The sequence below is a fragment of the Pangasianodon hypophthalmus genome, chromosome 19 (assembly GCF_027358585.1).
Source record: "Pangasianodon hypophthalmus isolate fPanHyp1 chromosome 19, fPanHyp1.pri, whole genome shotgun sequence".
NCBI lineage: Eukaryota > Metazoa > Chordata > Actinopteri > Siluriformes > Pangasiidae > Pangasianodon > Pangasianodon hypophthalmus.
This window is the reverse complement of record NC_069728.1, coordinates 1,555,953-1,628,041: the sequence shown is the minus strand read 5'-3', so window position 1 is coordinate 1,628,041 and position 72,089 is coordinate 1,555,953. Positions and strand designations below refer to the sequence as shown.

The following is a 72,089-nucleotide window of genomic DNA, read 5'->3' as shown; positions in this document are numbered from 1 at the left end:
CAATTAAATGCCAGACATTCAAAGGAAGACAGCTCAGGGAGGGCCAGAGGCGACAGATCTAGGTGACTGCGGTAGATGACAGCCAGGCCACCACCACGGCCAGTGCTACGAGCTTTTTGGAAATAACAGTAGCCAGGAGGACAGGTCTCATTTAAAACAGAAAAAACATCTGGTTGATGCCAGGTTTCTGTGAGGCACATTATGTCCAAACTTTTGTCCAAAATATGATCATGTATAAAGCAGGATTTGTTAGTGAGGGATTGTGTATTAAACAGTTCAATTTTAATTTTAGATGAAGCAGTGAATCTCCTTACTGGCCGAAGTAGGCTGAAATCCACTCCACGTTTTCTGTTTGGCTCCATGTGTGGCGCTGTTGCAGGATCTCCAGTGCTACTAATCAACAGATTATCAGTCCTCTGATGACGTGGAAGAGATGCTACAGGGCGCACAGCTGCCCAAACGGAAGGTATTTCGTTACCAGACCGGGAGTAAGCAAACTTTCGCCGAGAGCTTCTGTGGATGTACCGGGGCCGACGTAGGAGTCCAAGTTCTTTAATGACTGATATACAAGCTGGAATGTTATGGTTGTTATATTCTATCAGTTGAGTGGCCGAGTAGTTCATTATGCCAGTCACACGGGCTCCACGTCTGTTGTTAGCCGCTAGCAGTAAACAAAGTAGGGAAGTATAGAAAGAAAGGGAAGAAATCGGCAGCAAGAAATCATCCGTGATGTGGCTGGAGAAATCGAGACCAGAAGAGATAAATCGTAGTGAGCACCAAAAGGAGCTGTAAGCGCTGGGAATGCAGGCAGGGCCAGGAAAAGCTGCAGCCGGTTAGCTGCCCGCAGGGACTTGCTATCAATTAGCCAAGTAGAGTCCAAGTCGGTAAAATCCGTATAACAGACCCAAATGTTATACAGAAAGTAAAAAAAAAAAAAAAAAAAAAAATGTAGGAGAATAGCAGATCAGCTCAAAAGGGGAAATTTGTAAACTTAATATTTTAATAGCTGATCAACTATTCGTCCAGCGATAAGTTGAAATGAGTGTATTTATTAATTGTATATGGGATATTACCTCCGTGGCCACCGGCAATAATATCCTAAATATAGTGAAACACTATATTAAGAGCACAGTAACAAGATCGGCAGTTTAAGGCAATAAATTTGAAGCACAGAGACACAAGACACTAAAAATCAGATGAGACTTTATTACTATTCTAAAACACAGAAACTAATCTAACACTAACACACAAACACACACACACACGTAAACAGGGGTGAAAATGGCTTTGAAAAGAGAGTGAATGAAATTCCAAGTTTCTAGCAGTTTCTCAGACCATGACCTGAACGAACCATCAAGTCATGAGTTTGATTTAACATTCGCTTCATTTAGAAGGGCTTTAAACTTGCATTAAATGCACCAGTTCAGCGAGAATCTGGAGGTACTATACTTGCGTTTGTGTTGCCAGGGATTCCCTCATTGCGTTGTTGTTTGGAAGGATTTGGTCGGCGGTCTGGTTGGCCTTATGTAGCGTCTAGAAAGACCAATGAGGAAGATAAACAGAGTGAGGCGCGAACCCGGCGGAGTCTCGTAGGCAGGTTGCAAAACTTTAAAGAATGGTTCACAGCAGTGCGAAGCCGAGAGTTGGAAGCTTTGCAAGAACCAGTCTGGATGCAGTCTCGGAGCAAGCGTGATCTCCTTGTGATGAACTTCTAAAGCTCTTGGTTGATGAGACTTCCTTCAGATGTGGATGGAGACTCTCTTGAGCTGTTAGTTGAAGAGGACTCCTTGAAGATGTTGGTAAAGGCTCTCTGAAGATGTTGATGGACTCTTGCACAGGTGTTTTGGATGAGACTCTCAAAGATGGATTGGATGAGACTCAGAGTTTCCTTTGTGTCAGGGGGTTTTAACCCTTTCCAGTTGGGCTGACCCCAAAGTGTTTGCTCCAATCAGCAGGATCTTGGGGCAGGGTGTAAACTGTATTCTCCTCTTCTGACACTAATTAACATTCTGGTCTCTGAGTTATGAGCTTTGCAAACTTTGCATTAGGTTAAGTTAGAATTTTGTTAAGGAATTTGGTAACATGCATGTAATACATCGTACTCAACTTTACATTATACCAACCCTTAGGAAATTCAATAGTGATCACACACATACCGAACATGACATACCTGCTGTTATTGATACACACACGAACACTATAGTCCCTGTTAAACGATCAAAAAGCATCATAATGACCTGGTGGCTATAAGCATGACACACATACGGAATGACATTAAAAGAGGCAACAAGTTTCCAAACTATGGTGCATCATCTTAAAAGTCATTGTCCTTATAGGAGATGTAAAGTAGCCTTATGTAGTCTGTTAAAGCTGGGTTCTGTGGAATGTGTGAAGGGTGGTGAACATTGTGTTCCTGGGGAGAGCGAAGATCTCATTCCATGAGGGTCCTTGGGTGAGTCACACCCCCTTTTTCCTGAAGTTATCAGTTTTAGCATCGTGTTGGGTGAGCCATCTGGTCTTGGCCAGCGGCCTAGATCAATAAGTTTGACAGAGGTTCCTCTTGGCTGAGAGGGTTCGTCCTCTGGTCAGGGATGTCCTATCAGTTGCTGATTGTCACAGGGCAGTTGAGATCCAGCAATCAGTAAACAAGTGGTAATTAACTTGGGTCTGCAAAGTCTGGGAGCAGGATTCCTAGCTTTATGGCTTCTTTGCTTTCCTTACCTGTTCACTTCAGATCCTACATCAGTATAGATTCAAATGATGCCAAGTGGTTTTACCTTCCGCCTACACTGCTGTTGGTGTTGCTCTTACCACTGTGTATGGACCTTCCCTTCTGGGTTCGTTCCACTTTCATCTGAACACCCTCAAATATAACTTATCTCCAGGAACTACTGGACACGGCACCTCTGCATCTTCTCTTGGTCCTCTGCTTTGGTCCTGTGAACAGATAGCTTCATGTATTGCAGTTAGTTGGCGCATATAAGCTGTCAGCTCCATTTGCAGTTGCTCCAGAGGTGGTCCATCATAAGGACCCCTCAGATATGGCACAGACATGGGTTGACCCGTAAGCATTTCATGTTGTGACAGGTTAGTAATTCTGTTATTTTGCATGCGATAGCTCATTAGTGCAAGAGGTAAGGCATCTACCCAATTAAGTTTTGTGTCAGCAAGTTTAGCCTTAAGAGTACCATTCACCCTTTCCACCATTCCTTGACACTTAGCTAACTGAAACGCTGCAGTAAGAGCTTTCAATTCAGCTAGTTGGGCAGAACATGGCTGGTCACAATGCTGTGAAATTACATTCACAAATTCCTCATGCTGTTTTCTCACCACTGAGCACCCTGCATGATTACCCAAATGATCTCTAAACCATGAACCATCCACAAAGTAGTCAACATCTGCATACAGTGATACTTGGATTTTGGCATTTGTGCACCAGGGATCTGTGCCTCAGTAAACTTTCCTCATTTATCAACTATGTGTTTTACTTCATTACTTACCTACCCTAACCAATACACATTTGCTTTTGGCTCGGAAAGCAGCATTTCAGTTTCTACCCTTTTTATGTCTACAGAAACTCCCTCTGGGGAACACCAGATTTGAAGTCCCATTTTACACAAAGTATCACTTCCCAATAAATTAACAGGTGTCTGTTCAGGCACTAAAATGGGTAATGTCACCTTTTTGTTTTTAGTTTGCAGACAAACTGGAGCCATCATAGGAATTAGCTGCATTTGTCCTGAGAATCCTACTGTCTTTGCAAATTTTCCAAATATGGGGAGGTGAGAGACATAATTTGGACTTACACATGTGTAAGTGGCCCCAGTGTCTACCATCATAGGAGTATGTTTTCCCTCTATATTAACCTGCAGCATAGGTTCTTGATCAGGATCAGTTGTTAAAATTGGATGCTGACCCTCCACTGTAGGATTCTCTGGGCATCCCTAGTACCCCTGATTAGGCCCACCCCAAGGATTCACTGGGCCTTGTGGAGGTTGTTGATAGGGCTGGCCCCAACCGTCCCCTTTACTACCATGTTGCAGTTGCCATGGATTAGTGGGGCAATCACATCTGTTATGTCCAGTCTGTCCGCATCCCCAACATATCCCTCACGGACCAGGAGTGGATCTATCTCTTCCTCTTTTCCTCTTAGTGGTGGCCTTCTCTGCCAGTTCATGTTATTTAGATGCTGATAGACAGTTACATACATCAGCCCGGTCTAACTGGCAGAGGAGGAGGCGTTGCAGTCATTTATAATGATAATCTAGGCGTCACACAAAAACCTAGTCATAAATTCAATGCATTTGAAGTTCTTTATTCTAACATAACATACGTAGCCACTAAAAATAAGTCTACCCAGGTGATTCCAGTAATTATTATTTACAGACCCCAAGGGCCATATTCGGAATTCCTATGCGAATTTGCAGATTTCATCTCTAACCTGGTTGTTTCTTTAGACAAGGCATTAATTGTTGGAGACTTTAATATTCATTTTGATAATCCAGATGACCCTCTGAGAACAGCAGTTGTGTCAATTCTAGATTCTGTAGGGGTTAATCAGAATGTAATAGAACCCACCCATAGCGGTGGTCACACTCTTGATTTAATACTAACATTCGGATTAAATACAGAAAATATAGTCTCATGTCCACAGTCTGAAGCTATCTCAGATCATTACCTCATCTCATTTAAAATGTGTATTAATTATAGTATATGCACCTTGCCACGTCACCGTGTCAAAGGTACGTTCATGTCAACAACTGCACAGAGTTTTATCAGTAATCTCCCAGATTTATCAACCATGATTGGATCACCGTCTGATCCCAAAGAACTTGACCAGGCAACTGAATGTTTAGAATCAACGTTCTGCAACTCGCTAGATAAGGTAGCTCCACTAAAAAGAAAAATAATTAGGGAGAAAAAGCTAGCACCCTGGTATAGCAATCACACACGAACTTTAAAACAGACCACTTGACAACTAGAACGTAAATGGCGTCAAACTAAATTGGTAGTATTTCAAATAGCATGGAAGGAGAGCCTTTTGAGCTATAAGAAAGCTCTTAGTGTTGCTAGATCAATGTATCTCTCCACCCTAATTGAAGATAACAGAAATAATCCTAGATTCTTATTTAATACTGTAGCAAAATTAACTAGGAATAAGACCACAATAGATACACGCACACAATCATTATATAGCAGCGATGACGTCATGAATTTTTTCAATGGTAAAATTGAAAATATCAGGCTAGAAATTCAGACTATTAATTTAAAACCGCACAGTTCTATAACTAACCCTGTAGATGATAATATAATAATATTAGATAAACAACTACAACGCTTTACTCCTCTTGAAGAGACTGAACTAATTTCACTAATTTCATCATCAAAATCATCAACCTGTATGCTAGATCCTTTACCTACTTGTTTCCTCAAAAAGATAATTCCTGAAACAATCAAACCTCTTTTAAAGATAATGAATTCTTCCCTTAGCATTGGCTATGTACCTAAATCTTTTAAATTAGCAGTTATCAAGCGCTTGATTAAAAAACCTGACCTTGACCCCTGTCAGCTGTCAAACTATAGACCAATATCAAACTTCCCCTTTATCTCCAAGGTCCTAGAAATGGTTGTAGCACTGCAGCTATGCTCATACTTACATAGGAATAACATTCATGAAATGTATCAGTCAGGATTTACATTTCATCATAGCACAGAGACAGCACTGGTAAAAGTTGTAAATGACTTACTACTGGCTGGTTAAAGTGGTAAATGACTTACTACTGGCCTCTGATCAGGGTTGTGTCTCCTTGCTTGTGCTGCTTGACCTTAGTGCAGCTTTTGATACCACTGATCATGCTATTCTCCTAGATAGACTAGAAAATGTAGTAGACATTAAGGGAACAGCCCTTTCCTGGCTCAGGTCTTATTTGACTGATTGTTATCAGTTTGTAAACGTAAATGGTGACTTCTTTTCTCATACTAAGGTAAAGTTTGGTGTCCCACAAGGCTCTGTTTTAGGCCCACTGCTCTTTTCTCTATATATGCTACCTCTGGGCAAAATTATCTGTAAGCATGGTATTAGCTTCCACTGTTACGCGGATGACACACAGTTGTATGTTTCAGCAAAGCCAGATGACAGACACCAGCTTAATAAAGTTGAGGAATGTGTAAAAGACATTAGAAACGGGATGCTTATTAACTTTCTCTTACTTAATTCTGACAAGACAGAAGTACTTGTACTAGGACCACATGCAGCTAGAAGTAAGCTTTCTGATTACATAATAACTCTGGATGGTCTTTCTGTTTCATCATGTGCAGCAGTAAAAGTAAAAGACCTTGGTGTGATTATAGACTCCAGTCTTTCTTTTGAAGCTCATGTAAATAATATTACTAGGATTGCTTTCTTTCATCTCAGAAATATTGCTAAAATAAAAAATATAATGTCACTACACGATGCAGAAAAATTAGTTCATGCTTTTGTTACCTCTAGGTTGGATTATTGTAATGCCTTATTGTCTGGATGTTCCAGTAGATGCATAAACAAGCTCCAGTTAGTCCACAATGCAGCAGCGAGAGTCCTTACTAGAACCAAAACATATGACCACATCACCTCTATCTTATCCACACTGCATTGGCTCCCAATCAAATTTCGTATTGATTATAAAATACTACTATTGACCTATAAAGCACTAAATGGTCTCCCGCCACTGTACCTGAGCGAAATTTTGATCTTTTATGATCCGCCATGCCTACTCAGATCAAAAGGTGCAGGCTATTTGTTGGTACCTCGAATAATGCGGGCTACAGCTGGGGGTAGAGCTTTCTCTTACAAAGCCCCACAGTTATGGAACAGCCTTCCACTTAGTGCTCAGACACAGTCTCAGGGTTTAAGTCTAGGCTGAAAACATATTTGTTTAGTCAAGCCTTTTGTGAATAGTTTTCTCTTGGGTAAAGGAGCAGGCCTGGAGGGTTTTACAGGCATAGAGTGTTGTGGTGAACTGGGATGTTTGGATGCTGTGGCCCCCCCACTCTCACACATTCACTCAGCTTTGTTGACATTGGAGTGGCTGGCTGCCTTATGTCCCAGGGTGCCCTCATGTCTGTGTTAGCTTCTGGCTCTCCCTTTTAGTTATGCTGTCATAGCTAGTCTTGCCGGAGTCCCTGCTTGCACTCTGCATGCAAAGTACATTGTTCTTAACCATTAGAGGACAAAAGCTCACCTAACAATCTCTTCCTTTCTCTCCATCTCTCTCTCTCCCTCACTCTCTGTTGAGCTACACATGCTACTTCTGAGATGCCTGAGATGCCAGTGATCCTGACCCCTTCTGCTCTCCAGACCTGCCTGACCCATCCTGATGCCCTACTTCTGGTTGGAGTTCTCATCGGTTGAGTTCGCTTGCTGCTCCTGGGGGTGGCCCCATATGGACTGCCTGAAGAACTGTTTGGATGGCTGGGGATGGTGCCACCTGGGGGCTGTGGAGATGGCTTGGGAATCACATATGGGTTGCTGTACTGTAATGGCTTGGGACTGCGATTGCTGTAGTGGCTTTGGAGCTGCAGTTGCCACGAGCAGCTTTGTACTCAGGACTCCATCAGTGGACAGTGGATAGAATTTAACCAACTGGACTTCTTGCGAAAACTGTGATGAATTTACTGGTTGCACATTTGCACTATTTGTCCATATAGTACACAATAATAGAAGGGATTTATTTATAATCGCACTATCCGTTGCACCCAGATGAGGATGGGTTCCCTTTTGAGCCTGGTTGGGGGAAATGGCCATGAGAACAGGTGTCTAATTAGGCTTCTACCTCTGCTTACTGGCCAGTACATTCCTATGGGTAACAACACATGGGAAATACTCATGCTCCTCAAGGATATTGTTGCACTAACTGTGGCACCTCAATTAACTGCTGAGTCATTATACATCCTTGACTACAAGGTGGCAGAGCATATGGACCTTTTGCAGTCAGCCTTCCCTGATTTTAGACTATGACCAAACACCACTACATTGAACACTACGCTGAACTGTTTAGGGTACATGGTCCACGGGCTGAAGTCTGTGCAATGCAATTTGAAGGAAAACATAAGTTCTTCAAAAAGGTTATACACGATGCCCAGAACTTCAAGAAAGTTACCTTGACATTTGCAGTGAAACACCAGAGGGCTCTTAGCACAGTTTGATAATGAACTTTGCAATCTGACTGATTTATCAGAGCTCCCTCCCCAACTGTGAAAATCATTCCTGTGATTGATTTGTTGCCACTGTCATCAAGTGAAACACAGGTATCAAGCGAAATATTGAGTGATACTCCAATTACAGCAGATACAGTATTGTTCTCCAAAACTCCAAATGGAACGCACCTAAAAGTGACAAAGCAGTTGAAACATGACATTCTTCAGAAGCTGGCAGAGACCATATACTCCTTCAAAGCATACCCAACTGCTGGTGATGTATGAGCTGTTGCTAAGGCATTGGTGGGTGCTCACCCCTGTCTTCAAACCGGGATCACCTTCTGGATACTGTGGGTGGACAAACAGTTTGAAAGACAAAATTACAGGTCAAAAATCAGGAGCCTTGGACACACAGACATCATGGTTAATGCTGGGAAAAGGAGATATTCGACCAGGAGTGATACACCTAACAAGAACATTAAGAGACCAAGGAAAGGGGAGGTCAACTACCTACCTGATCTTCCAGATAGGCAGAATGCCTCCATTCTTGAAATATACAGACAGCAATTGGTCGATGAAATGAAGAAAAAAACACCTAATGCAGTCGTTATCAATCAGAAGATGGACCTGACACTGTCTTTACAAAGAAAGGATGTTGTGATCGACAAGCCTCCTGTAAGCCAGATTCTTCAGCATTGGCCAGCACTGTTTATGAAAGTCAGGTGAAGTGAAATGTTCATGTCTTGTGTAACAAAATGAGTATTGATAAACATAACAATTAGATATTTAAAATTTCCTGATGTTAACAAATGATTTTTTGTTTTACTATTTTTAGGTGTACCAAGAATTCAGCTGAGTGGTTGGGAATAACCTTAAACAAGAATTCTATGGCTCTCTTGATCGTCACTATCCAAAATTGATTTAAACCTTCAGGTCAGAGAGGTCTGACAAGAGTTTGAGTGAGGATCTGCAACAAACCAAGGGTTGTATATGTAAGTTGATGCCAGTGACATCATTTTGATGTCAGCCTATTATGATTACTTCAAGACTGTTAAGTAAGGCAGACAAAATAATAATTGGTGGAAATTTCCTCCCTTTGATGTTGACAAATGATACAATATTGTCTCTGCCACCACTGCACCTCAGATCGCTGACGTCGCTGGCATGAGATGTGTTGCCATGAGAGGGCTTCCAGTAATTCTTGGTGATGATCCAACTGAGTTCTTCAAAGCATGCTTTGTAAGTAGTGTTAATTTTTTTTCTGTCATAGACGATGTAAATTAAAGGGGTCATGACATACTTTTTATTCTATTATTTTCCTTGATGGGCTCTTATATTGTTAGAAAAAAATCACCAAAAACATAATTAGTCATAATTTAGTAATAAAATGAATGAAATGAAACAGGTGATTTTGGGGCTGCTCTTTTTGTGAGGAGTGAGGATGAGGTTTTACGCTCTGAAACTTGAATGGACTATTGCATGGCAAAAGATCAAGCAAAATTTAATTCATGAACCTTTAAAACTCAAATGCAGTCCAGGATGATCTCATTGAATAATTGTATAATTGTGCATATCATCTTGAATTAGTAATTTAATTTGAATTTAATTAGTAGTTCATGTTATATGCAATTACTCATATTCAAAAGCAGACACAAACATAAATGTAATATTTACAGATTTTTAATCTCCTGCATATATTTGTGTACATAATTCACAATTTATTATGCATGCACATAACTAAACAAAAAACATATTCAAAACAAATTTAGAATTGTTTTAGTAATCTCCATATTCATGTCTAGGCTTCTGATGACAAGGACTCATACCAACATGTGCCAGTTGGAATCCTCAGCCTAGAAAGTGAAGATGTAGAGCAGGTGATGTTATGTTTGGGTAAGAAGAAATTGAAAGGCAAAGTTCTAGCACTGACAAATCAGCTTTCCATGTAAGACAAGAAAACATACATTTGTCTTCAGGTTCTTTTTCAGTTTTGTTAGAGAAAAACTCCATATGTTTTAAGTTTGTTAAGTAAACTATGCTGTTTAGTGTTTGGCAAATGTTTATGTGGCATATTAATACAGTATAAGAATACATACTGTGCCTGTTTAATGTTTGGCAAAGATTGTATAAAAAAACAGTTTTAAAGATTTGAAACTGGCAGTTGGTTCTTAAGATATTTTGTCCTTGTTTTTATTCTTTGAAAACTGAATTTGGAAAGTGGATTTAAATAAATTGTGAATTCAAAATTAAATCCTTGTTAGATGTATTCTTTGTCCTTGTTTATAGTGCAGTTGTAACTTAAACAGTAACAATTCAGCAAAGATAATTAATTCAAATTAATTCAATTAAATAGCTATATTAAAATTAAAGTTTTGGGTCTTGTCTACTAATAAAGTTCAGTTTAACTAAGAAAAACAAATTAGTACAATTTAATATTTTGAGTTTCCTAACCTGATCAATTTTAGTTAATAAAACCGATAATGTTAGTTTACTGAGTCGATTGAACTTAAAAAAATTATGGAAAATCGTTGCCCTAAAAAATGTAATTTTGTCTTGGTGAACAAACAAGACATTTCAAAATTAAGGTATTTAACATTAAAATAGGATTGCATTAAAAAGAGTTAGTTAGTTGTTGTGTTAGTGGTGTAAGCCAAGTATGGGCTTACAGTGTGTGGCATTGTCTGGCTATGTTACATGCACCAGCAGGTTTGCTGTCAGAAATCCAGAGAAGGCTGGTAGATTTCTTCTGGTCAGGACATCATTGGCTGAGGGCTGTCCTGGATCTCCCAGTGCATGAAGGAGCACAAGGCCTCATCCACCTTGGAGAGCAGAGTAGCAGCATTTAAGCTCAAAGCTGCACAGAGGCTACTCTATCACTCAGACATCTGCCAGCAGCAAACAACATGTGTGCTGCTGAGACAAGCTGGAGAAATGAGGTTAGACAGCTCTACCTCCTGGAGTGCTTGAAGCTGCTAAATGCTACATGTGGAGGGGGATAGGACTAACACCATGGGTGTGGGATTAGCAGATCCTCTGCAACCCACTGATGCCCCTACAGACTGCATGTTCTACTATGCCGAAAAACCGCTTTCGTAATACTGGAGCCTACAAACTCTGCCATCTACAAACCCCTGATGGTGGATGACGGAAAAAAACTCATTAGCAAAATAATGCAAGGCCTCTCTAAGTTGGTGAGGGAGCTTCTAGAAAAGACACATACAGACACCACTCCAGTTTTTCCAGCACTACGAGTGACGGCTGCCGTGGGGAAAGCACTATATGGCATCTTCGTAAAGGTGAAGAATCTCAAAGCCTTGGCAGAGGTAAGAGAGCAAAAGTGGCAAAGATTGCTAAAGGATCAGAGCACAGCAGGTTTTTGGTAGAGGGATCTGTATAAGCTACCAATTCCAAAGAGGACTGGTGACCTACAATGGCGCATAATACACAGAGCAATAGCTGCCAACAAACTCACAGCGCACATTGTCCAGGAAATGAGATAGTAGAAGGAGTAGACTGTCCCTTCAGTGGTAATCCTGTAACTGGAGAGCTTGTAATTGCAGAGTTTATCACAGAATATGCAGTCGAGTGGAAAGGTCAGAAAATAGTGATGTATTCTGCTGATTTTTTTTTTCTTTTTTATCTTTCTCTAGAAGCTAAAAAAAAGTATTCCCCTGATCAGCAGAACATGCAGCACAGGAAAGCTGAAACTCTGTTAATAAACAGTAAAGAGAGAGTTTTGTGCTTTCACGTCCCATTTAATTGATTACAAGGCAAAAGTTAGAAAAGTTAGAATTTAGTGTTTAGAGTTATGAGTAGCTTGAGAGTGAGCAAGAAAGACACTTTTCTTATAAACGTCATACAGCGTTTTCAGAGAGAAGAGCATTATAACAGCTTGATCAGGACAGGAGGGAGTAATGAACATCTATCTATCTATCTATCTATCTATCTATCTATCTATATATCTATCTATCTATTAAAGTGTCTTCCAAATAAACTAATGTAAAACTAATGTTTGTATAAATGTCCTTATTAAATTGACACTATGGTTAAAATGAGATCATTTGCAATTCCCACCTTCTCAGGTGTGTACCTACCTTTGCTATGGGACCAGAGCTTTTTCTGGAAAAGCTCTATCAACCTGCAGACCTGAGTGTCTGAGATGGGATGTAATGATATAATATCCATTTATTGATATAAATCCATAATAACCATAATTATTGATGGTTTATTTGTAGATGGGGAATAAGGAGCAGCAGGAGAAGCTGCTGTGTGATTAATGGAGGGATGCTCGCCACCATGAAGAAGAGCTGCCTACGGAGGAACCATGCTCTTGTCACTCACATGGTGGAAAAATGGCTGGACGGGTGCTGACAGCTCTACCCTTACCCCTCCCTTTCAGACGGAGAGGAGGACAAGGACTATGGTTGACAACTGATGGTGAGGAAGAAGGATGAAGATGAAGACCAGAGAGACAAAAACACACATTAGACATGTTATTTTACATCAGATAGGAAGGGCACTTTATCAATTCATACACACCCCTACATACTAAAGAAAAAAGTAGACCATTTTATACCCCCATTTCCCATAATGCAATGCAAGAACTGCAGTCCACTTCTATCAGAAACAAAAAAAAAAACAGGCTATTTAGTGCACTTTTATAAACTCACATTTATAAAATAATGTTAATTCTTAAAAAAACACCTTCGATTTGCAAAATTATCATTAATAAACTTGTTTTATTTTTGTTTGCCAGAAGGACAGACTTTCAGTTTGACGTCATCTTTAGTTAGCAACAGGAATTCTCAAAGGAATGTTTCCAGCATCTGGTGGAATCCATGCCATGAAGAATTGAGGCTGTTTTGAGAGCAGAGTGTGGCCCTATTATTACATAAGTGATAACAGGAACTAACTCTCAGACATTCCACAACATTAAATCTAACTATAAACTGTTAAAATGTGTGACATGTTGTTTGTTACTAAACATTGTAAAAGTTAGCAATTTGCCATGGTAGACCTGGGAAGAACACACTCCAGACTGTATCGTTATATAAAAGCAGTGCACTTGTGTGTCATGCTGCATCACACCATCCCAGCATGTATTATTTACGCTTTAATTGCAGTAAGTCATTGTCAATCACACGATTTGTAGCCCATTAATTGAGGTTCACATTAGTGAGTCTCCTTGTACCCAGATTTACACAAACAGGAGAGGGTAGGATGCAAACATTTCCTGAGCTAACTGGATTTTAATGAATATAACATTTCTTGTGGAAATGCTTCTGTGAATCATTTACGAACAAATGTGTATCCAGTTTGTGCCCACTGGGCCTCATCTATCAAGCTGGTTATCATTTGCAATGAGTTACTGCAGTTTTATATCTGAATAATAATAATAACTATAACCCGGTTAATTCAGCTTACTAGTGTGTATTCATCACAGCATCTATCGGCTCTGCCACTTAACACCTCATAGTTAACATTAATAGTTCTACATTTGCAGAAAACTGGTATTGTGTGTAGGATCTTGAAGTGAACACGCATCAGGAAAGCCATAAAACTATGAATCTTCACTCACAGACTTTGTGGAGCCAAGTTAATTACCGCTTGTTTACTGATTGCTGGATTTCAACTGTCCTGTGAACAACTGGCAAGTGATAGGACATCCCTGACCAGAGGATGAACCCTCTCAGCCAAGAGGAACCTCTGTCAAACTCACTGATTTAGGCTTTTGACCAAGACCAGATGGCTCACCAAACACGATGGTAAAACTGATAACTTCAGGAAAAAGGGGGTGTGACTCACCCAAGGACCCTCATGGAATGAGATCTTCGCTCTCCCCAGGAACACAATGTTCACCACCCTTCACACATTCCACAGAACCCAGCTTTAACAGACTACATAAGGCTACTTTACATCTCCTGTAAGGACAATGACTTTTAAGATGATGCGCCATAGTTTGAAAACTTGTTGCCTTTTTAATGTCATTCTGTATATGTATCATGCCTATAGCCACCATGTCCTTATGATGCTTTTTATCATGTAACAGGTATGTGTGTGATTGCTATTGAATTTCTTAAGGGTTGGTATAATGTGAATTTGAGTACAATGTATTACATGCATGTTACCAAATTCCTAACTTAACCTTGTGGAAAGTTAGAAAAGGCACATTATGCAGAGCCCTGTATGCTCATTAGTGTCCGAGAAGGAGAATGCAGTTTACACCCTGCCCTAAGATCCTGCTGATTGGAGCAAACACTTTGGGGTCAGCCCTACTGGAAAGGGTTAAAACCCCAGACACAAAGGAAACTCTGAGTCTCATCCATCCATATCGCGAGAGGTCATTTTTAACATCTTCAGAGTTCTCGTCACCAAACTACTCCAGGACAGTTCTCTTCACCCAGCTCAAGTGAGTCTCATCAACCAAGAGCTTTAGAAGTTCTCGCCCCTCGACATCATGAGGAGATCACGCTTGCACCGCATCGAGACTGGTTCCTGCAAAGCCTCCAACTCCTGCCTTTGCACCGCTGTGAACCACTCATCAAAGTTTTGCAACTCACCTACGAGACAGGTTTGCGCCTCACTCTGTTTATCATCCTTATTGGTCTTCCAAGACGCTACTTAAGGCCAACCAGATCACTGACCAATCAGTATCGCTGCAAAACCCCTCCAAACAATGAGGGACTCCCTGGCAACACCAACACAAATATAGTACCTCCAGATTCTCGCTGAACTGGTGCATTTAATACAAGTTTAAAGCCCTTCTAAACGAAGCAAAGGTTAAATTAATAAGTTGTTGGTTCGTTCAGGTCACTTGAACTTGGGATTTCATTCACTCTCTGTTCAAAGCCATTTTTACCCCTGTTTGTGTATGTGTGTGTGTGTGCATGTTAGATTAGTTTCTGTGTTTTAGAATGGTAATAAAGTCTTGTCTGATTTTAAACGCAAGTATCTTGTGTCTCTGTGCTTATAATTTACTGTCTTAAACTGCTGATCTTGTTACTGTGCTCTCAATATAATGTTTCACTATATTTAGGATATTATTGCCGGTGGCCACGGAGGTAAATATCCCATGCACTATTAATAAATACACTAATTTCAACTTATTGCTGGACGAATAGTTGTTCAGCTATTAAAATATTAAGTTTGCAAAATTTCCCCTACTGAGCTGATCTAATGTCCTACATATTTTGGTGGAGAATGCAGGCAGCTTAACCTAAACAGCCAATTTCCTACATCTGTGTGCAGTAAGGGGTTGCTTTAATAACTGGCACATATGAAAGGGTTTTTTTGAGCAGAGCTGAATGTGGATGTGAGAGGAGCTCCATCTGCCTCCTAAACATGAGGAAGATCTTCAGATAAAAGCTTTGAATATTAAAAAAAAAAAACACTGAAGCGACCATATGTTTGCTCTTTTCACTTTGTGGCGTGAACACCAACAGAGGAGAGTCTGTATCCAGAGAAGTGTTTGGGCTCCGATGTTCCAGTGAAAACTCTGTGGCGGCTCTTGTTGGAATATGTGGATATCAACACATAAATGAAGAGAAGAAGAAGGAGCCTTTATTTGTCACACATACATTACAGTACAGTGAAATTATTTTCTTCACATATCCCAGCTTGTTAGGAAGCTGGTGTCATAGCTCAGGCCCTGGAGCAGAGAGGGTTAAGGGCCTTACTCATGGCCCTCAAGAGCCACCACTGCCCATGTACGTTAAATGTAAGTTAAACTGCATGTGAACAAAGTTAACTGTTACTGAGGTTAAGAGTCCAGTGGTGTCCAGTGTCCCTAATCAGCAGCCGATGCAGGCAAGGATTCAATTGTTTCAGGAGTGTTTTTTTTTAAACTATCTCAAAATAGGTTTAATAATCTTATATTTGGTTTACTGTAATCTTATAATATGAAATATGAGATAAATTTGACTTTATTCAAGACATTTTCACTTGCTAAGATGTCAGTGATCACACAGTGATCACACAGTTCTCCTTGACTGAAAAAACACTGATAATAATAATAATAATAATAATAATAATAATAATAATAATAATAATTATGGCAATAACTCTCAGTACTTTTGTTACTTTACAACATTTACAAGCAAGTGCTTATGAAAGGAACAGGAAGTCTCAGACAAAAAGAAGAAATACTCACTATTGCTTACTTCCATGTTGCAAAATGGCAGTGTATAAACAGCAGGATGGGTCGGTCTTTCTGACCAGACTCACACACTCCATATTACATGGTAAAGTGCTCACTATATCTTGCTCCATGCATAATGCATAATTTAGGATTGGATTACAACTAACATACAGATAAATCCAGATTTTATAAAGAGAGTCCCATTTGGGTACTATATAAACAGTTTATTCAGAATCTGCAATCAGAATGAATTCATCTGGATCTGAGAGCATCTTTGCATGTAATCACAGCCAATGAGGTGTTTACATTATGAAACATTTTTCTTAACTGTTTTGGCTTGTGAATAAGAGCTCCATCTCAAAAATATAAATTACTTAAATGTCTATTTTAATCTATTTGAACATTATCTGTGGATTGTGCACTTATTGACAGCAATGCACTGTGAATTTTTAAAATCGTAAACATCATTTCTACTCATTTCTGCTAATTGGCCTTACAGGATGTTTTGGGGAGGTGGGGAGAGGGTGTGGTGTTGGTTGGGTGACATAACAGGATGTGTGATGATCATTCTAATGACTAGAATTCTGTATTGTGATGCCACAGTTGTAGAATTCCAGGGGAGCAGAAAGCAGTCAGCACTCGGTCAGTAAAGCAGACACTCAGAAGACATACAGGGTGGAGAGGAAAAGAGCAGGGACTACAACACAGCAAACAATCTGCGAGATGGCTCAGGAGATATATAACATAACTGGCAAGTACTTCTACTTTGACTTTTAGTTGGCCTCTTTTGGGTGTGATGGTCCTCAGATGTTTCACTCCTGAACCCAAAGATGTTGGTGTTTTTTTTTGGTTGCTTTTTTTGTGATTGGCCATATCACGTGTAGGATGTGTTGATGTGTTTATACTGTAAGGATCTACTTTTTTAATATGTGGGAAAGATTTTTTTTGTCTTAAAATATGTAGCCTTTTGCCTATGTGTGCTAGACAGGAAGTTCATTCTGTTTCCCTTACCACACCTTGCCTGCCTCACTCAGCCTACCTAATCCAGCCTGCCCCAACTGACTTGCCCCACCCGACCATTCTTTGAAAATGGGGAATTATTTTTATAGTCTTGAGGCAAGTGTGACTTACATCAAACAGGAGACAATGTGGCTATTTTAAGCAGTAGTAAGCAGATGTATTCAAACGTATCTAAATCATTTTAGATGTGAATGTGACTTACATCAAACACAAGAGACAAGGTTACATTTTAATTAGTGCTTCACAACTATGAGATTACGATGAGCTCTCATGCTGCACAGTAGCGGTTGATATAATACATTGAAAATTCTAGATAGTGTGAAATGAAGTGGAGTAGATACTGCAGGCTGTTTCAACATTATTTCTACATACAGTAAGTTCATGCTCAGAAGCACCAACTTTCTTCGTGTGCACATGACGGAAGGCCTCTCCTGGACTCTCAACATCACCTGCCTAGCCAAGAAGGCCCACCAGTGCCTCCAGTTCCTGTGGAGACTGAAGAGAGCCAAACTCCCCCTTCCCATCCTCACCACCTTCTACAGAGACGATAAAGGGCATCCAACCGCAAGACCCTACAGCAGATTGTGAAAACAGCTGAAAAGATCATCTATCATCATCATCTATCATCACTATCGACGTCTCTTACAAACAACCACTACATCCACAAAGCCACCAGCATTGTGGACGACCCCTCTCATGAACTCTTCACTCTCCTGCTATCTGACAGAAGGTATAGGAGCATCCGTCCAACCACCAGCAGAATCCACAACAGTTTCTTTCCTGAGGCAATCAGATTACTCAACACCCTGCTGCCTCCCAGTTCTCACGTGGGCTAGTCAAACACCTAACCCAGTATGACTAAATACCACTGCAAAGCTGCATCATGTAACTTGTTTTTGCTGCCAATATTGCTGCTATACTTATTGCTGCTACACTACAAAATAGTTTACACTTTACAGTCTATGTTCTGTGCATTTATTGTCCTGTGTATTTATTGTTCCACATATTGATCTGTGTATTTTTGTCCTGCACTCATCTGACACTGTGACAAGTGATTGCAAGTGGGTCGCAGTGCTCGCAGTGATTTAGCTAAGTAAGACGTACTCCTGGATTAACATTGTTTTGTTGTTCCTGGAACAATATTTTTATTAACCAATCACTGCCCTCTGATGTCATCAGCAAGTTCCAAGAAACCCGACCACCGCGATCCATTTTAAAAATTCCCTTTAATACGACCCTATCCGTCAAGAGGTAAGTCCACTGGTACACCATCACGTCTTCATGCAACCAAATTTATTTATTATGTGAAAATAAAACGTAACTGCAACTTAGAGCCACCTTATGTACCATAACGTAGAACCGGAGCATTTTGACACGAAGTGCCATTTTTATTTTTATTTTGGTAATTAGTGTGCTACATTACTGAACCCCGGGAGAGGGGGCCAAGATGGCGACGGAGTAACATTCATGTGCTGAAACTCTGCACTTGTTGTGCAGTTGACACATATTAAACTAATAATAATTTCTTTACTGATCTAAGTAAGTCTTTTTTTTCGTCTTTCTTTCGTTTTTCTAACTTTTCAAATGAGCGCGATGGAAGAAGATAGGCCTGTTCGAGGTGCCATGCATTCTTACGCGAGAAAATCTCTGGAGGCTGCGTTCAAGGGGAATGACACAGCGAATACATCTGGATCGGAAATTCCCCTGCCTGAAACTCCTAAACCACCTTCCAAAAAATCGAAAATGGTCGACAGAGTGGCGTCGGACAATCAGACAATCAAGTCTCCAATTTACACCTGATGGAAGTTTTGGAGCGAGTTGAAAAAAAAGCAGTTGGAATTTCTGAATCGCATGCAATCCCTCGAGACAACAGTGCAAGATAATACGAGTTCGTTAAACAGTGTGACTGAGGCGCTTGAGTTTATGAACAATCAAGTAGAAGAGGTGACGATCAAGGTGAGCTCACTACAGAACAGGGTGGAATGCACGACCTGATTTTGCCAAGTGGTTGCTGTCCTGAGACCAATATATTTTATGATGTTCCTGGGACAACAACTGCGCGAGCCAGTCAACGTTTATGATGTCATCAAGGTGTGCCGTGCTGCTGCCGATTCCGCCAAAGTTTAAAAAAAAAAACAAAAAAAAAACGGCAAAACCCCTCTGTCAAGCACGCAAGTTACAAGGTAAGACCAACACAGCTTTCACATTTCCTTATTAATTTACAGTTGTTTGCTACTACGGCTGATGATCATTAAAAATGGATATTTGTTTTTTAGATTAGCATTTTCCACCTTCGAATAACTGGTGAGTTAAGTGTTGATACCAGTCAAAACTGATGAGCATTTGGCTCAGAATGAAACGGTCCGATAGAACATTTAGATTTTAATATTATTTTTATAGTCTGCCTAGCTACAAACAAAAAAACTACAGACTGCGACTAAATGATCGCATTTTTCTGCCGGTGCGACAAAGTTTGTTAGCGCTCGCACTGGTGCCACGGCAAAGTTTCCCAAAATCTCATTTATTGATGCCGTTTCTGTCGCGTATGAACAAAACAGCGCTGGTTTGAAACGCGCCGCAAGAACCGTTTATCAGTTCAGCTCGGTCCATCAGACACTGCAGCGCGATGCCATGCGAGACCCTCAGACCATCATATGAATATGTTGACCTCAAGTCGTCACTGATTTATTCTGTTACACGATTTCCCCTAGTCTTATAGTGATACTGTTTGTCTAACAGTTAGTGGCAGGGGGCGGGGGCGGGGGCGGGGCGGTCATGGGAGCGGTCATGGGGGCGGTCATGGGGAGCGGTCATGGGGGCGGTCATGGGGAGCGGTCATGGGGGCGGTCATGGGAGCGGTCATGGGGGGCGGTCATGGGAGCGGTCATGGGGGGCGGTCATGGGGGGCGGTCATGGGGGGCGGTCATGGGAGCGGTCATGGGGAGCGGTCATGGGGGCGGTCATGGGGAGCGGTCATGGGGGCGGTCATGGGGGGCGGTCATGGGGGGCGGTCATGGGGGCGGTCATGGGGGGCGGTCATGGGGGGCGGTCATGGGGAGCGGTCATGGGGGCGGTCATGGGGGGCGGTCATGGGGGCGGTCATGGGGAGCGGTCATGGGGGCGGTCATGGGGGCGGTCATGGGGGGCGGTCATGGGGGCGGTCATGGGGGGCGGTCATGGGGGGCGGTCATGGGGGCGGTCATGGGAGCGGTCATGGGGGCGGTCATGGCCTAATGGTTAGAGAGTCGGACTTTATTCTGTCACGTGATGTTGTCTTCATTCCATCATATGAATATGAGCTGCTTTATTAAATGTGTTCAAATCATCAAAATAGTTTTGCAAAGAAAAATACTGCACCCAAAATCTGTTCAGTCATGTAAATCACATGCTTATAATTAAAGACGAACTGTCTTAACTGTAGCTTATGTATTTAAAGGACAGCAAGTTGCATTAAGAGCATATGATGGAAGGTAAATTTTAACATGGTTAAAGTCTAACACAATGCACACCATGTTGTTATAAACTTTTTATGTAGTGTTATCAAACGTGCTTTTTTATTGTTAATGAGAACCCAGTGTGCTTGCAAAATGTGTCATCTATTAATTATTCTTCATCTTTGTAGATGTTAAGGCATTAATGCGTTTCCAGAATAGGAGGCCAGCATTCACAGTAGGAAGTGTGGGGCCATATAACATCCAAGTGCAAAGTTTAAACACGTTAATGGAGGACAGCAAGGTTTCTGACAAGGTAAATCAATATCCTTATAGTAAATGGCTATGTAAATTTTCAATACTTATTTCCTGTCCACTTTTCCTACCATCAAGGAAAATGTTCATGGCCTCTGTCTAATTTATAAGTTCTGCATATGATTGACAAAGATATTTTGTCTATTTTCTTCGGTTGCCAGATGCCAAAAGACACCAAAATACATTTATGCAAACTGGGAAATTAACTTGCAGAAAGCCCAGAATACATAAAAATAAATAACATGCTTTGTGTGTTTGCTCTAGCAGTAACGTATGCCTCCAACATTTTGTACTCCGTTCCAGTCTGTTTCAGGGTTAAATCACTTCCTCTCTTGTGAACCAAGCATAATCTTATTTAATTATTGATTTATTTATTTATTTTACATTTTCATTTACAGAACCAAAAAGATCCAGTCTAGCACAGGACTAGTGATAAATGATTCACTATATTTCTCTGTGACACAATATTGAGCTTTACCTCTTTTTTTTTTCTTAAAATTTTCAGGTCATGGATTCCATATGTAATGTTCTTAGCAAGGTAGAAAGCACTGGCAATAATTTGAATTGGATACATAAAAAAATAACATAATATATGTGTACATAAATATTAAAGATATGCAAAGAAATGTAATTTTTAAACTGCAGAATTAGCTTGATTTGAAATATATGTTTATTTCTTCACCTCTGTTGAAATGAAAAATAATATATTGTTCCTTGGCCTGCACTTAGAATCGCCCAGGTGTTGTACATATCAATTGTCGGGGACTCACAAAAATATTGGATGGATCTAAAAGGGCAAAGAGCCACTATTTTCTCAAGGTATGATGCAATGGTTTTGTCACTGATCTGCATATTTTTTGCTATATATTATGTAAATGAATAGCTGCTAGGTTTCACTGAGCTTAATTAAACAGCATTCTGACTCTGTAGATGATTGTCATATGCACTAGGTTACATTTTATTTATTTGAATGTCTTTTCTGAATTACAGAATAACATTTTGGAAGGGGCAACAGAGGTGTTTGGCACTTATCTTGAGGGTGGCAATCACTGGAGCTTTTTTGTGAGTCACACATTTTTAAGGACAAAACATTTCATCTTGATTCCAGTTTATTCTTGCCTTTATACACAGCAAAAACTGGAGAGTTGAAATTTTGGTGTTAAACATTTTAGAGTTCATTTGAACTCTCAAAGTGTAATTTTAACCCATTTGGAGTTAAATTGGGCTGGGTGTTGGAGTTAATTGAGGGAGTTGATCATCAATGGTAAAATAACTCCTCAGAGAGACGCAATTATACTCCGCCCTCGCAATTCAGTTGGAGAAATTTCTAGATCGCCGCCATTATCCACGTGCAGTTTGGAAGGTTAAGTAGCCTTGGGATTAAATTGAATTGAACTATTTGATTGATGCAATTAATTTAACAGTAGTACAGGATTATGTAGTATGGAACCATAGATAAGACTTGGGCACAATTGCACTAATGTATTTTAATCAAAATTATTACAGTGTGGCCACGATTTACAAAAATCTTTTCTCTGTTTGTTCTTGTATGCATGTGTTTGTATATAGCCTACGTAACGTTTGACGAATAATTTCAATATAGCCACGATTTAATTAATTGCTTGCAAATGTCCAATGTAGCGCGGTTAACAAAATAGGGACCGTCAAAAAGTTAAGAATTTTTCTTTGTCGCCTTTGGCTTGCTGATTCGGGGGTTGCAGAGCCGCCAACTATTGCCTAAGTTTAAATGTTTATATAAACATAAAGCTGATTTGACAAAATCTGTATTGTAAAGTGCTATAAAACTGAATGGGACTTGATTGTGTGCCAACCTTTACCGCGCGAAGCATATAATTTGCAGATGATTCCTTAGAATACCAACTTTCCATAGAGGTAACGTCAAGCTTATCAGCTTTTTTAAAATGTTGAGTTCTGCAGAAATAAGAGTTCTGAGAAAATAAGCTCAAAGCTATAATGTACCGTAATTTAAAGTTCTTTTTTTATTAAAATAGGGTGTGGTTGATTTGCCACTGGAGGACTGCACACCGCTTACTGTCGAGGTGAAGGCTTACATCGTCTCTGTGAGGAGACTGTGCATCGGCACATCAGATGTTAATGCTACAACGATATGTCGTCAGCTCTACGTTTTTTTCATTTGCAGTTAATTGTTTTGTCAGTCGCCATTGCGTGTCAAAATGCTGGTCCAGGTGAACTACGGCGAACAGCAGAAGTATGTGAAGTTGGATCGTATTGAAGAACTTTTTGACTTTCATCAGTTTCACCTAAAAGGTTTGTTTTATTTCACTTGATTAAAATGATTACATATATGATTAAAATATAATAAAATAGTTTGCATATATCGCCTGGGTCATTTCATAATGATTTCTTTGCTTTAAGCATACACTTTTGAATGCTATAATGCAACGTAAATAATGATTTTTTTTTTCAAAATTTAATTGAATTGTTAGCATCAGATTAATGTGTATTTATAATTGAGCTGTGAAGCAAGAAAGGGTTTAATTTTTATCTTTTTATCTTTTTCAGTCATTGAGAGATTTTGCTTGCCACCAGATGCAACAGTTATGTACAAGGATGCATCAGGGACTGAAGTTGATGAAGAAATATTCAGTGACCTCATTGGACAAGGCAATGTGGTGTTGAGTGTTTTCTCCAATGATCATAAGTTTTATTGAGTTTAAATAAGGAGCCAATCATTAAGCACACAATAAGTATGCGACATTTGCTTTTTCATGTTTAAAAATAAGATTTGTGTAGTAGTCATCAATTTTTGTATTTCTAATATTTGCTGATTTTTCAGACTCCTTCTCTTCTGAGATGTCTGACTCCAGCAGTAGCTCAAGTGCATCAACTGTCATCTTAAATGAAGTCCCTAACAAGAGACAAAGAACTGAGGAGGCAGCATCAGCATCTGCTAAACAGGTCAGAACTCAGAAGTCATTCATTTATCTGAAGAATACAGAGATGAGAGCTTTCTCTTCCTCCTTTTGACAATTTTTATGCAGCAAACATTTTTATAAACCATTTCATTATATTAAATGATATATCTTAAAAAAATGTATACAAAAAAAAGCACGGACAGAAACCCGTCAGATTTTATAAAAAACATATCTTCATTTGTGTTCTGAAGATATCAATCTTGTAAGTTTGGACAGACATGATTAAGAAAAATTTTAATTTCTGGTTAACTGCTCTGAGTTTCTGGAAATATAATTACCATTCTCATGTTTGTTTTATTTAGTTGATTGAAGATGTGCTAAAATCCAAGTCTGGTGGTGAAGCAGTAATACAGGAGTATCAAGCAACAGAAACGCTTACAGATGCCACAAGACGACAAATGATAAATATACTGGTGGCTCACCTGATTGAAACACATGGGTATTCATTTTGCATTTCCTGTTTTCCCAAATAACTGCATGGTTATTGCATAAATTAAGATTAATAATTTGAAAAAATCTTCTTTTAGGCAACTCCCCACTAAAGCAATCAGATAGCAGTATGCTTTAGGCATAGTGATGTTGTTTCCTTCTCTGAGAGATCCGTATTCCAAGAAAGGCTATGTAAGTTTGTTGGTTTTGCTCAGCTGGTTTTGCATGTGGTACTTGCAATGTTTTGACACAGATTGTTTCATTAAAATTGAATTTGTTGAGATTTTGTCTTATACTTGCTTACAATTTCTGTAATGTTTTCAGGAACACTTCTATGATCCAGCAAGCAACACAGGATATATCGCCTGGCGTATGAAAACGGTCCCTCGAAAGATCCGTTGAGGATCTTTGCCACCTGATAGCCCTCTTGATGTTACACCTGGAGGACCAAAAGGCCAAAGGGCTACTAATTTTACAGGGCAACTTCATGGGGATGCTTGCAAAGAAGCCATGTCTTTACTCAATCACACCACAGACAGGTCCCAAATTTTTCAGAAAATGAGAGAGACCTTTGAACATCGGCAGAAGCTTATCAAAGATCCGGGCTTTACCGTTCATATCCTCTCTACCTTCCCAAGATTTCTGGACACAAAAGGGCTGGTAAGTTTAGAATAACATATTTTCAATAGCATACAGTTTGAGAGTATTATTTATAGTTTAATATCATCTTTCTTAAAGGTGGAACAAGACTTCACTCTGCTTTTTGATGATGAGACTTCCTCCAGACTGCTTCAGAAGTGGGACATGTTCTTCAAACCAAATGTAATAAAAGAGGCCAAGCGACTGGCTTTCAACACCAGAGTTGACACAGTTGTTGCTGTCAGCTGAAACACCTGAAGAAAGTGATCCTGATGAAACAAGAAGTAAGTACACTTGAAGCTGTTAACTCTAGAAGTGTAGGCTGAACACAAATGTTTACAACTCAGTGGCTCTGTGTCCTCGTCAAACTTAAAGTTGCCAGTTAATTTATGTAAATCTCTGTTTTTAGTTCATGACCAGGAAATGGCATCCCTTTTGTTGCTGATTCATCTCCTTCCACCATCACCAGGAGGACCGAAGTGTCCAAAAATTAGTGCATGTGACGCTGTAAAAGACTTGTCATCTTTCATAAGGTAGTTTTATTATTCAGTGTGTTGTGGGTTTCTCAAAGAGGAATGAAATTATTCAGTCACTGCTATATTGCACTAGACAATGAGTTAATGATTCAACAGTGATTTTTATTATGTTGCTTTCTCTGTTGCTGCACATAATGTTTGTGTCTAATGTTTGGTGTTTTTCAACCCTAGTCATGCTGCAGTTTGGAGGAACATCTCAACAACACCCAGCTGCAGCATCCGTACCTCCTTGCTGTTGGACGTCAGAAAAGCAAGATTGAAAGCTTCTACATCACCTTGGACAAGCATCTGATTCCGTGTCAGGCAAACCGCTCTCTAGGGGCATTTGATGAACTTTTCAAAGCACATTTTGTGTTTAATTTGTCTTATCACAGAGCACTTGTCAACTTTTACACGTTCCTGCAGACAACAGTGTATAACATTGATGTGGGGCAAATGAAGGAGTCACCCAGAGTCAAAGACTTGAGAGCCAGATTGCTTAACCAGACAGTAACCTTATCTTAATTGCAGCGCATTGTAATGTTGAGAGATGCTGATCTGTTTCATTTGTAAGAAACAGCACCCTTGCAGTCAAAAGTTGATTTCTCATTTAAGAGGTGAACATAGTTACTATCCTGGATCTAAGTTCAGCTTGATTTGTTCTCAGCACGGTTGTAGGCATCAGTTTGAAACATATGCCGGATTTCGTAAACACCTTAATAATGTTCATAGCAATGTTCAGCAAATTGCTCAGACTTCAACTGCTGCATGTTCCTTAAGTGAGCCGGTTGTAAGCACATCTCAAGCAGATTCTTTGGAGGACCAAATTAATCCTCAGCACCAGTCTCCTTGTTCCAGTACTTCCTCTGGTAACAATGATTCCAGGCGTACTACAGAATTGTGTGAATCAATTGTAGCGAAATTACAATCAAGTGGGATTCCAAATAGTTTAGTGTCATCAATTGTCGGAGATTTAGAGGACCTAACAGATGAGCTTCACTCACAAGCAAAGCATAACATGCTTTCAGCTTTACCTACAAGTGACCCGTACAAATCTGTAATAGATGAATCTTTTAAAAAAATTGAAAATACATTCACAAATCTGAATACAGAATGGAAAAGAAATAAATACTTCAAAGAAAAATGGGGAGTTGTTGAGCCAGTTGAGATTACACTTGGAGTGAGATATGACAGCAGACTGAATCAGAAATCTGGTAATTACGACCAACTACCAGTGAAAGATACTTTTATATATGTTCCGATTTTAGAAACGTTGAAATTCATGTGCAGAAATTCAGACATTTGTGATCTCCTAAGGGAAGACTGTAGATCAGAGCCTGACACTTTTTCAGATTTTAATGATGGTACTTATTTTAAAACCCACCCTTTGTTTACAACAAAGAAACATGCTTTACAAATTCAAATATATTATGATGATTTTGAAACGGCCAATCCCCTTGGCTCCAAACATTGCATTCACAAAATTGGCTGTCTTTATTTTATTGTAAGAAACTTGCCCCCAAAATTTAATTCTGTTCTAATGAACATTAATTTGTTGTCACTCTTTCACACACAAGATATAAGTAAGTATGGCTTTGATATTATACTGGAACCATTGATAAATGATATAAAAGTACTGGAAAGCCAAGGATTAAGTCTTCCATTTTCAGATGAGCAGATATATGGCACAATTGCACAGATAACTGGAGATAATCTAGGGATGCACTCAATACTGGGGTTTATTGAGTCATTTAGTAGCCATCATTTCTGTCGACTTTGTTTAATTGATAAAAATGATTCTCAAACAGTGTACAGTGAAGACGATCCTAAAGTGATCCTTCGTGGAAAAGAAATTTATGAAATGCATTGTCAGTCTCTCCAAGAAAACCCACAGTTGAGGTCACTGAATGGTTTGAAAAAAAAAATCTACACTAAACACATTGAAGTATTTTCATGTTTGCTATAACTACTCATTTGATATAATGCATGATCTTCTTGAAGGTGTGGCTCAGTATGAAATGAAATTACTTTTTGGATATCTCACACAAAACTTAATTTCGGAAGAGGATTTACTTTCAAGGATTTATTCCTTTGATTATGGGTTTTTGGAACGTAAAAACCGTCCCACAAAGGTTATATTGGAGAGTGCTTATAATGGAATTGGTTTAAATTCCATTCAGACATTGTGTCTTGCGAAAAACCTCCCACTTTTGTTTGGTGATATTGTTCCTCCAGGAAACAAACACTGGAGTTTATTGTTGCTGTTGCTTCCAATAATGAACATTGTGTTTTCACCTTGTTTAACTACAGGCATGACAATTTATTTGAAGCATTTGATTGTGGACCACCACAAACTATTTAAGTCCTTGTATCCACATAAAAATTTGTTACCTAAGCATCATTTTATGATCCATTACCCCTCTTCTATAAGGAAAATTGGCCCCTTATTACATATGTGGTCTATGAGATTTGAGGCCAAACACAAGCTATTTAGACTTTTTCAAAAATTTCAAAAACATCACAAAATCATTGGCTAAAAGACATCAGATGGTCATTGCTTATCACTGGGAAACCTTTACCCTCAAACAAAATGAGTTTGGGCCAATTAAATCATTTTCCCTTAGACCTGAGAATGTGGTCAACAATGAAATTCTTCAAATGTTGTTGTCAGAAGAAGTTTTTTCAACAAGTTGGGTTAAAGGTGATGGTGTAGAATACAGAGCTGGACTTGCTGTTTGCAGTGCAATGGAAGATACAATTCCAGTTTTTTGTCAAATAAGTGATGTACTTTTGGTTGACAATAACATTTATTTACTGTCAAACAAGCTGTTTACAGAGACATTTGATGAGCACTTTCATGCTTTTAGAGTACTACGAAGTGAGGAAAAGTGTATTTTAAAAATGTCTAAGATTTTATATTATAAGCCATTTGATGTTCAAATCTCATACAGTGTTGCAGATGAAGGTTTGTATGTTATACCTTCTTTTGTTATGGTTTAATGAAACTTTTAAGTGTACTGCAAGGGAGAATTAAAAATAAACAAGTTGATAAATTAATTTGTGTTTTCAGTTCCTTTCTAAGTGTTTTAGATATTTTTAGAACAGAGTGTAACTAATTTTACCCTGCTAAAACATGCATCTGATAAGTGTTGAATTCTGAATGCCTTTAAGTGTTATTTTAACACGTTTTAGAGTCAAAAAAATGAACTCTAATAAGGTGTTAAATTTGTAACTACTTTCAAAGTGTTACTTTAACTCCGGAAAGTGTGGAGCTATATAAACTCTGAAAAAGTGTTGAAATCAACTCTCTGGGAGTTAAATCAACACCGGACTTTTTGCTGTGTACAAATATCTTTCAATCTACCAAGATTTTTTTATTTAGGTAAAAGATCATGAAAAAAGGGCACCTTGATTTTTGTATCAATACATATGAAACCACATGTCAAAAAAAAGCTGGTGTGGTTCTCTAACACTTGCTTTCTGACACCAGAACACAATTATTAGAGATCTATAGTAAGTGTTTATATGTACTTTTCTATCATCTAGCCCTGTTTTGTGATCATATAATCTGGTGTGAACTTGCTGCTGGTCTGAGGTGTTGGGATATGGAACTTGGAGCATGTCAGGGCTGCATGCTTGGCCAGAAGGTACAGTGAATAGTATTGCAGTTAGTGTCCTATGATTATTATAACTTCAATTATTTCTGTTTTAGCATTACAATGTAGACAAAAGGTGCATCACCTACTTCAACTCCCTTGGAGAGACGGCGTGGCAGTGCCAAGCGATTGCCCAGCACCGGTGGTAGGTGTTTTGTTTACTATAATGATATCAGTCGTCTAATGGGCTAAAGGTTTACTTCAAAGGCCAATCTATGTAGAAAGGCAGTACCTGCTATTAACAGTATGTTGACTCATTAATTAAGTTGTTTTTTTTTTTTTTAACAACTGACTGATTTCTAACCAACTGCCTCACAACTCACACTAGTTACAGTATACACTCCCACTGTTGTACAGTCATGTTCACATGGCTATAGGTAACACAAGCACTCCTCACTGAAGATTAAGATGCTGCTTTGTTACAAAGATGCAAAAACTGAAATAGAGTTTTGACTGACATGGGTGTGAGTAGATAATGACAGAATTTCCATTTTAAAATGAACTATTGGAGGTGACTGTGATGTTGATTACAGTGCATTTGCAACTGCAAGGGGAGTTAAAGGAGAGAGGGACCTCAAAACCACAAAACACAGTTTGCAAACAGACTCAGTGTCATGTGGTGTCCACACACTTGCTGTTTATTACCAAGCACAGATCACTGCAAGTTTTAAGCACTACAGCAATTGAAAATTATTTGACAGTATGACCGTGTATGGAGTTACAGTATATCTATGCAGGATATTATGATAGCAGATGCCAAACAACACTGGATATATATGTGATGGCCAGTGTCAAGATATTTCTTACAATGCTCTATGCTTTTAATATGTTATAATATGTTTCTCTGTTATGTTATTTAAAAATAGAAAAAAGTCAACTTGAAAGATGATAATATCATGACACTTGAGTGCTCTCCAGTTATTCCCACCTCTAGTGTGCAGGCATGTGGTTTCAACCTATTGTAAACTATTATCATACATTAGCTTCCCTTATAGACTGTTACAATAAAGTGCTAATACTTGTCAGATCCTGTATATTATGACCAGTCTCCTTTTTTCTGTCTTGCTCTCATTTAAAAAAAAAAATTACCTTCCTTTAAGTTTGCCACTGAATTTATGAAGTCTGGTGGCTGCATTACCTCCTTCCAGTACCCTGCAATTCACCAAGAGAGAATGCGCCTTGCCTCACTTTTGTTTCATTCTTTGGGTATGTACCCTAGTGATGGAAATGTTATCAATGGGTATAAATATATAGTGAACAGTGCTCTTTAATATTTACAGACCGAACAAAAACATGTGGAATTTGTGCCAAACATGTGTCAAGGAAAAAGAAAGTAAGTGCTGTTTTCACATATGAAAGTGATATTCTGCATGTCTTATTCATGCATAATCATCATATTATACATGTGAACACACACAGAAAATGCAAATACAAACCATACACAGACAAATACTTGACAACACAAACATATTAGCATCTGAAACTTTTCATATTCTTTTAAAAATTGTACTTTTAGAAGTATTTTTTGGGGCCAATAATCTACTTTTAACTTCACTGCATTATGCATTTTGCTACATTAACTGAAATGAACTGTGATCCAAGCTGTGTGCACAGTTAAGCAGGAGAGCTTTAACTGGTCACCCTTACGGTACAAAGAGACATGCATTTGTGCTAGATATTAATAAGCTGTGCAAATGCAAAATTTAGAAAAACCAGACAAATACTTTTTTTAATTTAAAGTTCAGTTGTTGTGTTGATATAATTCAAATCCAGTGACTACACAATATGCTTCTGGTAGTTGTGTTGTAAAGCACTAGATAACACATCACCTTTTCTCAAGCCGGCAGAAATATTTTTACTTTCCATTAATGGCGTATTAAATGTATATTTAGTCTATGCATTAAAAAAAATGTAAGCCACACACTCTATGAACATTTAAAGTCAGATGATCACTGGATTGATTCTGATATTAACAGAATCCTCTCATCGCTTAGACTATGGCTTCTAACCAGTTGGTCTGTAAATTTTGTGTTACAGCCTTGTGATGATCCTTTTAATGGCCTCCTGTGAGCATGTCCATAGCATTTTAAGTGTGCATTTAGTTTTTGATGAATACTTGAAACAGATTAGGATATCGAGTTCACTGAAAGTGATCTAGGTAGGCGTGATGACTCCAGGGAAATAGACTGGGTTAAGGTATGGGTTAGTTAAGCACAAATTTGCTTCAAAGATGTGGAAAATTTAATCATATTAGGATATAAACCATTAAGTGTTCACTGTGTTAAAGACTTATTAACAGATTGTTGGTCTAAAATATTCTCATTTACCGACCTGACACATCTGATTTACAAACATGCTGTATATATGACTATTTTGTTTTAACAGGCGACATGCACCTGTGGGGCAGTGATGCATGTAGAGTGTGCAACCACACCCATCTGCTACATTTATACTGTGTTTGCATAGTCTCATCCCCTATGCACATACATTAAATCTCCTTTGTGCTGTTATCAGTCCACATACAATGTGTGTATAAAGGCTCTGAAATTAACACCCACCAATTGCCAAATGTGGGTAGATTTTCTGTTTGCCAAGTAAATCTCAGAAGTCATGTTATAACAAAACTAGACTCTCTACTGCATAACTCTCTACAAATGTATACGTGCTTGTAAAAAATATGCTTGACTGGTGGATTTTTTCATCTACTAGTCCACTTGGTTAATTCAATGATACAAACAAATTAAACACCCAAAACAGACACTGAACAGTCATAAACATGAGGCCCTGTTTTCTTTTTGACTGTGGTTTTGTCTTTATGCACTAATAATGAGCAAATTTGTTGTGAATGATGTCGATTTTGATTTTTGTGTATTGTATGACTTTCTATACAGATGACGGCAACCCACTGGCCCAGATCTCTTTGCCTGCACCAGGCACTGCACAGCACCCAGGTATCTGTTTTGTTTTTGACTGGTTAGATTTCTTGCACCAGTCATGAACAAGTTTATTTTAGATTATTTCATACATATATATATCTTGTGTTTCTTTTTACACAGTTGAACCTGATCTGTTAGCCCAACCCTCTAAATCTGCAGAAGGCTTTTCACAACAACAGGGTAACTGTACAAATTCTTGAATACCTGCTGACTCAGCTGAACTTTGGTTGAATCCCATTTACACAATTCTAGTCACTTTGCCTGGGACAGCTGATTTTTTTTTTATTTTATAATTTTTCCAAGGGGGCATGGTTTAGCAAGAAGTAATTATCATGATTATCATTAAAAATAATTTTATCTTGGATCAGGTGTGAAGCGAAATGTCTCCAAGAAGTTTATGGTTATAGTTAAGTTAAAGGTTAGATTTACAATTGCCCCTGAGACAAAAAAGCTTGAGAATAGGTAATCCCTACTTGACCCCTGTGGGATTCCTCAGTGAAATGGGATGTGTTATTGAGGTGTTCAGTAGTTTGTGCAATTCATAAATCATGCTGGTCAATGCCAGTAAAATAACATCCTGCTTCTCCTATACTAAAACTTAAATATATGTAGCCTAACTATGCTGTATATAACAACAGTATTCACCTCAACAAACAAAAATAAGTTTTGACCAAATCTATTAGCTCTGTACTATTTATACATTACACTGAATGTCAACATTTATCAAGTTTAGCTTGCTGCAATGATTGATAAGCTTGATAAAGTTGTAAAGACCTGTCTCAGTTCAGTTTATATTTATGTGTTAGAAACAAGTTTTATTTACTTGCTCCTTGTTGCTCTGTACTGATTTGTCCTGGGGCATAGGATGAACAAACATGTGTCTGAAGTCTTATAAAAGAGTGACATTCCTCTTTAATTGACAGAAAGCTTTCACTAGTAATTACATTTTTGTAGACTGCCCACATTTCAGACCTGTAGCCTTGACATGAGTTCTGACATATTTCTGAACAGAAGGGACAGTTATGGCCATGTTGGAGGCCATAGGGAAACCTATGGCCTACTGCAGTGAGGAAGAGATGGAGAAGGAGGACAAGGAGGAAGAGAGGCATGAGCAACTCAGTGAAGAAAGACATAGGCAAGATGAGTGGAGGAAAAAGAAAGGAAAGTGTACAAAATTTTAGGAAGGTTAACAGCTCAAGGAAAGTGCTACCAGGTAGATGAAGATGAGTTGAGGAGGAGGGTCAAAGGAGAAAACATGTCCACAAACATGTTCCGAATGTTAATAAGGGTTTGTATTTCTACTACATGCATACATTTAAGTATAAAAGCACAAAAACAGTCATAAGATTTAATGGCAAATTAAAATAGTTCCAAGACTGCCAATTTTAAGAAGCATAAATATCTTTGCTATTTTTTAAATGCAAAGCACTTCATCTTGAATTATGAGTCACAGCAACTCATTCACAGTTAGCCACTCTGCCCCTTAGGGCTATTCACATGATTGCTGTCATACTTTGCATCTGTGACACTGTACTTCTTTATACATAGGTCGGCAAAAAAGATGTTCCACCCAATGTGCTGCAGCAGCCTAGAAAGGCAAAGACAAAGGTGACAATATTCAGCACTTTAACAGAGGGAGAGGCAGAAGACCTTGCCAAAGGGTTTGGCATGGCACTGGCCAAACATGTGCTGAAAGAGAAACTGCTTGCTGGGATACCCGATGAGGACATCCCAGCAACACTGTAAGTTTGTCTATGTAAACTCTCTCTCTGTCTGTCTCTCTTTTGCACACACACATACACACAAACATAAACTTTTGGTGTCATGTCTTAGAAGATCTTGATGGCTATAACATTAATTTCTTTTCAAAAAACCATAGGAATCAGTTAAGATGCAACACTAACAATATTTTCATCCTATGAATAGGCATCAGTCACACACAAATTTTTACTATCAGGAGAAAATTTCCGAAAGTGTCCATCTTGTCAAAATCCACTATCCATTAAACATATTTTGCTGGCCTGTAGAACTCCTTTGAGGAACTTGTTTTATTCTGTTGATACTTTTGAAAAAAAAAAAAAAAAAGGTTTTTAACCAGGTAAATCCAGATTTAGTCTTAAGGTTTTTAGAAAAAAATTTATCTTAAACATCTTTAGTTTTATTTTTGACTAACAACTAAACCTGGCTCTCGCCATGAATATAGCCATAGAAGCTGACATGGCGTTAAAAAAGGAAGAAAAAAAATAGGCATCAAACATCCTGCTCAACTGTTTTAGCGTGATGACCCTCTATGTTGGAAACCTACAGCTTATATAATTTTGTTTTTTAAAATATAAATTAATCAAGTAAGCATATTTACTAAATAGATCTAGCCTTTCCTCAGACAATGTAGATTGTTAAAATGTCATAGCAGCGTGGGTCTGGACAGATTTGTGCTATTTTCCTTTTTACCATACAGTGTAAATGTGGGGTGCATTACTAGAAGAGGACACATATATGGCCCACCATTGAGGTGTCTGTATAGTTACTCAAATGACATGATTATTTTTATTTATTTGCAGGAGGAGCATTGAAAGAATGAAAATGAATTTGCAAAACCTTGGTCCTGAATCGGAGCTGGATTTGGCCACTCACCGCTTTGGGCCCACAGCGGCCGATGTTTTCTTATCTTTTTTGGGGGATTGTATGAAATAAACTCAGCACCCAGGATTGGCACGCATGCACTAACGAGTTTGTTTGTAAATGTTGTTTGTAAACAAAGAAGAAAAGTTCAGATTACAAAATGCAGAGGAGTGTCATTTGATTTGATTTTTATTTAATTTTACGTTACAGTTAAAAGCACAGGTGACTAAATACAAGCTATACAAGCAATACAAGATAAAATGGCAAAAAAATGCACTTGAATAAAAGTACTTCATTTTAGTACTTTTTTTAGTACCCTTGAGTTTTGTATTATTTTTTTGCACTGATTGCTTTGTGTTTTCTTCTCAACTTGATAGGAAAACTTGATGTGATATCTGTCCTGGTCTCTGAGGCAATGCCGCTGTCAGTCTTTCTTTTTCTCTTTGCAAATAGTGGACTTGTCCTCATCACAAAGTCTCTTCCTTTATTTTAAAGAATTTTCTTCCTTTATTTGCACTTCCAGTTCATTGACTTTATGGGCAATATCTTCAGGAATTCTCTCCCATGTTTGTAGAGTCTTCAGTATGCTTTCCAGCTTCCTGATAGTTGAACTAGGCCTGTCTTTGTCTTCAATTTCATTTTGTATAGGTTCCACTGAACTGTTAATAGCATCTTCTGATTTTGTCTCACTTATCTCATTTAAAAGTCCCTTCGCAAGTAGTAGACAAGCACATTTCTTATGATATGAGAAAGTACAGCAGTCACACACATTTGTCCCAATACATGGTTTTGATACTGCTCTCCCAAATAAGCTTTCAACTTCTATTTTTTTTTTTGATGCTTTGCAGAAAATGGCATACTTATTCCTTTGTATCAAGTTGTTGGCATGGGCTTGCAGTTGTGTGTTCATATCTGGAAAAGTTTTACCATCATCACAAGTGAGAAGACTTAATAAAATGAGATGCTTACATGTACGTCCCCATGTACCAGCTACACAACTGCAGAACTGTTCTGCAGGGCATACACGGTAAACTATCTGTGGATTATTCTCAGATGGAACATTGTATATGTATGTTTCTGTTGAAGCTACTGTAACTCTCTTGGCCCAACCAATGTCTAGCATCCTCTGAGCAAATTTCTTTATTTCTTCTATTTTGCATTCTAGAGGGTTATAGACCCTCCCAACCGACTGCAAATCCTGTACTATGTTGAAGTACTTGTCAGTCTTGTTTAGTAGCACATCAATCAGGTGATCCAATCTATGGTTTCTGATACTGCAAGGGAAAGAAAAGCAGAGAAATTGAGGTTGCATGAGGAGCAGGTTGGAACAATTAGAATGTACTCTTTTAATTTAGTCAGGATTCACTGAGATTAACAAGCAAATCAAAAGTCAAACAAATAATTACATTAACTTAAAGTATGTTTTCTGTTGACAGTTGTGGTCTAGCTGAAAACAGCTGATGTTTGGGAGAAGTAGAAAAATGAGTCCAAAAATAGGAGAAAATGAAAAAATACTCAAGACACAGTGCTAGCTTTCAGCTAGACCACTAATAAACAGTGAAGAGAACATGCACGAAAGTGCCATGTACCGTTCTATTAGCTTGTTTGTGTCAGAGTCTCCATGCTTATAGCATCTTCCAAAGTTAGACCACAGATGACCAGTTGGCTCCCAGTGGTTCCTAAAGTACTTCCAGACATCTTTAAAGTTCTTAAACTGGCAGTGAAACATCTCCGCTTTCCTCTTGAATTCATGTTCCTGTGAAAATGGCCAAGGAATTTCATCTTGTTTAGTGTTTAGTGTTTAGTGTTTAATGATGAACTGCAATTGATTTATAGGTCATACAGGTAATCCTCGACATTGACCTCAAACCTAGTGTGAGCAGTTACTATACTGAGAATCTGCCATGTTCTTGATTGTTTATACTGAAACCACTTAGGCCTATATGAAACAGATGATAGAATAAACACATTTACTGATTTTATTTACACCAAGTACAACAATGACCCACCTCAGAGTATAGACTGAAATAACATTTTTGGCAACATTTTTGTTTTAATATGCAAACATGGATGTGTTGTTTATCTATCCTTACAGGTTTACAATCTCACATGTGAGAGAATTTTGAGAAGTGAATTATGATGTAACTGACTGCTGTTCATAGAAACCTATGTAGTAGAATTCCAAGATTCATATATAAATACATACAGTACCATATATTATAAGTCTGGTATATATGGTATATATACACTACCATTCAGCATCATTACTCCAGGCTTCAGTGTCACATGATCCTTCAGAAATCATTCTAATATGCTGATTTATTATCAATGTTGCAATTTAATATTTCTGTTGAACCTGTGATACTTTTTCAGGAATCTTTGATGAATAAAAAGTTAAAAAGAACAGCATGTATACAAAATATAAATGTTTTGTAACAATATACATGATTGTTCAAAAGTTTGGGGTCAGTATGTGTTTTATTTTTTTTATACTTTTTATTAATACTTTTATTCAGCAAGCTTATGTTACGTTGAAAAAGTGATAGTGAAGACTTACATTGTTACAAAAGATTTCTAGAGAAGAATCCTTAAAAATGATCATGTGACACATCATGTGACTGGAGTAGCAATTCAGCTTTGGCACCACTGGAATAAATTATATTATAAAGTATATAAAAATAGAAAACCGTTCTTTTAAATTGTAAGGATGTTTCACAATATTACTGTTTTTACTGCATTTTTTTTTTTTTGATCAAATGAATGCAGCCTTGATGAGCATAAGAGATTTATTTAAAAAACCTTCATCTTAAATATTTCCATAATTTTGAACAGTAGTGTAAATACTGGTGAAATTCACAGATGCAGATAAATTATGCAGATTTATTTAATGTTTTTAACTATTTTTGTTTAAATACAGTTACATATTATAGAATTACATATATATATATATATATATATATATATATATATATATATATATATATATATATATATATATATATATGTTCTTATAGGGGTTTTATACATGCCTTGCATGGCACTGCATGTCGTTGTTGCAATATAGCTTGTTACCAAGGCTACTGTAAATTATAGCAAATTCAAACAGTGAAAAGAAAAAGCTATGCACCGTAGAACAGGATTTCAGCTCTGCCATTAACTGGATGATGTGCTGTCTTGAATCTGCCTTTTCAGGTCCACTCACACCAGATTCAGATCTTGAAAGCCAACGAGTTACTGCCTGTGTGTAATAAATAGTGGGGAAATAAAAAAAATAAATTATTTAAAAAGTGTAACCTTCCATAGTTCTGATGCATTTGGCTACAATTATTGTGATAAGTTTATGGCAACAATTAAATGTCTACAGTTGTGGCAGTTACAGGGGAACATCAACCAAATGAAAAATTCAAATGTTATTGCTATATTCCAGGGGTCGGTTCTTCGTACCTCGCTTAATATATCTGAGATGATTTGATAGATGCCAGATCTTCTAATCATGATAATTGAACTCTGGCTAATTTGGTTCTTCAAACAAGTTTGCAAATTAGATTAAAATATCTGGATTAAGTTGTCTTGAGATTACTGAGCGTTCTTGTGTGCATTGGGAAGGGCAGATATATCAATGCTCGAAACCATGATCAGCAATTGGCTGGCGGCAAAACAGCAATGTAATGACATCATATAATAATAATAATAATAATAATAATAATAATAATAATAATAATAATAATAATAATATTTAAAAAAAAAAACAGAACACACCTGACGAAAAACTTTAATTTCTGGACCTTTGTAAAGAAAAAGCCAAGTGAATAAAATGACATAAAAGTTATAAGTTATAAATGAAATGAGTACTGTTTTTTTACGATTACCAATTATTTCCATTATTTCACGATTTCTAGTATTTGTACAGGCGTTACATTTTTATTTCATTGTTGTAATTAGCAGTTCATTTAATTTTATTTGTGAAGCAGATTTGTTACGTGACAGCATTAATTAATGTTTCTTAAGATTCAAGACATTTTTCTAAGCATTTTTAAGTTATCTTCATCTCCTGCACTGCATTACGCCTGCAGCTGCATAATAGCTGTCACCGTTCAGATTAACGCACGGCTCAGACTCCCAATAAAATTGTAAGGTAATTATTCCCTCACGAATAAATCTCTCAGTGAGTAAAACTGACTGTTTTTATATATGCATAGACAACACAACATTACTACTAATGTTACTACTAATATTACTTTCAAATTAACTTTTAAATTATTATTATTTTAAATTATATTGTACCTGGTTCAATAGGGTACTCCTGTAAAAAAGTAGCAGTGGCTGGGACAGACTGTAAATATCATCTCCGCTTAATAAGATGCAATCTAATCCTGCTACGTGAAATAAGCTGCTCCCCGGCAGGTTTTAGGTTATGGACCTGTTGCTGTGCTGCTACAGCAACTCCAGGATGAGTTTTGAAGAACTTAACAATCCTGGATCATGTCAAGTCTTCAATCCACGTACGAAGAATGGACCCCAGAAAATTTCAGTCAGTATTTGTGAAAATGAGCTTCTCTCTCAAAGCTAGAAACCAGAGAATTAAGAGTCTAACTTGTGATGTCATCAGGTATTATGTCTGTAACTGCTCCATGAACAATGAATGGCAGACTGATGTGAACCCACATTGACGTTTTAATAATCCACATATCCTTGATTGATTCTATAGTTGTATGTTGTATCCACCTTACTTTGCAACGCGACAGTAACCTATTTTCTAACTAACTTCAGATTCATTAGCCGCTGTAGGTAAATAACTACAAGAATAACAAAGAGCAGTAAACTGTAAAACTATTTGTTACAAACCGGTGTGTTTATAAATCAGACAATACATTAAAATAAAATAGCAAAAATACCAGTTTGCAATATCAAGCAGCATGACAAGCTGTTTGGTTAATAAAGGCCTCCTGAAGCGAATCAACATTTTTGAATAAAAATATCCATATTTACAACTCTATAAACTGTAATCTCTAGCTTCCGCTAACTGTCGTACGCGCGTTCACGAGAGAGTGGCATTCAAGCGGATGACTTAGGACATAGGACGTAAAACTTGGAAGAGCCAGGACATTTTTAATATAACTCCGATTGTATTCGTCTGAAAGAAGAAAGTCATATACACCTAGGATGGCTTGAAGTGAGTAAATCATGAGGTAATTTTCATTTTTGGGTGAACTATCCCTTTAAGTTATAAATGACTGTATCACTATTGCATTAAAACATAAGGTGGATACTCATTTTATTCCACTTCTATCAAAAGGAGCAAAAATCAAAGCAGTCTTCATTTAATCTTAATGTAGTACTTACTTGTATTACATGGTACCAACAAAGGAGAACATTTGACTCGTTGAATACCTTACAGATGGCATTGATTTCGCCCTGGTCTTTATCAACCATAAAGCACCTATAAAAAATAAAAACATTTTAAGCTTCAAGGTAGAGGAAATTATATTATAGATGTTTGCTGGAAAAAAATGCCTTTGTTAATTATTTTTAAAAGCTGCTCATCAAAATTTTAAACCTATCTGTTCATTAGAGATGCTCTGAGATCAACACCTACTGTAGACTGATCAAAGAGTGCAGGTAAGAAATCAATGCAAGTTTGTTCTGAATCAGACATATAGGTTGATGTAAATATGAGTATGAAAACATGATGCACTCTGTCAAACTAAAGAAACTAAATTTCAGACAATTCCAAAGACAACTAGGTTAACACCTCTTTTTTTCTTAACTGTAACACAGCTCAGGTTTGATGGGATTTGATATTGTTCAATATGCAAGTAGTAAAAAGTATGTAATTATACATTCATTGTAATGTATAATGTCAGCTGTTCATGGACCTCGTGTGCACAGGGTACATTTTAACACCCACTGGGGTAAATATGGTCTGTTTAAATGCAGTTTTTATGTAATCACTTAGGTGATCTACACGCAAATGTCTTTTGGGGTAACAAAATATGCTTAGTTGTTAAGATGAGTATGTCCTTGTTCCTTGGACCATTCATGTGATTTTAAGAGAATTGTATCTGGCTTAACACCAAGAGATAGTAAATCTTGAATATGCTCGACTAGCTCTTGACATATTTTTTCTGAGTGACCCTCAGAAGACCTTGTTGGGTCAGGAACAAGTAGTTTTGGGTCAGGAACTTGTCCTGAATGAATGCTGTAAATCCTTTCAACTATAACCAGTTTGTAGAGCCAGTCTGTCCTCTTTTTAAAGGAAACATAGGCCTTACAGCCTTTGGCCTTTCGACTTCTGGGGGTACATGCTCCAGAGCGTTTGCATGTAAACAAGAAATAGCCATCTTTCTGATTTTGCAGACTTGCAGAATTTACACTCCTAAAATTTGCATTTCTGGAGGCATTTGTGGTGGTGAGCCTTTCTTGAATGAATTCATAAGCATCTGTATCCTTTTCCAAAACATGGACTGTTACATCTGTGTTCTTCTTGTTTCCTTTAAATCTCTCCTCTTTGTATACAGTTATCTTTATAAATTCCTCCATCTTTGATGTACAAAACCTAAAAAAAAGGGCACAGACCATTAAGTTCATCAATAATGTAAAGAGCAAAAAAATACAAAATAATCTCAAGAAAGAAATGCAATGCATATTGTGAGATCAACATGTATGGAATAACAGGAAATAATGGATGACCTGAATAAGGAGTCCAGACCTTCCAAACAACTACACCTTATGCAAATAAAAATATGTGGTGATGTCTAATTCTTATCGCTGTCTATCCTTCCTATGCACTCCAAGTAGAGAACTGTATATGGCACTGTTAGTGAAAGTGAAGTGACGTGTGGCCAAATATGGTCGGAATTTGTGCTCTGCATTTAACCCATCCAAGTGCGCACACACAGTAGTGAACACATACACACCATGAACACACACCCGGAGCAGCGGGCAGCCTTTTTTTTGCTGCGGCGCCCGGGGAGCAATTGGGTGTTCAGTGCCTTGCTCAAGGGTCTCACCTCAGTCGTGGTATTGAGGTTGGAAGAGAGCGCTGGTCATTCACTCCCCCCACCTACAATCTCTGCTGGACCTGAGACTCGAACCCACAACCTTCCAGTTACAAGTCCGACTCTCTAACCATTAGGCCATGACTGCCCCGCCTCGCAGTCTGTAGTTTTTTTGTTTTTTTGTTTGTTTGTAGCTAGGCAGACTATAAAAATAATATTAAAATCTAAATGTTCTATCGGACCGTTTCATTCTGAGCCAAATGCTCATCAGTTTTGACTGGTATCAACACTTAACTCACCAGTTATTCGAAGGTGGAAAATGCTAATCTAAAAAACAAATATCCATTTTTAATGATCATCAGCCGTAGTAGCAAACAACTGTAAATTAATAAGGAAATGTGAAAGCTGTGTTGGTCTTACCTTGTAACTTGCGTGCTTGACAGAGGGGTTTTGCCGTTTTTTTTTTTGTTTTTTTTTTTAAACTTTGGCGGAATCGGCAGCAGCACGGCACACCTTGATGACATCATAAACGTTGACTGGCTCGCGCAGTTGTTGTCCCAGGAACATCATAAAATATATTGGTCTCAGGACAGCAACCACTTGGCAAAATCAGGTCGTGCGGGTGAGGAACTGGATGCTTACAAGAGGAGGTGGAATCTACGAGTGTCCGGTATTCAGGAGCAGCGAGGAGAAGATAACCGGAAGATTCTGATCGAACTGTTCAGGAAAGTTTCTCCTCAGATAGCAGATCAGCTCGTCTACACGCTGGACGTCGCTCATAGACTGGGTCCTCGCTCTGAGGGAGCGCGCTCGAGCCGCCGCATCATTGTACAGTTTCTTTCACGCAACATCCGAGATCAGATCTGGAGGGATGCCAGAACCGCGGCTGCCCTCAAAGAACGGAAAGTCAGGATTTTTGAAGACCTGACGCAAAGCACCAAAGACGCAAAGCATCAAACTTTGGCCGCTTGTCGAACGAGCGAGAAAGGAGGGGAAGAGAGCAGGCTTCAGAGGGGCCTTTGCTTTTATTGATGGTAAGAGGATTTCTGCCAAAGATCACTTGAATGAATGAATGATGCTGTGATGTCCTCATCGAAGTTTCCGCGAACCAGATTACTTTTTCTGATACTCACGGAGCGGGAAAGCACGAACTGCACCGAACTGCACTGTTGTATTCAGCTAATTGGAATCTGGAGCCAGAAGATTTTAAGGTACCGTTACCTATTTGGTGTTATTTCAAGAGCTGGATCCTTAACTCATTTTTTTCTTTTATTTTGGGACTTGCTCATGTAGGATATTGGTCATAAATTTGAAATATTTTACTTTTGAATCGATCCTTTGCTGTCTATGAGACTGAGTGCTCGTTTTGAAGAAGATATTACATTTTAATGACTGAAAGATGAATGAAAGAACACAGAAAAGAAAAAAAAAGAACAGAAATTGAAAAAGACTTTTACTCAAGCCCTTATACTCGTTATATTCCTTATGTTGCAGAATCAGGCGAACTATCGCATTTTTGGTGTTATTCTAATTAAGTTTCTTCTGTTCTAATTCATATCTTGTTCTATACCTAGTTCTTCAGGTATTTGTATGTTGTTTTATCTTTATGTCTTTGTCTTTGTTTTCCTTAAATGCCAGGGGGTTGAAAAATAAAGCTAAAAGGAAGGCTTTATTTTTGTTTTCTAAAAGGCACAAAGTAGATTTCTGTTTTTTCCAAGAAAGTCACTCAACATCTAAAGACACTAAATTTTGGAGGTCACAGTGGGGCAATGAAATGTGGCTGTCACACGGGTCAGAGTATTCTGCTGGAGTAGGGATTATGAAGTATAATTTTAATGGTAGTATTCTGGAAACCAGTATTGATCCTTCAGGTCATTTCCTTCTAATGGTAGTTGTTGTCAATCGATTTATAGTAATTATTTTCAAGATCTATGGATACAACTCTGTTGTGAAAAACTGCACTTTCTTTAACATGCTAGATCAAAAACTTTCATCTGCATTAGGGAAATATCCTACTGCCTTTCTGATTTTAGGTGGTGGTTTTAACATAGTAATGAATAACATGCTAGATCGACACCCTCCAAGGAAAGCAGCTTCTTCAAATTCAAATCTTATTGCGTTTATGGATAAATTTGATTTAGTTGACATCTGGAGAGAAATGTATCCAGATGTAATACAGTACACCTGGTGTAACAAAGACCGGTCAAGGCAATCCAGAATCGATTATTGGTTGATCTCTAAAACATTGAGAAATAATAATGTCTCTATTAATATTAGCAACAGTCCATTGACTGACCATAATGCCATTTACATTTCAGTTAATTTATCACAAAATACTACAATTAATACTTCTAAAGCGTTTCTTTTGAAATTAAATAATTCCCTTCTTAAATATGAAAAGGTCAAGCAGCAGATTGATGAGTTAATCCAAATTTACTGGGAAAGGGCTGAATCAGAAAAAGCTTATGGGCGTAACTGGGAGCTTCTAAAACATGAATTAGGGAAATTCCTAAGAAAATTTGGAAGTAATATAGCAAAACAAAATAGATTAATAGAAGATGAAGTTCTTTCACAGCTGTCTGCTTTATCATTTAAGAAACCATTAACAGATACTCAAAACATAGAATACTCCAAACTACAGAATAAATTAGATGAGCTGTATAGAGCCAAAGCTAAAGGAGCCTATGTTAGATCCAGGAAAAAATGGCTGGAAGAAGGAGAACAAAACTCAGCCTATTTCTTCAGGTTGGAAAGATCCAACGCTATGAATGTTTCTATTGATCGTCTCCGAACAAACGATAGAGTTTTTGATAATCCTAGGGAAATAGCTGCTTTTTGCTCCAAATTCTATAATAACTTGTATACATCAAGATATTGTTATAATTCAGCCAAATCCTTTTTTGACTCTATTAATCAAAACAAAGCTATTTCATTAGAAGATAAAGAAGCTTGTGATGGCAATATATCTCAATCAGAAATTCTACAGGCAAATAAGAGTTTAAAAAATAATAAAAGTCCAGGCAGTGATGGTCTAACCGCTGAGCTATATAAGATGTTTGACAAAAACTTATCTCCTTTCTTACTCAAAGTATTCGAGGAAAGTTTTGAATTGGAAGCACTTCCACCAACCATGACACAAGGAATCATCACCCTGATACCCAAACCCAATAAAGATAAAGAGTGTCTAGACAACTGGAGGCCAATTACCCTCTTAAATAATGATTATAAAATTTTAGCCTTAATTTTAGCAAGAAGAAGTAAAGATGTCCTTAACATTATTATTGATGAATCACAATCAGGTTTTATGGATAAACGTCATATTACGAATAATATAAGATTAGTCTTAGATCTTTTAGATTATGAGGATCTCGTCCCTAATGACAGTTACCTGCTTTTCTTAGACTTCTACAAAGCCTTTGATTCGCTTGAGCATAAGTTCATATTTCAAGCTCTTGCCAAATTTGGATTTGGAAATCATTTTTGTAGAGCCATTAGGACATTATATAGAAATAATAATAGTGCTATTAAATTAAAATTCGGAACCTCACCAAGATTCGATTTGTCTCGTGGAGTAAGACAAGGCTGTCCTATATCTCCATATTTATTCTTACTTGCCTCTCAATTTTTAGCTCTGCATATTTCCAATAGTAATTTACAAGGTATCACAATTGATGATAGACAAATTATTATTAGCCAGCTGGCTGATGACACCACTTTATTTCTGAATGACGTATCCCAAATCCCATTGGCTTTGAGATTGATTGAGTCCTTTTCCAGAGCTTCAGGTCTCTGCCTGAATATCAACAAATGTGAGTTAATGTCAGTCAAACGCTGTGATGTTCCTTCTATATGCAACATTCCTGTTGTTACATACTTAGGTATTGTAATTAATAAAGACCAAAACACAAGATGTAAACTAAATTTTGATCCTCTAATAGTGAAAACCCAAAGGAAACTCAACTTGTGGCTGCAGAGAGATTTTTTAATAAGAGGAAGAATTCTGCTCTCTAAAGCCGAAGGATTGTCTTGACTGACTTATGCTGCTCTTTCTTTGGAGGTTGATAAAGGAACATTAAAAAAAGTTGATAGCATGTTAAAGAATTTTGTTTGGAAAAATAAAACCCACTGTATTAGGAAATCAGTAATAATGAATCCAGCAAAACAGGGAGGACTGGATTTTTTAGATTTTACTACTTTAAACAACACTTTTAAAATTAATTGGCTTATAATTTTTCTTAAAAATCCCTCTTCACTTTGGAATATTATCCCTAATTTTATTTTCTCTAAAGTTGGTGGCCTGAATTTTCTCTTACTTTGTAATTATAATGTTTCTAAGATCCCTCTCAAACTTTCTAATTTTCATAAGCAGATGCTCTTGGCCTGGTCCCTCATATACAAACACAACTTTTCTCCACACAGATATTATTTATGGAACAATAAGGATATTCTCTACAAGAATAAATCACTTTTCTTTGACAGCTGGTTTGAAAACAACCTTCTTTTAGTTGGTCAGCTTTTTAATTCGCAAGGCAGACTTTATAACTATTCAGATTTCTTACAGAAATATAAAAAAAATATTTCTGTATCTGCTGATGAATATGCGATTGTTTTCAATGCCATTCCCTCTGGTGTCTCCTTTCTGTTACAAGGTACTACATTTCCATGGCCATGTACTTACACTGTGAATGTTACTGACACAGGGATCAGAAATGTGTGCTTTTCTGTAGATCAACAGAAAAATAACTATAAATTCAGGGCTCTCTTCCAGAGAGAGATAGCAACAATTCCTTACATAATACCATATTGGAATAATATTGTGGAGAACATACCTTGGGAGAAAGTATGGACCTTGCCTCATAAGTATCTGCTTACAAATAAAGTAAAAGAAATAAGATTTAAATTGATTCACAAATGTTACCCATCTAAAGCTTTTCTTAGAAAATACAAGTCAGATATTGAAGTGAACTGCTGTTTTTGTCATTCCTCTGAAGAAGATTTCATTCATTTGCTTTGGCAATGCACATATACAGAAAAATTTTGGTCAGATTTTTTAATGTTTATTCAGTCTTATTTTGTAAGTGACTTTTCTTTTTGTTTTAAAGATGCTTTCTTTGGATTATTTGAATACTCAAAAGAGAATATAGGGAAATATTACATCATTAATTTGTGTTTGCTGTTGGCTAAATTTCACATTCACAAACAAAAGTTTACTGGCTCTAAACCTCTCTTATCTTTATTCAAAGTGGACTTAGACAAGTATATGGAAACTATAGTTCTGTTAATTTGAAAGCATCGTAAACTGTATGTTTATATTCGTCCTTTGTGTCTTCTTGAGATGTAATAGTATTATGTTTTTTATCCTGGCGATAAGTCTGTATGTGTACGTGTATGTATGTATGTGTGTATGTGTGTGTGTATGTATGTATGTGTATATATATATACATATGTATGTATATTTATCTTTCCTTTATTTTGTTTTTGTTTATATTTGTATGGGCATAATTATTTGATTTATGTACTGTGTAATTAAAAGAAAAAAAAAATTACTGAACCCCAGTTGTATTGCAATATGTTTCCGTGCCCTGATTTACAAAGTATTGCTCTGAGAGCAAAAAGTAAACCGTGCATGACCGCTGCAGCACCGACGTGAGTGTGGGTGGGACTGTTTCACCCAGCTGAACGGCACAGCGCGTCTCTCAGGGCACTGGAGCGGAGCCGTTTACTTGCGTGCCCAGATTATTATTATTATTATTATTATTATTATTATTATTATTATTATTATTAGTAAACCTGAAATGCTTCTTTTCACTTCAACTATTCTGTCATTTCAGAATGAGATATTTAAAAGCTACAATTATTGGTGCCCTTCTAGATGATGGAAATCACTGGACACTTTTTGTGAGTAGGCCTAATTGTGAACAAACAGGTCTTTATAATAATACAACAATTTTAAAGCCACCAGACATAGTTCAATTGGAAACCATAGCAGACAAAATACAGTAGATATAATCCTTACAACAGTATTGTAAACAGTACGACCACTGATCTTTAATACAATGACACATGAGGATTGATATGAGATAATTGCACTAATCATCTTTTTATTTTATAGTTCTGTGACCTTCCAAAAAACAAGTCACATACTTGAATTCATTAGGAGAGACAAAAGAAAAGAGAAAGGAAATCATGAAGAACTGAAGGTAGTGACTTTACAATCATTAACATTGGTTGTGGGGTCATGTTTTTAATAAACTGCTATCATTTCAGTTTTATGATTTTGATTTTGACTTTGATTTTGTATTGGTGGTTGGAACATATTGGTAGGTCATTGAGCATGAAGTTCTTTTCAGGTCCTGGTACATCATTTATATTGTATTCATGTCAGGACTAATATGAAAGTTTAGTTGACATGAAACTACTCAGTGGGAGAAATGTGCAGAAATCAGGAAAGGAGAAAATACTTTTTTATCCCACAGTATATAACATATGAATGACTTTAGAATCAGACTGGAAACATAATTTTATACTTTACTTTATATTTATATACATAATTTTATTCTTTTGCAGCAGCTAAAGGATGCACCCTGACATGGACTTGGAATGATGTTCCCCACCCACAACAGGAGGATGGACATTCTTGTGGTGTCCATGTTGTAATGGTATGTATGTATGTATGTATGTATTTATTTATTTATTCAGTCTATTAGATTTTTACTTTTAAAGATCCTCATATTATTATCTTTTTTAGCTGTGGGTTGTAATTTTCTTTATTCACTAATGATAAGAATGATAAGATATTTTTAAAAAGCCACTTAACTTATTATTTCAAACTGAAACTCCATATTTCAGTTTGCTCAGGCCATGCTTGACAGAAAAGGTTTTGTGGAAAATTACAAAATGGGTATTTCTCAGCTGAGATCACAGCTCTGCTACAGGCTGTTTTCATTAGGTGCTCAGAATTACAAGAAATACTTATTTGTGTTACTTATACAATTAAATTAGAAACATCATTATAACTGACTGATGTATGAATTTTTTTATTTTTTTGAAGATGCAATGAAGTGCAATGAAGTGTACAGTGTGCTGGGGTGAAAGACAAGGTACTTAGTGATAATTCCTTAATGCTTTAATAAATACCAGAAAACCAGTTAATGTGTAAGCATTGTTTTATTATTAGGTATGTTGTCTGGAATGCAGTGCACACAGCCATATGAGATGCCAGCAAACACCTTGCAGTATCTGTCTAATCTGTGAAAGTGAGTAATATCAATTCCAAATATATAGCTGCAAGCAGCAATTATCAGGGCTCAAGCACTTTAGAGCCTTTAAGGACATGTGTGAAAAGATATTACTTAATATTGTGCAAGCCTATAAGCACCTAAATCAGAGAAAAAGCAAGATAATGTTAAGAAATATCTGCCTTCATTAACCTTGTCTACTAGCTGCTGAGCATAGATTGGCCAATAGGGGGCAGAGCAAGCCATAGACGACAGCAGGGAAGAAAGACAACCAAAAACATTCCACACAGGCAAAGATGTAGGTTGTGAAAATGAGAAAGTAGGGTCAGTTAACAGTGAGGACTGTCCATTGAATAACCCCAAAGAGGACACTGATGGCATCAAGGTCACAAGGGCCACATTACAGTGTCACAAAAGAAGAAAGTAACTGCAGAATAGTAGGGAGAGCGTATATCCTCTAACGTATTTAGATACCTGCTAGGAGTAAGTTTACTTTTAAAATGGGTTGATATGGTGGACATTTTCATTGTAAGATTGAACAATTTTGTTTTGTATTTATATTTAATGTCTTATTATTGATAATTTTTTACCAGTTCAGTACTGATCATTTTTGCAGAGGTGCAAGGCAAATCTCCCTGAAATGGTCCTCAATCGACCCAAAATATTGAAGACAAAAATATACACCTCCAGCCCACTAACAGAGGGGAAGGCTTCAGATATAGCCACTGGTCTAACAAAAAGCCTAAGCTAAAATGTTGGTCGAGAGATGGTACGTAAAGGCATAAGTGTCCAGAATACAGAAGTAACCATAGTACGGTGTAATAATGTTATTCAGCTCTTTTGCTATATATTGCGATATTGGATGTTTTAATCCAATTTAATATTAATTATTAACTATTAATAATGATTTAATCTTTTTTCATTAAAGGGAAAAGCTGGCTAGTGTACGTGCCAACCTGCAATCAAGCCTGATTCTACATCAGCCTTCAGCTTGTTAACTCACACATTTGGTCCACAGGCAGTTGAACCCCATCTGTGATTTCATCATAGAGAGTTTCAAATGAAATATGTTGAAACTTTGTACATTTTGGCTACTTGCAGCAAATGTCTTGTGCAAGCAGTGTCTTGTACTGTAACCCCTGTTCTCAGTTTTGTTTAGACTGATGGTTCATTTCTCCAGGACACTTTCTTAATTGATTTTATTTAGTGGGTCAAACTGGTTTATTTTTGTATAATATAGAACTCTATAAAATGAACATTTTTCTGTGATATACTGTATAATAAAAGACAAAAATATGTTTCAATGGAACAAATAATGCAAGATCACTGCTTATAAAAGATACAAAAACAAATAAAACTTGTGGAATGAGTGATATCACATTATAATCTATTATAAAATATATGATAATCATATTTTTGTTCATTTCAATAACTCATGTACAAAGATTATCGTACAACTAAAAAATTTTATGTAATTCATGGAATTATCTTTTCAGACTACAAAATCTATTACATACGGGTTCTTCAGGAAACAATATTGTTTAGGAATTAATATCCAGTTTACTGCAAGATGTTGATACTCCAAAAATTAGTTCATTTTATCCTCAATTATTAAGATCAGAGCCATTAGATTTAAGGTGTTCACATATCAAGGTATCCTGCATCTGGCCCTGCATTTATTTTTTTCATAGGATTTTTGCTTTTTCTTGCTTTTTTTTTAAACTGTTTTTAAACCCTTCTAAATTTGTGTCTGCAATGCAAACCTTCTTGAAAACTCAAGTCAAGTCAAGTGGAGTTTATTGTCATTTCAACCATATACAGCCAGTTAGTACATAGTGAAATGAAACAATGTTTCTCCAGGACCAAGGTGCTACATAGACAAACACAGAACAACACAGAACTACAAGGGACTACATAAATTTACGTAAAGTGCACAAGTGCAAACGTGCAGACAGTACAAGACAGTACAATGACTACTGGGATAGACAATGGGCACAGTAAGTCCCAGTGCAGCACCGACCAGTACACAAAACTGACCAGTACACAAAACTGTTAATGTTTCAGTGTTTTTTCTATGTTTTGTGATATGTGGAAAGAGTGGCTGTATCTTCCTTGAAGTGTCATTGGAACAATGTCTTTTATACAAAAGATACCTAACTTCTTGGTGCACATTAACATGCAGATTATTTATTTGTGTTTTAATGGTCTCTGGATTGGTCTGCCAACCTCTGACAATTGCAAGAATGTCTTCTAGTTTCTGGATGTCTGTGTGCATCTGTCTTGTTGCTCAAAAGATATATCAGGATAGTCAGATATATCCACAGGACAGAACCTTTCTTCATTAATGGTTACAATTACAATCATTCCTCAGCACCTGATTGGAAAACTGAACCTGCTGGGCCTGAACACCTCCCTCTGCAACCGGATCCTGGATTTCCTGACTGGGAGATCTCAGTCAGTCCGGATCGGGAACAGCATCTCCAACACCACCACACTGAGCACTGGAGCCCCACAGGGCTGTGTGCTCAGTCCATTGCTGTTCACTCTGCTGACTCACGACTGTGTAGCAATGCACAGATCGAATCACATCATCAAGTTCGCCAATGACACGACCGTGGTGGGTCTCATCAGCAAGAACGATGAGTCAGCATACAGAGAGGAGGTGCAGCAGCTAACGGTCTGGTGCAGAGCCAACAACCTGTCTCTGAACGTGGACAAAACTAAAGAGATGGTTGTTGACTTCAGAAGAGCACAGAGACCACTCTCCGCTGAACATCGGCGACTCCTCCGTGGAGATTGTCAAGAGCACCAAGTTTCTTGGTGTTCACCTGGCGGAGAACCTCACCTGGTCGCTCAACACCAGTTCCATAACGAAGAAAGCCCAGCAGCGCCTGTACTTTCTGCGAAGGCTAAGGAAAGCGCATCTCCCACCCTCCATCCTCACCATGTTCTACAGAGGGACTATCGAGAGCATCCTGAGCAGCTGCATCACTGCCTGGTTTGGGAATTGCACTGTCTCAGATCGCAAGACCCTGCAGCGGATAGTGAGGACAGCTGAGAAGATCATCGGGGTCACTCTTCCCTCCATCTCGGACATTTACACCTCTCGCTGCATCCGCAAAGCCACCAGCATTGTGGATGACCCCACACACCCCTCTCACACACTCTTCACCCTCCTGCCGTCTGGTAAACGGTACCGGAGCATTCGGGCCCTCACAACCAGACTGTGCAATAGTTTCTTCCCTCATGCCATCAGACTCCTCAACACCTAGAACTGGACTCAAGGAAGGAACACACACACACATACATATACACACATACACACAACTGAACATCCTCCATGCACATGTTTTACACATGTTTTGCACATGTTTTATGCTGCTGCTGCTACTACTATGTTTACATAATACAATACCATATTGTTACATTACTTCAGCTATTTATACCAAACTCTGTATTATTTGCACTATTGTCACTTGGCCACTTTCAAACAGAACTGCGTACTGGTCGGTGTTGTAGTTATTGTACTGTCTTGTTCTGTCTTGTGCGTCCGCACGTTTGCACTTGTGCACTTTATGTTTAATTTATGTTTAATTTATGTAGTCCCCGTAGCTCTGTGTTGTTCTGTGTTGTCTTATGTAGCACCTTGGTCCTGGAGAAACATTGTTTCTTTTCACTATGTACTTGTATATGGCTGAAATGACTGAATAAACTCCACTTGACTTGTTATGCCAAACAAGTGTGCTGCTAAAATAAGGCAGAAACATATGGCATGATATGAGAATGTACAAGAATAGGTTTTCAAAGATGCATGATATGTTCCTATCCCACAAAGGCTTTCCACATCTATTTCTATTGTCCCCTCAGAGCAGATAGTAACGTGACCTATGAAGAGCTCTTGCATGAGCTTCCAGCTGATGAGCAAGTTCAGGGAACTTACCATTGAGGGTTCAAGCGCGAAGTGCTGAAACCCTATTGTTTTTGTAGGGATTTTTATTATTATTACTATTACTGTGCAAAGTCTTGCCACACAGTGGCGCTACATTGATAAAAACAAAAAAATTTACAAAAATTGCCGTAACTTTTGAGCCATTTGTCACAAGCTCTAGTGTCTTATATCATTGGAATCCTTGGCTCAAGTCGAACAAGAAACAAAAAGTTTGGATCATGCCGAAAACAATGATACCAAGTGTGCTTTGGTTGGCGAAAATTTTCCACCATTGTGAATCTTTTGAAAAACCTACTTTTGCAAACTCTGCCTAGACTGTTCATCAGAACTTCAGACAGTGAAGACCAAAAGTTATTCAAAGATTTTTGCTAAACCAAACTGGTTGTGTATAACGTGTCAATGAATATGACGGGGAGCACACCAAAATGAATGTGAGGTTATATCTCTACAGCGCTTTGGCGCATGTTATCTTATAACAACCATGACCTGAAAGTACATGAGTAGTTTTGGAACAGTGCCACCTGCTAGTCATCTCTCACAAACAATGTGAAAAGTGAAAAGGACTATTGATTCACACAGTGAGTGGCATCAAAAAACATAATATTCCTCCCATGTTCTTGTAAGTCTTTTCTCACTTTGGGGAACAATTATAGGGTTCTGGTCATTACTCAGAGGCTGATAAAATATTAGTTTCTTTTTAGAGGACCAGCTGATAGCTTCTCTGTACTCTTACAGTTGGCTTTATGAAGAACACCAGTACGGATATAATGAATGTCTTGTGGGGTAACAAAGTACTCTCAGGAATGATAATTAGTTTGTCCTTGTGTTCTTGACCACTCATTAGCCTGAAGAAGGCTAGTTTTTACTCCTAAAGCAATCCACTTCTTGATCTGATCCACAAGCTCAGGATGAATCTGGTGGAAATGGCCATTTTCTTCAGAAAGATCATGCACTTTGTGCTGATCAAATATTCTCTGCACAACAGTTTTGTGGCCTTTCCACTTGTTTCTTATTTTAAAAGAGATATATGCTTTATATCTTGCAGCTCTGCAGCTTCTTTCTGTAACATCAGATCTTCTACAATGGAACATATAACGTCCCCTTTGTTTGTCTTTTAAACTGGCAGAATTTGTGTTCCTGAGTTTTTTGTGTACCTTGTTAATTATTTCTGTGATATATTTTTCTTCTTGGTCTTTGGATTTATGTATGTCTTCAGTTTTATGTTTTTTCAGTCGTTTGTTTTTTCTTTTCTTCTTTTTCCACAGTCCGTCTGATAAATCACTCCATTATGCAGTACAGAATATTTCTGAAATGCACACACAAAAAATTTATTTTTATCTAATGACTTCATAATATCATATTTAGGATTATATCATGTAAAGGTTTAAAATTTGATTATGATGTCTTTGATATGATGCCTAAGGTGTACTTGATCAACATATGATCGCTACTCAACATTAGCGAATATATCCAGAATTACTGAAATGATCTAGATCTGGAAACAGTACAACCAAGTAAACGCACTCACGTCGGTGCTTCATGCACGGTTTTACCTTTTGCTTTCAGAACAATACTTTGTTAATCAGGGCACGGGAATTTACTGCAATACAACTGGGGTTCAGTAATGTAGCACACTAATTACCAAAATAAAAATAAAAATGGCACTTCGTGTGAAAATGCTCCGGTTCTACGTTATGGTACATAAGGTGGCGCTAAGCTGCAGTTACGTTTTATTTTCACATAATAAATAAATTTGGTTGCATGAAGACGTGATGGTGTACCAGTGGACTTACCTCTTGACGGATAGGGTCGTATTAAAGGGAATTTTTAAAATGGATCGCGGTGGTCGGGTTTCTTGGAACTTGCTGATGACATCAGAGGGCAGTGATTGGTTAATAAAAATATTGTTCCAGGAACAACAAAACAATGTTAATTCAGGAGTACGTCTTGGCAAAAATCGCAAGTCTGCGCTGTAGGCGCTGAAAACGCTATTAAGACGGTTTCACAGCAATAGGAGCTTGGGAAAGTGGTTGTTGTAACAAACTCAAATATGCACGTGCATGATATGCATATGAATTAATTTTTTCACATGTTTGTTAAAAAATTGTACCAGATATAATTGTTTATGTTAAAATTCATGAGTTAATAATAAATTAACAGCGTTTCAAAGCGATATGAGCTTGGGAAAGTGGGTTTTTAACAAAGGCGAGAATGCACGTGCATGATGTGCATATAAGTGACATTTTTTACATGTATATAATAAAAAAATGATCCTAAATATGATTGTTTACAAAGACAATATTCATCAAATATGCTTTAATATAATGGCTTAATACCAAAGATGTGTGTGCTGAGAGAGTTGTGCTCTTTAGACGCTGAAAACGCTATTTAGGCAGTTTCACAGCTATAGGAGCTTGGGAAAGTGGTTTTTCTGACAAACACACATATTTTTCACATGTTTATGCTAAAAAATAATACTAAATATGATTCTTTATATTAAAATGCATAATTTAATAATAAAGTATCTGACACGCAGTGTCTGACGCTGACACACAAACACACACTAACATACAAGAACACACAGGCCCCCACAGAAAAAAGGTTAAATCTACTTTGAAAAAAATTAGAGTATTAAAAGATTCAATATTGGGTATTGTCAAATGGTTGTACAGCCGGATTTTTTTCTAATGCAGAAAAAGGAGTCATTGTGCTTTTCAAGTTAACGGTACCGGGTCGCATCCACTGGAGCACTGCTACTGAGACCGTACATTTTGATGTAGTGTGGCCAGAAAAAGTTCCGTAAATGGTGCAAGGACTTTGACTACATTATTAGAATGGATTTCTTTTCACCAGGACTGCAGGCGCAAATGGAGAAGCAGTACATCTCAACAAGACACATATAACATCACAGCAACAAATTTCTCTAAGAACTAGGTTTCAGACTGGGTATCTGATAACAAAGAGAGCTACGAAGTGAGGTATGAACTAACCAGCTGGTACAATCTACAATGCTACTTTAAACAGATCAAGAAATTATACCAAAAATTGGGAAGAAACAAAAAAAAGCAGGAATAATAAATAAAAAGACTAGATGTTTTTTCTAAGGTCATCATTTTACTACTCTTTCAAGACGGATTCATATGATATATAAATGAGTCTGCCTACATATTAAGTTAAAAACCTTCTGAGCATCAGCAAACAGTATGGCTCATGAATTCAGACCCAATTTTTACAACTCGGTTGCTACCATGGATAATGATGTGACCAGTTTGGGTTTTGAAGTTGGCAAAAACATTCAAGGTATCGCCGAAGCCATCTTCTGTGATTGCCGAGATGAGCCTCACATCAAAACTGGTCTGAACGAGGTCAAAAAGAAACCAAAAGAAATTTGCACAGATCAAGTGTATGAAGACTTTGTGGACTATTGGACCTTTCACTCCAAAGCCCCTGACCAGCCACATACATGGGAAACTTCAAAACATGCCACGTCTATTCTGACTGCGAGAAAGGCCTGAATACTGAGTTCAACTCTGCGCTCCAAAGAATTGTTGAAATGAGAGTCAGCGACCAAGTTATTTTTACTAATCTGGTTCTGGTTCCTGGTAGTTAACAGACCAATGGGATTCATACTGAGCCTATATGCTAAGTTTCAATTAGCTTTGAATGTATAGTTTTTTGGGGCACTATTTTATTTTTCATAGGTGTATAGTTGATCTCCATTTTGATATCCATTTTTTTCACTGTTTTGTTGATTTCACTAAACAGTTCTCCAATACTTTTGTAACACGTGTGAGCTATTTACATCCCTCAGAGAAACATGACATAGACTGTCTATAAGTACCAACTCTGGTTATATTGAACCTCTGATAGTGACACCTCCCAAATTTAGTAGTATAGTGTGCGATCGTATTATTAGGGTAAATGTCCATCAACGCATTGCTTGGAAGGGTCACAAAGAACCCACACTGTTCCACGGTTTAATGATTATAGGTTTCAGTTCTGTTCACAACGATCCTTTTTAAGCTCTAATGTTATGTTAACTATGTATTCAGCTGGAATCCAGGAATTAAACTTATCGGGCCACCCCACCCATTTCAACAGACAAACTTTTTTTCCAGTTTCGGGCCTTTTCAGACAAGATTTTCTCTAATTTGAATGCCTTGTCCTTTCCAATAATCTTTTGTAACTCAGGTTCAGAAAATGTTCCCTCAATGTTTTCAACAGCATAGTCTTGTAATTTATATACAAGGGGACCTCTCGGTATCTGTTTAGAAATTGTAAAGTATTCACCCATAAAGTTTTGCTCATAGCCTTTTTCAAACTGTCTTTTTAAACGGGAAATTGTAAAAATATCAATAACTTTTAACTTGAATTTTTGTTTCTTTATTTTTGATGAAAATAGTCCATAGAGGGTTTTAAATACTCTGAAGGAATTGGATTCGTTGACCTTGACAGGCTTCATTTTGATGCTGGAATGGTAATTGTGATTGCATGCTTGAACCAAAACCTGTATGAAGTCACTGTATTTCTCATGTTGAAAGCTGTAAAAGATCTCCACATCCTGGTTCTGGTCTCCACATCCTGAACCTTTCACACACAGCTGGTTTTGGCCCCTTACCTGTGGCATAGTGAACAATGTTATGCTTTATCATTAAAGTTTGAAAGTTTTTGTTGAAAATTTCCTTCCTTTGGCCAGTTTGTAGTTTTTTTTTTTTTGGACCCTACCTTCCTTTAGAAAGGAATCAAAAGCTTTAGCTACCTCAGTTCTGGTCTTGTTTTCTAACACACATACCCAGGCATATTTGGATAAATTATCTATGCACATTACCATAAATTTTGTGTTGTCATTACTCTCTGACAGGTTGCTCATGTCAACTAAATTAGCTTGCCATTGTATATCAATGTTCTTTACAAAAAACCTTGTTTCTTTTAAACTTTACAGATACTGATTTATGTAGACTGTACACATCCAGCTCTGCTAACAAGTTTTTAAAATTTCAGAATTATTAACTCTTTTACCTATTTTCTCAACAATAGCTCTTTGCAAACTCTCAACGCTACCATGTAAACCTGGATCTGATAATACATATTCTTCACCAATTCTTCATTATATAATATATATTCTTCATCCGTCGTTGATTCATTTTGAAGTATCAGAACAATAATGATCAAACGCAGGTATAGATTAAGCATTTAATCTCAGAAAACCTATGATGTGAGTAAGGTTAATATTTTTTATGCATTAATTATTCAATCAAATATAAAATCAAAGATTTTACTGACATCAACATTTTCTATTCTAAGACACACATATGCATGAGGACTTGACTAGCTTTGTACTCAAAAGATTCAGCAAACATGAAAGATAAAAGATAAAAGGGTATTTACATTAAATAAAGACTCCCAAAATCTCACACATTGTTCTTTAACATTTATGGTTGGTAAACAACTTCTATATCAACAGCAAGAAGATTAGTAAAAATATTTTGGTCGATGACTCTCAGGTCAACAATCTTTTTGGAGAGCAGAGGTGAACTTAGTCTTCAGGCTTTTCACGCAGTCAGAATAGACGTGACGTTTTTTTTTAAGTTTCCCAATGTATGTGGCTGGTTAGGTGGTTCCGGAGAGGAGTGAAAGGTCCACTAGTCTTCATACACTTTCTCTTTGTTCAGACCAGTTTTGCTGTGATGTTCATCTCGCCAATCGCAGATGACTGCTTCAGCCAGACTTGAATTTTTTTCCAAGGATGGAGTGCGTATGATACCGCACAATTTCAAACCTTTAGCCAACTTGTATTTCAACCATGGTTTAAACAGCCTCTTCACCAATCTGTAGGCATTCATCTGCACATAGTACACGTCAGGATTGAACAAACAATTGTGTTGGACTTAACTCGGGTGATTAATCATGCATCCGTGGCAGTTGTCTTTCAGATTTTGATCAATAATTGTGTCCAACAGTTCTCCTGTCACTACACGGATGATGGCTAGCACAGTGTTGGTTATGCACCCTTCAGTTTCATCATTCGTTGACAGCGAGGTCAGATTTCTTTTTCCTAGAGTTTCACCAATGTTTTTGCCATCTTCAAAACCCGAACTGGTGTCGTGGCAAATACTTCTGCAAATCAGAATAAGAAAATGAGTTACAAAGACAAGGGGTTCTGGATGCCAAAAATCTATAGATTTTATTGAATCAAACAACAAAGCCGAGATGGTCTGCAGAGCATCTGATTTACATAGTCGTGGCCCATGCTTTTATACAATTCTAAAACAATGATCTCATCGGATAGAGTTTTCTCTTCTTTCTTTTAATCACACACCTGCCTCTAGCCCCCAATTATTTCACTATCCCCTTATCTTAGTTTTAACCGTGGCAAGAGTTCAGTCAGTTTATGTTTCAAAAACAACATTAGCCTTCACCTTAAAAACACCACCTACAAGGTCACACCAGTTTGTTCTCACAGAAACATCCTTGTAGGATCATAGGCATAAAGTCACCCTTCTAAATGTACTAGAAATGGTACAGTGTAGTATATAAATGAAGCTCTGAAAGTTAATACATGAGGTGATTTAAGGTCACTTTTCAATACTGTTGCATAGATACTGTTTGACATAATACTGATTAACAAATGATTTTGATAGAGATAACAGGAAATTCCTCCATACATCCCTCCTCTGGGGCTTATCAAGCCCCACCTACCTCAAGAGAGCAATCTCACAATCCGGTTCTTTCATATATATTAACTAGTGATCAATGCCTGATCACTTCTTCTTCTTAACAATAACCAAATTCCGAAACCGCTCTCTTGTGGAGAACAGGACCAAACATCTCCCCTCACACTTGACTAGAAAGGAGTAAAAGATCCTGTCTCCCAAACTTAACTGTCAATTAACAAATCAACGTTGTGTTTTAAGCATGAGCATGCATCTGGTTCAGCTCTTGCCTGTGATTGTCACAGTTATGTAGAGTACAATTCTGATTGTTACATAATTTCTCAAAATTGGTTATTGCTTAATCATATAATTGCTTACAATAAAAATCAATCAACAACAATCAACATAATCAGAATAAAGGCAAAGTACAAGTAAAGACTTGTACTTCAAATAACTTCTTCAACCCAGATTCTTTGCGTATCGTAGAGGGTCACCCTTGGGGAGAGGTTAGGCTAGAGCACTTACACCCAGGGCATGGCTCATCACATAACTACTTCTTCGTCCTCACTGGAGGAACTGGAATCCTCTTCTTCCTTCCCTTGCTCTGGAATCCAATCTGGATTCAATCTGGATCACGCCAAAGCTACTCAAGAAAATCTGTTAATAATCTCTCTCGATGCTGAAAAAGCATTCGATAGAGTCGAATGGCACTATCTTTTCGCAGTACTACAAAAATTTGACGTGGGTGATAACTTTATAAATTGGATTAAGGTTTTGTATAAAAGTCCTACAGCTCAGGTATTAACTAATAATACTTTGTCTGGTCCCTTTAATCTCCAAAGAGGGACTAGGCAAGGCTGCCCCCTTTCTCCTCTTTTATTTGCGCTGACCGTAGAGCCCTTTGCTCAATTCATTCGTTCTGATCCTTCTATTCATGGGTTTCACACTTTAAATACAGTCAATAAAATATCTTTATATGCAGATGATATCCTCCTATATATTATTAAACCCCATGTGAGTCTGCCAGTTATTTTGGATATTATTAATGTCTTTGGGATATTTTCGGGGTTTTAAGTTCGAAAGTTTAAGTTTAGCTAAAGCCCATTGGACTAAAAGATTTACAATCCTCTCCATTTAAAATTTCAATGGAAAAATGTACTTATCTCAGAATTATAGTTACTAATAAAAATTCTTCGCTCTTAAAGGCCAACTTTACCCCTCTAATTTCCAAACTGCAAGCTAATACACAATTTTGGAGAGCACTAAGCAATTAGATTCGATCATTATTCCATTCTTGTGGGAATATAAAAATCATAGGGTTAAACAGGCACATCTCTGTAAATCTAAACAGGAGGGAGGTCTGGCACTTCCAGACTTTCGTCTTTATTACTGGGCTTCATGATGCTCTGCCAATTTGGTTCCAAATAATTCGTGATCAGTGTTATCCATACAATCGGGGAGCGGTGATTCTCTCCCCTGTAGCTCTGGATCATTCTACCTTCAACAGTAGTATCATAATTCGAACTATACTTCGTATCTGGAAACAGATAAAAGAACATTTCAAGAAAAAGTCCCCTTCATTTCTAACTCCTATTGCTGAGAATCCATCCTTTACCCCATCAAGATTGGATGGAATCTTTGTGCAGTGGGAAGAAATGGGGGTACGTACTATTGATGGGGCTTTGGCATCTTTTAATCAGCTGCAACAGAAATTTAAATTCCCCAAGAGTCATTTTTTTTAGATTACTACAGATTAGGAATTATATACGTGCTCACACACCTTCACTGGATAATATATCACACTCAATTATTGATAAGTGTCTTGATCGGTGTAAAGGAAGTAAAAAGGCATTACCTATAATTTATGATTTGCTACAATCCTTTACTTCTCCCTCTACACGTTTTCTTAAGGAAGAATGGGAGAAAGAATTAGGAGTGGAAATTTCTGAGGAAATGTGGCAGACGAGTTTAAAGGATATTAACGAACATTCTATCAACTCCAGACGTTTGCCTTATTCAGTTTAAAGTCATTCACAGACTACATTATTCAAAAAAGAAGCTACATAGAATTTTCCAAAATGTGTCACCTCTTTGTGACAAATGTAAATCAGTAGATGCTGATTTGTCCCATAGTTTTATTTTCTGCTCCAAGATACAAAACGAAAGGAATTTTTGATGTGCTTTCAGAGATTTTTAAGGTGCAACTGCAGCCAGATCTGGCACTTTTCATTCTGGGATTTTCTGAACGTATGCATTCATTATCAGGTGCACAACACAAACTGCTTGCATACAGTTTAGCTATAGCCAGGAAGTTACTACTGTTGTTCTGGAAGAAAAAGGAGGCTCCTATATGTAAGCTATGGCTAGGAGAGATGATTTTTACTTTACATTTGGAACGAATTAGGTACTGTTTGAAGGGCAAATTTGAGCAGTTTGACAAAATCTGGCACCCTTTTCTCTGTTACCTTGATGGAAACCCTACAGACTAATGCATCATTTGTTAATGTAATGTCTTTTTCATCATACTTTACAATTTAATGTAAACAGGTCTTGTAAGGGATGGTTTGTGATGTGGGCTCTTTGTTTGTTTGCCTTTTTTTTCCCCTTTTCCTCTCTCTTTTCTAATTTTGATTGTATTCTTTGTACATGTAATAGAGACAAAATATGTAAGATTGCAACTCTATCTTCAAAATCTTTGTCTTTCAATAAAACTTATTTGACCAAAAAAAAAAAAAAAAAAAAAAGTGAACCGCAATGAGGAGTTAGAGTTTGATTCATGCAAGTTTCATCTAAGTGAGTCGAGGCCAGTACTACTGTCATACTGGTGGTTACTGTTACTAGTGCATGACCTTCCAACCACTGGATATATTCTGTGCGTCCAAAGAGGCGGGAATCCAAGTGCCATATTACCGCACAGTTACCTTGGAAATTACTCAAATCATGCTTCCCATATGACTTGTTAAAGCATTCATACTTCAAAGTGTAATCTATGTTATACTGCTGTGGTGTCTCTCTACATGTTTCCTTTATTCTAACATCCAGTCGTGGGCACCACCCTTTCCATGCCTCTGTGTTATGCATTAAATTATAAAGCGGGTTGCCTAAATACATTAAACACTCAGCTGGGCAGTACGAGTAGTCTGTTCTATTATCCCAATTCTTTGCACAATACCGCCTATTGTACTCTGCTCAATGGAGAAAGTGAACATACCAAACAATTACCCTTATTCAAACTACCAGCAGTGTATTCAGCCCACTTATATCACTTATTATCTTGCGCTACCTGTAACACTGCATCATACGTTATCTCTTTTGCAGTGTCATTCAACATCTCAGGTACAACTTCTTGATACGCAGGGTTAACTAGTCTCTCACTGCCTTTACTCATCTGAGAGCCAGTCAAAGGCTGAGAAGTCAATTGTCGAGAATGTTGCTTGCTGATTAGTGGACAGGCCTGAGTCTGCAGTAAGTGTAGCAAGAAACTCATCAAGATCACCAGACTTAACTGCACTTTCCTGTTCAGCTGGAGCTGACAATGGCTCCTCTTCTTCCCCTTCAGCAGGCACAGCAGGCTCATCAGTTTCAGATGGAACATCAGATGCAACAGCTGGCTCATCTTCTCCTTCAGGTTCTGCCTGGGCTGGACCTGGTTCGCTGTCCCCTGCATAACTAGGGCCTGCTTCTGGTTCTCTCTCTCCTTCATCTTTCTCCCTGACTACTTTCTGGTGAGGCTGCCACTGAATCTCCCTCTTCTTCAATGGTTTGAATATCTTCTTGTCTCCTGGGTCTAAGCCTAGGTACCATTGTACAGTGATTCAAATGATACCAGGTAGTATTACCTTCAACCTGCACCGCTGTAGGCATTGCTTTTACCACTGTGTATGGTCCTCCTCTTCTAGGTTCATTCCACTTTCGTCTGAACACTTTTAGATACACCTTATCTCCAGAAACAACTGGACATGGCACTTCAGCGTCTTCTCTTGGCTCCCTGCTTTGTTCCTGTGAACAGATAGCTTCATGTATTGCAGTTAGTTGACACATGTAAGCTCTCAGTTCCATTTGTAACTGCTCCAGAGGTGGTCCATCATAAGGACCCCTCAAATATGGCACAGGCATGGGTCGACCCGTGAGCATTTCATGTGGTGACAGGTTAGTAATTTTATTGGTCTGCATGCAATAACTCATCAGAGCAAGAGGTAAAGCATCAACCCAATTCAGTTTTGTATCAGCGCATATCTTATTAAGTTTAGCCTTGGAGAGTCACCCTCTCCACCATTCCTTGTGACTGAGGATGATAAACAAACCCCAAACACTGTTTTATTCTTAACTGCTGCAACACTGTTTTCACTGTTCTCTGAACAAATGCCGAACCATTGTCAGAACTTATCTGAGACAGTATGCCAAACCTAGGAATCACTTCTCTTGTCAGAAACTTAATCACTGTTCCTGCAGCCTGATCTTTTGATGGCACAGCTTTTACCCACCTACTGAACCTATGTATTATCACCAACAGATACCTTTTTCCTCCTACGCTTCTTACCATGTCTACATCTATTACCTATCTATTACCAGATGTTCGAATGGTCCTTCTGGTACTGGTATGTGCCCTGTTGGTGCTGATATTCCCTTCCTGACATTATTCTGTGCACAGACTTCACATTCAGATAAGAAATTATCTACCATAGATAAGAAATAATCTACCATATGGAGACCAATAACCCTGTTGTTTTATTTTCCATATCCCCCCAAGAAATTAATATGGTGAGAAGTGCTGTGAGTGCAAATATTAGTCCTTAATGTGAGCGCCATATACCATTTACCTCTCTAGTAGCTCCTCTCTGATGCTACATTGAATGCTCTTAAGCATTTGCCTGTCCCTGAATGCGAACAATACCATCCAAATTGGGCTCAGGCTGAATGAGTACCATTGGGACCATTACCATCAGCATGAGCGGAGTCAGTATATATATTTGCGACTTGACCTTTAGCTAACTGACATGCTGCAGTAAGAGCTTTCAATTCAGCCAACTGAGCAGAACACGGTTGCTTACAATGCTGTGAAATTATCGTCACAAAGTCCTCATTCTTTCTTCTCACCACTGAAAACCCTGCATGATTCCCCAAATAGTCTCTGAAACAAGAACCATCCATGAAATATTCAGCATCTTCTTCTGGAATAGGTGAGGACTCTAAGTCAGGTTGAAGTCAAGTAAAAGACAGTGAGATGGCTACACAATCATGTTCTAAAGGAACCATGTCGGCTGGATTTACTGTTGCGCAGCGCTTAATAGTGATGTCTGGGTACGTCAAAAGCGATGAATAGGCTAAGCACCTAGCCTGAGTTAGAACAAATCTCCCTTGTTCTAATAATTCCACATGATTTCCGTCAAAGATGCAGTTTTAATTGCATAGTCCTCTATCCAGTTAGAACTAAATCCTGTCATTCCTAAAAAGGTCATCATTTGCCCTACTGTCTGTGGTAGTTGCACTTTACTGATACCCTCTAGCTGAGCTGGAGCAACAGCCATAGTTCTGTATGCAATTAGTCTCCCTAAATACTCAACTTGTGGCTGACAGTACTGTAACTTAATTTTAGATGCCTTATGTCCTCCTTGGGATAATTTAGTAAATACCTTAATGAAATCTGTGTGGCATTGTTCATCTTTCTATGATGATGTTTTTTTTAGGCATATAATACCTACTAAACATTCTAATCCAAACTGCAACAACTACAATTAGGAGAATGATCTAACAGGCTTTAAAATCAACTTTGCGTTTATGCAAAGGAACTTTGCTCTAGAGTACAGCGATAACGACTGGGCAAATGTCAAAGATATTCATAAGCTGCTCGTTACTTTTTCACACACACACTGGCATATCCTCCTTTTTCTGATTGGCGCCCACATTCACACAGTCTCCAAATTAACTTTGGAGCTCATCATTCATTATTTGTCTCTTTATCTATGGAGCTCATCATTCACTCCCTCTAGTCAGTGTGATATAGTCATGGCTGTCTCCACAAAGCCACACTTAAGTGACGATCCAGGAGAGGTACGCCTCCAATATCCAGCCAAACCCAGAGTTTATTTTTTCATGCACAGACAAACTTGTATTCACATACTGGATAGAGAAATAAGGGGATGTGTTTTTTTGACGCTGGACTCCAGGAGTGTAGCCCAACTCTCACCTCTGCTGCTCACACTCAAACACACAGCAGATATTCTGTCTCTCAAACGAGCGTCTTCCACATGATATTCACACGCACGCAATTTTCACTTTCTATCAACTTAATCATACTTACTTTTATTTAACAATAAAAACTCCCTATATTAAGACTCCAGGTGAATTTCCCCCACCCAGTGGAACCCGTCAAACAAGGACATCTCTCCCATACACTCCCAGTCCCAGAACTGCAGTGACTCTAACCACCGTACACCACACTTTAGCAATACCAAGTGCCACAAGGCCGAGATCCCTAACACAGAGAACGACACTAAAACCAGAGCAACCAGTGCCCAACTAAATGTAACACTGTGTTGATAAATTGGAGCGTTCACTGTAGGATCTATGTGGCACCTATGATCTGCTTACAGCGCACTTACAGCTAGCGCTGGGAGTGACATGGGGTCAGATTGGCCAAGTTCAGCAGGAACTGACCAAAGAAAAAGACAAACACTCCAGAGCCTCGTATCAGGGACAATATTTAAGACAATCCCAAGCTTCTATCGCTGTGAACCTGCCTAAATAGCGTTTTCAGCGCCTAAAGCGCACAGCTTTGTTAGGAGACACGTCTTTAGTATTAGTCCATTTTGTTGAATCATTTTTGATGAATATTGACTTTTTGAGCATGAATTTTGACTTTTTTATATTTTATTAATGAGCTATCAACATTTATATAAACAATAATATTACGTAAATTTTTTAACACATATTGACTCTCGTCGTTTCTATTAAATTGTATCATATTTGATGAATTATGACTTTGAACTATGAACTTTTATATAAACAATCATATTACGTATCTTTGTTAACATATTCTTGAGAAAAATGTGATTTGGCAGCACATTATGCATGGGAATATTTGAGTTTTTGAGAAAAACCACTTTCCCAAGCTCCTATCGCTTTGAAACTCTCTAAATAGCGTTTTCAGCGAATAAAGAGCACAACTCTGTTGACTCTCGTCTTTTCTAATAAATTGTATCATATTTGACGAATTATGACTTTTCAAACATTGATTTAAGTAATTTTTAGTTTTTTAAATTTGAAAAATGAACTATGAACTTTTATATAAACAATCATATTATGTATCTTTTTTTAACATATACTTGTGAAAAATGTGATTTGCCTGGACATCATGCATGGGAATATTTGTGTCTTTCAGTAAAACCACTTTCCCAAGCTCCTATCGCATTGAAACTCTCTAATTAGCTTTTTCAGCACCTAAAGAGCACTACTCTGTTGACTCTCGTCTTTTCTATTATATTGTATCGTATTTGATGAATTATGACTTTTCAAACATTGATTTAAGTAATTTTTAGTTTCTTATTTTTGATTAAAGAACTATGAACTATTATATAAAAAATCATATTATGTATCTTTTTTTAACATATACTGGTGAAAAAGCACATCATGCAGGGGAATATTTGTGTCTTTCAGTAAAACCACTTTCCCAAGCTCCTATCGCTTTGAAACTCTCTAAATAGCGTTTTCAGCGCCTAAAGAGCACTACTCTGTTGTCTCTCGTCTTTTCTATTAAATTGTATCATATTTGATTTATTATGACTTTTCAAACTTTAATTTAAGTAATTTAGACTTTTTGATATTTGAATAATGAACTATGAACTTTTATAAAAACAATCCTATTATGTATCTTTTTTAACATATACTTGTGAAAAATGTGATTTGCCAGCACATCATGCATGGGAATATTTGAGTTTGTCAGAAAAACCACTTTCCCAAGCTCCTATCGCTTTGAAACTCTCTAAATAGCTTTTTCAGCGCGTAAAGAGCACATCTCTGTTAACACACGACTTTTCTATTATATTGTAAAATAATTGATGAATTATGACTTTTCAAACATTGATTTAAGTAATTTTTAGTTTTTTAAATTTGATTAAAGAACTATGAACTTTTCTATAAACAATCATATTATGTATATTTTTTAACATATACTTGTGAAAAATGTGATTTGCCAGCACATCATGCATGGGAATATATGAGTTTGTCAGTAAAACCACTTTCCCAAGCTCCTATCGCTTTGAAACTCTCTAAATAGCGTTTTAAGCGCCTAAAGAGCACTACTCTGTTGACTCTCCGCTTTTGTAATATATTGTATAGTAATTGATGAATTATGACTTTTCAAACATTGATTTAAGTAATTTTTAGTTTTTTAAATTTGATTAAAGAACTATGAACTTTTATATAAACAATCATATTATGTATCTTTTTTTAACATATACTTGTGAAAAATGTGATTTGCCAGCACATCATGCATGGGAATATTTGAGTTTGTCAGAAAAACCACTTTCCCAAGCTCCTATCGCTTTGAAACTCTCTAAATAGCGTTTTCAGCGCGTAAAGAGCACAACTCTGTTGTCTCTCGTCTTTTCTATTAAACTGTAGCATTTTTGATGAATTGTGACTTTTCAAACTTTAAGTAATTTAGACTTTTTTATATTTGAATAATGAACTATGAACTTTTATAAAAACAATCATATTATGTATCTTTTTTTAACATATACTTGTGAAAAATGTGATTTGCCAGCACATCATGCATGGGAATATATGAGTTTGTCAGTAAAACCACTTTCCCAAGCTCCTATCGCTTTGAAACTCTCTAAATAGCGTTTTCAGCGACTAAAAAGCAGTACTCTGTTGACTCTCGTCTTTTCTATTAAATTGTATCATATTTGATGAATTATGACTTTGAACTATGAACTTTTATATAAACAGTCATATTATGCATCTTTGTTAACATATTCTTGAGAAAAATGTGATTTGCCAGCACATTATGCATGGGAATATATGAGTTTGTCAAAAAAACCACTTTCCCAAGCTCCTATCGCTTTGAAACTCTCTAAATAGCGTTTTCAGCGACTAAAAAGCACAACACTGTTGACTCTCGTCTTTTCTATTAAACTGTAGCATATTTGATGAATTATGACTTTTCAAACTTTAATTTAAGTAATTAAGACTTTTTTATATTTGAATAATGAACTATGAACTTTTATAAAAACAATCCTATTATGTATCTTTTTTAACATATACTTGTGAAAAATGTGATTTGCCAGCACATCATGCATGGGAATATTTGTGTCTTTCAGTAAAACCACTTTCCCAAGCTCCTATCGCTTTGAAACTCTCTAAATAGCATTTTCAGCGCGTAAAGAGCACAACTCTGTTGACTCTCGTCTTTTCTATTAAACTGTAGCATGTTTGATGAATTGTGACTTTTCAAACTTTAATTTAAGTAATTTAGACTTTTTTATATTTGAATAATGAACTATGAACTTTTATAAAAACAATCATATTATGTATCTTTTTTTAACATATACTTGTAAAAAATGTGATTTGCCAGCACATCAAGCATGGGAATATTTGAGTATGTCAGAAAAACCACTTTCCCAAGCTCCTATCGCTTTGAAACTCTCTAAATAGCGTTTTCAGCGACTAAAAAGCACAACTCTGTTGACTCTCGTCTTTTCTATTAAATTGTATCATATTTGACGAATTATGACTTTTCAAACATTGATTTAAGTAATTTTTAGTTTCTTATTTTTGATTAAAGAATTATGAACTTTTATATAAAAAATCATATTATGTATCTTTTTTAACATATACTTGTGAAAAATGTGATTTGCCAGCACATCATGCATGGGAATATATGAGTTTGTCAGTAAAACCACTTTCCCAAGCTCCTATCGCTTTGAAACTCTCTAAATAGCGTTTTAAGCGCGTAAAGAGCACTACTCTGTTGACTCTCGTCTTTTCTATTAAATTGTATCATATTTGACGAATTATGACTTTTAACTATGATCTTTTATATAAACAGTCATATTATGCATCTTTGTTAACATATTCTTGAGAAAAATGTGATTTGCCAGCACATCATGCATGGGAATATTTGAGTTATTGAGAAAAACCACTTTCCCAAGCTCCTATCGCTTTGAAACTCTCTAAATAGCGTTTTCAGCGCCTCAAGAGCACTACTCTGTTGACTCTCGTCTTTTCTATTAAATTGTATCATATTTGACGAATTATGACTTTTCAAACTTTAATTAAAGTAATTTAGACTTTTTTATATTTGAATAATGAACTATGAACTTTTATATAAACTATCATATTATGTATCTTTTTTTAACATATACTTGTGAAAAATGTGATTTGCGTGGACATCAAGCATGGGAATATTTGAGTTTGTCAGAAAAACCACTTTCCCAAGCTCCTATCGCTTTGAAACTCTCTAAATAGCGTTTTCAGCGCGTAAAGAGCACAACTCTGTTGTCTCTCGTCTTTTCTATTAAACTGTAGCATTTTTGATGAATTGTGACTTTTCAAACTTTAATTTAAGTAATTTAGACTTTTTTATATTTGAATAATGAACTATGAACTTTTATAAAAACAATCATATTATGTATCTTTTTTTAACATATACTTGTGAAAAATGTGATTTGCCAGCACATCATGCATGGGAATATATGAGTTTGTCAGTAAAACCACTTTCCCAAGCTCCTATCGCTTTGAAACTCTCTAAATAGCGTTTTCAGCGCCTCAAGAGCAGTACTCTGTTGACTCTCGTCTTTTCTATTAAATTGTATCATATTTGACGAATTATGACTTTTCAAACTTTAATTAAAGTAATTTAGACTTTTTTATATTTGAATAATGAACTATGAACTTTTATATAAACTATCATATTATGTATCTTTTTTAACATATACTTGTGAAAAATGTGATTTGCGTGGACATCAAGCATGGGAATATTTGAGTTTGTCAGAAAAACCACTTTCCCAAGCTCCTATCGCTTTGAAACTCTCTAAATAGCGTTTTCAGCGCGTAAAGAGCACAACTCTGTTGTCTCTCGTCTTTTCTATTAAACTGTAGCATTTTTGATGAATTGTGACTTTTCAAACTTTAATTTAAGTAATTTAGACTTTTTTATATTTGAATAATGAACTATGAATTTTTATAAAAACAATCATATTATGTATCTTTTTTTAACATATACTTGTGAAAAATGTGATTTGCCAGCACATCATGCATGGGAATATATGAGTTTGTCAGTAAAACCACTTTCCCAAGCTCCTATCGCTTTGAAACTCTCTAAATAGCGTTTTCAGCGACTGAAAAGCACTACTCTGTTGACTCTCGTCTTTTCTATTAAATTGTATCATATTTGACGAATTATGACTTTTCAAACATTGATTTAAGTAATTTTTAGTTTCTTATTTTTGATTAAAGAATTATGAACTTTTATATAAAAAATCATATTATGTATCTTTTTTAACATATACTTGTGAAAAATGTGATTTGCCAGCACATCATGCATGGGAATATTTGAGTTATTGAGAAAAACCACTTTCCCAAGCTCCTATCGCTTTGAAACTCTCTAAATAGCGTTTTAAGCGCCTAAAGAGCACTACTCTGTTGACTCTCGTCTTTTCTATTAAATTGTATCATATTTGACGAATTATGACTTTTCAAACTTTAATTTAAGTAATTTAGACTTTTTTATATTTGAATAATGAACTATGAACTTTTATAAAAACAATCATATTATGTATCTTTTTTTAACATATACTTGTGAAAAATGTGATTTGCCAGCACATCATGCATGGGAATATATGAGTTTGTCAGTAAAACCACTTTCCCAAGCTCCTATCGCTTTGAAACTCTCTAAATAGCGTTTTCAGCGACTAAAAAGCACTACTCTGTTGACTCTCGTCTTTTCTATTAAATTGTATCATATTTGACGAATTATGACTTTTCAAACATTGATTTAAGTAATTTTTAGTTTCTTATTTTTGATTAAAGAATTATGAACTTTTATATAAAAAATCATATTATGTATCTTTTTTAACATATACTTGTGAAAAATGTGATTTGCCAGCACATCATGCATGGGAATATATGAGTTTGTCAGTAAAACCACTTTCCCAAGCTCCTATCGCTTTGAAACTCTCTAAATAGCGTTTTAAGCGCCTAAAGAGCACATCTCTGTTAACACACGTCTTTTGTATTATATTGTATCATATTTGATGAATTATGACTTTGAACTATGATCTTTTATATAAACAGTCATATTATGCATCTTTGTTAACATATTCTTGAGAAAAATGTGATTTGCCAGCACATCATGCATGGGAATATTTGAGTTATTGAGAAAAACCACTCTCCCAAGCTCCTATCGCTTTGAAACT

The 72,089-nt window shown here is 37.2% G+C and overlaps 2 protein-coding genes across 6 annotated transcripts; one reads left to right on the top strand and one right to left on the bottom strand.

Annotated features, from left to right (window-relative positions):
• The first annotated feature begins 17,737 nt into the window (after positions 1-17,737).
• Positions 17,738-28,663, top strand: LOC113523917 (uncharacterized). Of its 5 annotated transcripts, none has more exons than XM_053241939.1 (13): positions 17,738-19,515; positions 20,955-21,079; positions 21,808-21,897; positions 22,069-22,140; positions 23,091-23,138; positions 23,240-23,367; positions 23,623-24,018; positions 24,338-24,474; positions 24,563-24,656; positions 24,789-25,124; positions 25,203-25,387; positions 25,513-25,636; positions 25,811-28,663. In XM_053241939.1, exon 13 carries the CDS (start codon positions 26,169-26,171, stop codon positions 27,582-27,584), a length of 1,416 nt encoding a protein of 471 aa, XP_053097914.1. In that variant the 5' UTR covers positions 17,738-19,515; positions 20,955-21,079; positions 21,808-21,897; positions 22,069-22,140; positions 23,091-23,138; positions 23,240-23,367; positions 23,623-24,018; positions 24,338-24,474; positions 24,563-24,656; positions 24,789-25,124; positions 25,203-25,387; positions 25,513-25,636; positions 25,811-26,168; the 3' UTR covers positions 27,585-28,663. The 5 variants fall into 5 exon arrangements, with proteins under 5 accessions (XP_053097914.1, XP_053097913.1, XP_053097912.1 ...); XM_053241938.1 differs by having other exon boundaries at positions 23,091-23,367; positions 23,623-23,807; positions 23,897-24,018; XM_053241937.1 differs by adding an exon at positions 21,584-21,616 and having other exon boundaries at positions 23,091-23,367.
• Positions 28,664-36,285: 7,622 nt separating this feature from the next.
• Positions 36,286-41,297, bottom strand: LOC117599792 (uncharacterized). The gene is made up of 3 exons (XM_034313889.2): positions 40,176-41,297; positions 37,960-38,070; positions 36,286-36,588 (listed from the first exon to the last, which is right to left on the bottom strand). Exons 1-3 carry the CDS (start codon positions 40,263-40,265, stop codon positions 36,361-36,363), a joined length of 429 nt encoding a protein of 142 aa, XP_034169780.2. The 5' UTR covers positions 40,266-41,297; the 3' UTR covers positions 36,286-36,360.
• Positions 41,298-72,089: the final 30,792 nt, after the last annotated feature.

Coding starts and splice junctions, on each gene's coding strand:
- LOC113523917 (XM_053241941.1), top strand. CDS start 26,169: ATGCTGATCTGTTTCATTTGTAAGAAACAGCACCCTTGCAGTCAAAAG.
- LOC117599792 (XM_034313889.2), bottom strand. CDS start 40,265: ATGGTTGATAAAGACCAGGGCGAAATCAATGCCATCTGTAAGGTATTC. Junction 38,071..40,175: donor GTTGGTACCATGTAATACAA/GTAAGTACTACA, acceptor TATTACACACAG/GCAGTAACTCGTTGGCTTTC. Junction 36,589..37,959: donor AGCTGAAATCCTGTTCTACG/GTGCATAGCTTT, acceptor CCATTTTCACAG/GAACATGAATTCAAGAGGAA.